Consider the following 72089-nt stretch of genomic DNA (forward strand, 5'->3'; position numbering starts at 1 on the left):
GCTGCCTGGGGGTCTGACGAAGTCCCCCAGGTCCGCCATCTTGGTACTCCTATGAAGCTCTGCCTCCGGCAGGGCTTCATAGGAGACTGTGAGAATCACGATATACTGCAATACATTAGTATTGCAGTATATCGTGCAAGCGATCTAACGATCGCTGGTTGAAGTCCCCTAGGGGGAATAATAAAAAATGTAAAAATGAGTTAAATAAAGTTGTTTTTTTTGTGTAAAAAAAATAAAATATTAAAAGTTCAAAAAACCCCCCTTTTCCCATTTTCCCCCCAGAGCATAGTAAAAAATGTAATAAATAAACATAATTGGTATCGCCGCGTCGGGAAAAGTCTGAACTATCACAATATATAATTATTTAACCCGCACGGTGAACGCCGTAAAAAAAAATTGTAAACGCCAGAATCTCTATTTTTTGTTCACCTAATCTCCCACAAAAAATCAAATAAAAAGTGATCAAACCGTCACATTTACACCAAAATGGTATTATTAAAAACTACAGCTTATCCCGCAAAAAATAAGCCCTTATACCACTTAATCGATGGAAAAATAAAGACGTTACGGCTCTCGGAATTTGGCGAAACAAAATAAATTTTCTTTTTTACACTTAGGTTTTTACTTGTAAAAGTATTAAAATATAGAAAAACCTACACATATTTGGTATCGGCGTAATCGTATTGACCCATAGAATAAAATGAATATGTTGTTTTAATTGTACAGTGAATTCCGTAAAAATGGCGCGCAAAAAACCATGGCGGAATCGCTGTTTTTTTCATTTTCTACACAACAAATAATTTTTTTCCCGTCTCCTAGTACATTATACGGCAAAATAAATGGTGCTACGAAAAACTACAACTTGTCCCGCAAAAATCAAGCCCTCATAGTACTATATCGACGGAAAAATAAAGGCGTTATGGCCTTTGGAAGGTGGGGAGGGAAAAACGAAAATGAAAATCTGAAAAAGGGCTGGGGCATGAAAGGGTTAAGATCAAAATAGTCCTGCAATTGAGAGGAAATACGGCCTTTATATCTGGCGAGGGCCATTAGGAATGTATTATTACGCCATGTCCTGTAGGGACGAGACCAGGGTGACAGCGCTATTTGCATGGAAATGGGGGTATGTTCTAACCAAGTGATCACCCTTATCTCAGCTTTGACTACCACCTGAAGTAACCACTTATCCACCAGGTGTACATCTATCCTAGAAAAAGTGTGATGACAGGAGGAATAAAAGGTAAATTCCCTGGACAAAACATTATCGCATCTAAACACATCATAAAGATCCTCCTTCTGAGCCCACGGTGAGAGCGTAGGGAGAGACCTCTTGCTCCGACTAGTAGTGTCCATACCTCTATCCGGAACGATATTAAAGTCCCCACATAAAATGAGTTGACCTTGTTGAATTTTGCGAATTTTCCTCATGGTTTTGTTTAGAAATCGAATTTGCGAAGCATTGGGAGGATATACACCGCATTCCAAATTATTATGCAAATTTTATTTTTCGCTGATTTTCCTAAATAGTCGATGCAAATGACAGTCAGTATAATCTTCAAGCCATCAACCGTTGGAGTATAATGCAAATTTTATTGAACAAATCTCCTAATGATAACAGATTTTTTTTTAGAAGTAAAAAAGTCAAAATGCACTGTTTCAAATTATTATGCACAACAGAGATCAAAACATTTTAAAGGTTGTAAAGAGAACTAAAATGGTAATTTGTTGAACTTGAAGCATCAGGAGGTCATATTTACAGAAATAAAAAGCTCTTTCAATCAAAAACAACTTAACAGGTCAAGTTACATGTTAACATAAGACCCCTTCTTTGATATCACCTTCACAATTCTTGCATCCATTGAATTTGTGAGTATTTGGACAGTTTCTGCTTGAATATCTTTGCAGGATGTCAGAATAGCCTCCCAGAGCTTCTGTTTTGATGTGAACTGCCTCCCACCCTCATAGATATTTTGCTTGAGGATGCTCCAAAGGTTCTCAATAGGGTTGAGGTCAGGGGAACATGGGGGCCACACCATGAGTTTCTCTCCTTTTATGCCCATAGCAGCCAATGACACAGAGGTATTCTTTGCAGCATGAGATGGTGCATTGTCATGCATGAAGATAATTTTGCTATGGATGGCACGGTTCTTCTTTTTGTACCACGGAAGAAAGTGGTCAGTCATAAACTCTACGTACTTTGCAGAGGTCATTTTCATACCGTCAGGGACCCTAAAGGGGCCTACCAGGACTCTCCCCATGATTCCAGCCCAAAACACCTCCTTGCTGGCGTCGCAGCCTTGTTGGGACATGGTGGCCATTCACCAACCATCCACTACTCCATCCATCTGGACCATCCAGGGTTGCACGGCACTCATCAGTAAACAACACGGTTTGAAAATTAGTCTTCATGTATTTCTGAGCCCACTGCAACTGTTTCTGCTTGTGAGCATTGTTTAGGGGTGGCCAAATAATAGCTTTATTCGCGGGACTCCAGAGGCACCAGCGGCTTCAAATACCTGTTTGCTGCTTTGCAATGGCATTTTAGCAGCTGCTCTCCTAATCCTATTAATTTGTCTGGTAGAAACCTTCCTCATTATGCATTTATCTGAACGAACCCGTCTGTGCTCTGAATCAGCCACAAATCTTTTCACAGTACGATGATCACGCTTAAAGGCATGGTGTTGCCCGAAAAACATGGTTTTTTTTTAAAATTTAAACATTTAGTGTGTGGGTGATTAAACATTGTTCAAATTTTTTTTATTTTTTTCGCGAGTCAGGAAATATTATAAATTTTTTCTAATTTATAATACTACCCATTTTTGGTCACTAGATGGAGCTAGTTCCCAAAATTGCAGCATTGCAACATTGGGTTAAAAGCTCTCGCTCTAGTGAGCTCTCAGCATCCCCCCCTCCTTTATCCTGGCTAGTGCCGGGATAAACGAGGGGTTTGAAAGGTTTAACCTCCTACACTGTGTGTCGCCATTTTTTGAGGTAACCCACAGTGTAGTAGGTTTACATACAGTAGTAAACACACACAAACACTAACATACATTGAAATCTCTTACCTGCTCCTGCCGCCGCGGCTCCCTCCGGCCCGTCCGCTCCCTTTGCTGCCGCTGTTCCATGTGCACAAGTCCGGAAGCCGCGACCGGAAGTAGTAATATTACTGTCCGGCCGCGACTTCCGGTCCACAGGAAAATGGCGCCGGACGGCGCCAATTTCGAATAGGACTGTGTGGGAGCGGCGCATGCGCAGTTCCCACACAGACGCCGTACACGGACGTGAATGGGACGGGAGCCGTTCACAGTCCCTATGGGACTGTGGCTGCCGTACTCCATGTCTGTGTGTGTCGTTAATCGACACACACAGAAATGGAACAAAAAATGGCAGCCCCCATAGGGAAGAAAAAGTGTAAAAATAAGAAACAGTAAAACACAAACACACAAATGAATATAAACGTTTTTATTAAAGCACTAACATCTTTAACATATAAAAAAATTATTTGTGATGACACTGTTCCTTTAAGTTTTTTTGAAATATCCAATGTTTTCATACCTTGTCCAAGGTATTGCACTATTTCACGCTTTCGGCAGCAGAGAGCCTTTTTCTTTCCCATATTGCTTGAAACCTGTGGCCTGCTTAATAATGTGGAACGTCCTTCTTAAGTAGTTTTCCTTTGTTTGGGCACACCTGGCAAACTAATTATCACAGGTGTCTGAGATTGATTACAATGATCCAAAGAGCCCTAAGACACAATACCATCCATGAGTTTAATTGAAAAACTAATAATTAAATGTTTATGACACTTAAATCCAATGTGCATAATAATTTGGAACACGGTGTACATTGACTAAGGTAAGTAGAGAATCATTGATAGAACACACCAGAGCAAGAAATCTCCCCCCGACATCAACCAGAGAATCAAGAAGTTTAAAGCCTAGAGTATCCCTAAATGCTACCTAGACCCCAGCTTTTTTACGAACAGAATTAGCCATAAATATGTGAGGAAATTTAGCATTTACAAAGGGAGGACACTGAGATTGCTGATAATGGGTCTCCTGTAAACACAGGACATCCACCCAGGAAATCCGCGCCTCTTTCCAGGCAGATGCTCTTTTAAATGGGCTATTTAAACCTTTGACATTCAGCGAGACAATTTTAACCGACATTATCGAAAAGGCCAAGCAGCATTGTAAAGCATACAATATACATTATCCACTCCATACTGACATCTTTAGAGTTCCAGGAGAACATACACTTGGTGAAGCATGTGAGACAGTAAAAGAGGGAAGAATTGAACCATAGTGACAAACAAAGATAACGGGGAGACAACATTCCCTGATGACAGGGAAAGTTCCAGCAGGATCCAGAAGAACTCAACGATCCTGTACAGAGTTCTGGGAACGAAAATTAGACCAGATGAGACTCGACATCATGAATCTGAAAAGAAATAAAGTACCTTAGTGAGAATCAGCGAGAATCAGCGTTCTTCCGCCAGTCTGGAGAAAGTATTTTCGGTCCTTTAGGAAAGGGTTTCAGCGATGGGTCGGATAACGGCACACCCCACTCTTTCAGTATTTTTATGCCATCAGCAGGCTTAAGAAGGATATGCGTACGGTCATCCTTACGAATCAAGAGCAGTGTAGGGAACCCCCATTTATATGGGATCTTGCTGTTGCGTAGCGATAAGTTAACGGGGATGAAATTCCTCCTAGCTTGAAGAATAGCTTGCGAGAGATCCGCGTAAAGATGTATTCCGCCATATGGATCAGGCAATTTCTGAGCCCTCCTTGCAGAAAACATCAATGATTCCTTGACATGGAAAAAATGGATGCGGGAGATCACGTCACGTGGGACATCTGCCGGTAAAATCTTAGGTTTAGACAAGCGATGTGCTCGGTCGATAATCCAATCCTGAGGCTGAGAATCAGGCAGAAGAGTTTTAACCAGCTTTTCGCAAATACAATGTAAGTTCAGATGGTGAGACTGATTCAGGAATGCCCCGAAATTTAACATTGTACCGTCTGTTTCTGTCCTCCATATCCACCATTTTGAATTTCATAGCCTCAATCTCCTCTTCCAAAGCATAATGCGTGTCAACCAGGTCATTATGAGCCTGAGTGAAATCTCCCATTTTGGTTTCCACATGGTCCACTCTGGAGCCCAAGTCCTCTATGGCAGTATAAAGTGTGGCATTGAGCTTTGCCAGGTCCTTTTGCAGGGACCATCTAAGCGCCATTACCAGGCCTTTAATTAATGTTTCCGAGGCCACCTGATCCGTAGTGGGGAGATTGCAGATTGGTATTCGGCACACAGACAAATATGATTCAAAACTTCTTTCGTTTTATTTGTATTGTATTCAAATGCCATGGGCGAAGTGCAACGTTTCGGTCCAAGAAGACCTTCGTCAGGCACTAAAGGTGTACAAAATTTTTTTTACACATAAATATCTAGGCATCATTTTGGTACAATATATGTATCATCTCTTATAACACAAAATAATAATACTTTATCGGAAAGAGAAAATAGTAAATAGAAAAATAAAAATAAATTAAGACAAGAACAGAATTTATATGCACAACACATACATGATTCATACTTCATCAATATCTATGCATACTAGGATTACATTTGATGTAAAAAAAGGTTATGAACAATCAAAAGTATGTGCATGTGTATGCCAAACGGAAGACATCACATCCGTGGCACCATATCCAAGGCTCGAGATATAGTACAAGCAAAAATCGTATAAAGAAATACATCTGGGTATATTTGTAGTGTAACAGCAATAATCCAAACGATGTCCGCAATTTCTGTGGCTGGAAACAGAACTGTGGAGTACATAGTAACACGTATATAGTGCACGTATATAGTGCAAGGATGCAAGTTTTCCTGTAGATGCTCCCTTAATCTGGTTCCCATGCTCAGAAAAATAACTTAAAAAATCTTTGCGTGAGAGATAATATAAACAGTATAAACATGATGCACCACATAATATAAAGTAAAATAGTTATGCTTGTTAATGTACTGGCAGTACATTCAGGATCAAGAGACTGTATATCGCTCAAACATATGCTATTACTGCTATATCCAATAGCCCTAACTACATCTGAGCGGCGATAAATATTTAACATGGGAGTGAAAACACCGCCCCTAACAACGGCGTCACACGACACAACCCTGTGTCATGGCAATTCCCTCTGAGTAGCGTGCAGCCAATCACACACTCAGACACGCCCACTAAGTTACGAGCGGCCAATCACGTGCATAGGTACCTCCCATGACCCGCCCCAGACACAGGACATTTAAACTGCAAGAATAATCATTGCAGTTAGCGCCAAAAACGAGCGGTAAGCCGCGATATGAACAGCAGTGCTCATCAGCAGGATACATCCACGCCAACAGGGTTCTAGGTAAGGTCATTGCAATGTTTTTACAACCTGTCTCCTGCCACCATTATGCATCAGATACAACGTGCACACTGAACAGGACAGCCATTATGCAATTAGGACAAGGAATGTTTATGTTAAACACACATATACAACATCTGACTAGATAGCATTAATGGGACAGTCTCCTCGAGCCGTATAGGCTCTCTATAGTATGATGATACTGCCAGTACATTAACAAGCATAACTATTTTACTTTATATTATGTGGTGCATCATGTTTATACTGTTTATATTATCTCTCACGCAATGATTTTTTAAGTTATTTTTCTGAGCATGGGAACCAGATTAAGGGAGCATCTACAGGAAAACTTGCATCCTTGCACTATATACGTGCACTATATACGTGTTACTATGTACTCCACAATTATCGGCTTGCTCCTACCTTCCTCCTACTTGGCAGTCCGGGCGATACGTCCCTGGCTCCCACTGCGCCTGCGCGTTCGGATTGATGCGGCCGATGATGACCCCAGGCTGTCAGCTGACGGCGGGGGGTCACATGGGCAGGTGTCACGAATCGAGAGGGTGTTGTGATTGGTCAGTTTATGTATCGCCGCCAAAACGAGGGGTGGAGTTTGGGGCTTATAGTAACCTAGCGCCTGTAATGAAGTATGCCGTTGACATCGATACGAGCATCTTCCCGTGACGCACAGCAGAATATCTGCTGTTGAATACCATTATCGCTGGTGATGAGGCCAGAGTGACCAAGATACGGACCCCTGAGGATGAGTATCTGAAACGCGTAGGGTCTTTCATTGTATACTGAATGTCTGCATAGGGGACAGTAGCATTGTTTACACCCAGCGCTAGGAGTTCCGGTGTTTTGTTCACGGACACTGGTGCACTTTGGGGATTGTACTACTGTTGTGCCCAGGTCAAATGCTGTTGTCAGTGAAACATTGTTACAAACACTGAGATATATTTATCATAATGACTCAGTGTTTTCTGTTTAATACGTTTTTAAACTATCACGGTGGGGCTTATTTCACAGTGGTGTGTTACCCCTGTTTTTAAAATGAGTTACTAATAAAAGGTATATTTTACTCAATTGTCATTTCAGTGAACCTTCTAATTTTCTCATATTGTGGGAGCACAATTATATTTATATCAATTTATACAGTGAATTTATATTTAATCCATACAGTTATTATTTTCAATATATCTGGGTATGGCAGCCTTTGCACTCTCTGATTTAAACACGGAAGGGTGGATGAGTGAGGCTAAAAGTGTCTTTTCTGAATGTGAACTGATGTATACAGCACAGGGTGCGTCTCTTAAAACTACCTTTAAAAACCTTAATAGACTACATAAGGATTATACTAGAAGCTGGTGGGAGATCCAGAGTTTGGAGAACTATCTTAAAAACAATATAGTTCCCAGAGGCCTGAGGGTCCCCATTGTTCCAGCATCAAGATTAAAAACCACTAATATAAAAGAAAGGTGGGAACAGGAGATCACAGGGAGTTCACTTAGGCTTATGCAGATTCTATTGGAGGAAGAGAAAGTCCAGTTTGACTCTATTAGTGCGGAGCTCAAAAAAGAGATCGAGGCCGCTAAGTCTTTGGTAGATACCCCTGGTTTTGATAAAAAAGATAAAATCCTACAACAAACGCTAGAAAGGTTCACTAATCATTTAAAGGAACGTAAACACTTCCAGTTCCAGAGAGATCTACAGGAATTTAGGGAGAAAAAAGCTTACGACTTTGTTAATACCCAACAACAGCAATATCAACAGACTAATAGGGGGCCGAGGGAAACTGACCCTTCCACATCAGAGAGTGAAACAACAGACTCTGAAAGAGTGGGCCCTTTCTTTGGTGGTAGTGGTGGGAAACAAAAATATAGGGGAGGAGCTAGAGGTAGGAATAGAGGCCGTGCTAGAACCTCTTCTAATAGTGGCAATAATTTTTTAGCCAACAATCCCCCCATTTCCCGCTACATGCTGAGGGGACAAAAGGATTAGTGAAGGGAAATATGGATAGACTACGAATCATTAACCTATCTGATTATAATCTGAGTGCATCAGAGAACACGTTGCTAGAAAAGGGCCTTTCCTTTGTCCCCACTGTTAAATTTGACTCATTTTCTTGGATAAAGAATCTTAATTTGTTTGCTCGCAAACTCAAATGGATCAAATTCTTCAAACACCATAATAGAAAAAAATGTATTGAATTAGGGTTAGAAGAATCTGATATGGAAGGCCTGGTGGTCTTAGAGGGGTTACTAGAGGAATCTGGTAGAACCCCAGGTTTAGGTCCTTTCACCGATCTTAAATTGAAGAGTAGAAAGCTGCCACCTATAGGAGATTTTACCAATGTGGATTTATTTGTGGAAATGGTGGGAGATGAAATCAAAAATCTCAGTCAGGACATTAGGGGCGTAGACAACAACCTGTCCTGGTCCGAAAGAGTAGCTCTGACCACCTTAGAGAAAAAACAAAGTATCGTTCTAAAGGCATCTGATAAAGGTGGGAATATCGTGGTCATGGGCAGAGATGATTATAAAAAAATGTGTGATGACATTTTACTTAACCCTGACTGTTACACCATTTTGAAGGATAACCCCACAGCACTGTTCAAGAAAGAGTTGCTGGGCATTCTGAGTGATGCAAAGAGCAGATCTCTGATCAGTGCTAGCGAGTTTGGGTTCCTGTTTCCACAATTTCCCATCATGGCATGTTTTTATAGCCTGCCCAAAATCCACAAAGGGTATCCCCCCTTACGTGGCAGACCTATTGTTTCAGGCATTAATAATCTAACTCAAAATGTGAGTACATATGTTGATCAGGTGTTGCGCCCTTTTGTTTTGAGTCTCACATCATATGTACGTGACACTATGGATGTTCTGAAACAGATTGATGGTATTTCTTTGGAGAGAGGCACACTGTTGGCTAGCCTGGATGTTGAGGCGTTGTATTCATCCATACCTCACAAATTGGGTTACAAGGCGATCGAGTACTTCCTTGGATCAAGGGGCACTCAGTTTGCAGCCCATAACCAATTTGTTTTGCAGTTATTACAATTCGTTCTTGAAAAAAATATATTTATCTTTGAAGACAAGATCTTTCATCAGCAATGTGGCACTGCAATGGGGAGTCCTGCCGCTCCCACCTATGCAAATTTATTTCTTGGCTGGTGGGAGGAGACGATTGTCTTTGGGGACAATTTTACAAAATGGACTTCGTCCATTGGACTATGGATTAGATATATTGATGACGTGCTGCTTCTTTGGAACTCTACAGCAGAGGAGTTCCATAGCTTTGTAGCAGCCCTCAACACAAATGATATAGGGCTTAGGTTCACGTGTGAGATCAGTGAAAAAGAATTGTCTTTTCTGGATTTGAAAATTATAAAAACAGGAGAAGGTACAATTCGTACAAAGGTACACCGGAAAGAAACAGCAACCAATAGTTTCTTGCAATGGAACAGCTGTCATCCCTATCCCCTCAAACGTGGCATTCCAAAAGGCCAATTTATGAGAGTACGCAGGAATTGTAGCTCCATGGGTGACTTTGAGTTCCAGGCTCAGGAACTCAAGATAAGATTGAAGGATAGAGGTTTCCCCAAGGGTGTAATCAGAAAGGCCTATGAGGGAGCAAGGGACGCAGATAGGCAATGTCTTCTGGTTCCTAAAAAACGTAAACAAGAACAAGTTACGAGACTCATAGGCACATATGATTCTAAACAAAATGATATCATGCAAATCCTGAAAAGGTATTGGCGTATTCTCAGTTCTGACACAGATTTGGTTGATCAGATCACACAGTGGCCCTCTGTTACGTATCGGAGAGGGAAAAACATCAGGGATAGAGTCATGCATAGCTGTTTTGACCCCATTTTACCTAGGGGTACGTGGCTGGATAGACAAATACCAGGCACCTTCAGATGTGGTAGCTGTAAAGCTTGTGACTTCATTCTCAAAGGGAATAGCTTTACCAGTGTTGCAACACAGGAGAAATACAACATTCGGGATTTTGTCAATTGCAAAACAGCGGGGGTGGTTTACCTCATTACATGCCCATGCCCCCTTAATTATGTGGGAAAAACGGCGCGACAATTTCGGCGCCGGATAAGGGAGCATGTTGGAGATATTATCCATGCTAGGGACACCCCAATATCTAAGCATGTGCATGCCAAACACCAAGGCCAAGCAGCATGTTTAAAGTTTCAAGCAATTGAACTTATTAGACCCCCCAAAAGAGGAGGTGACTGGGACAACCTTATTCTACGCAAAGAAGCCCAATGGATCCATAGATTGGCATGCATACAACCAGCGGGTTTAAACGAGCAGACTAATTATACTTGTTTTATTTAATATGTTATACCATTCCTCCACCTTAGACGGCCAATATTCACCTTGGGTGGCCTTTTGGTTGGGTGGTATTTTGCATAGTTCACTATGTTTGATATGGCCATATTGGCCCCTTAACATATTCAGAGATCTTGTGTTTAAATATTTCAAATGGGAGGGATTCCGCTATCTCGTCCACCTAATATGTGTTTTTAAACTTAAGAGTTGCTTATTTGAGGCAGTCCACTTGCGGTGGGTAACTGTCCCGCAAGACATACTCACAAACAAATTATCGGCTTGCTCCTACCTTCCTCCTACTTGGCAGTCCGGGCGATACGTCCCTGGCTCCCACTGCGCCTGCGCGTTCGGATTGATGCGGCCGATGATGACCCCAGGCTGTCAGCTGACGGCGGGGGGTCACATGGGCAGGTGTCACGAATCGAGAGGGTGTTGTGATTGGTCAGTTTATGTATCGCCGCCAAAACGAGGGGTGGAGTTTGGGGCTTATAGTAACCTAGCGCCTGTAATGAAGTATGCCGTTGACATCGATACGAGCATCTTCCCGTGACGCACAGCAGAATATCTGCTGTTGAATACCATTATCGCTGGTGATGAGGCCAGAGTGACCAAGATACGGACCCCTGAGGATGAGTATCTGAAACGCGTAGGGTCTTTCATTGTATACTGAATGTCTGCATAGGGGACAGTAGCATTGTTTACACCCAGCGCTAGGAGTTCCGGTGTTTTGTTCACGGACACTGGTGCACTTTGGGGATTGTACTACTGTTGTGCCCAGGTCAAATGCTGTTGTCAGTGAAACATTGTTACAAACACTGAGATATATTTATCATAATGACTCAGTGTTTTCTGTTTAATACGTTTTTAAACTATCACGGTGGGGCTTATTTCACAGTGGTGTGTTACCCCTGTTTTTAAAATGAGTTACTAATAAAAGGTATATTTTACTCAATTGTCATTTCAGTGAACCTTCTAATTTTCTCATATTGTGGGAGCACAATTATATTTATATCAATTTATACAGTGAATTTACCAAAATGATGCCTAGATATTTATGTGTAAAAAAAAATTTGTACACCTTTAGTGCCTGACGAAGGTCTTCTTGGACCGAAACGTTGCACTTCGCCCATGGCATTTGAATACAATACAAATAAAACGAAAGAAGTTTTGAATCATATTTGTCTATGTGCCGAATACTTCTCTACATACGATTGGGTTGGGACCCTATTCGTGCACCTCCTATAGGTCTTGTGCACTCTGAACCAATACCGACCAGTTTCCCATTCAGATTTGCACAGATGAGAAAAATGACCACCTCGATCTTCTCCTACAATCAAGAACAGACGGAAGACATCCTATCCCGTGTTACCATCTCAAGGGATTTTCTACAAACACCTCCAGCAGAGGTCCGCACTCGTGATCTAGAAAGAACCTCTAGACGCCTGATAAATCAGGAACTACATAGCGCGACGCTAGCTGAGTATGTAAGAGTACAACGAATACCGAGGGGCCTCAGAGTGCCCATTAGACCTACCATGTTCAATGAAGACCAGGAATATTGCACGCAGTTCGAGCAGATATTGAACAAATGTTCACTGGATCTGATGACTCTGACTATATCACACCTACAGAAAAGTGTTACAGAGTTGAAGAAACAAACCATGACGGCTGAACAACAGATGAAAAGTACCATGTCTGTGGCGGATTATAATACCTTTGATGACAAGTTGAAAACAACTCTCAATGCTCACAGAATTGAGATAGAACAGCAGAAGAGGAAGAAATTCCAGAGGGACCTGGACGACTATAATAATCAAAGGGTCTACAAGTGGCACGAGGGATAATACAGGTGGTAGACCGGCGCGCAGGGGAGCGTACAACTCCTCAGGTTCTTCCTATTCGGGATCAGGAGGCGAAGGGAACGACTACCAACAAAGAAGACCATATGGGGGTCGTTTTTTAGGCCAACGACGGGGCAGACGCCCAAGAAGAGGACGAGGAGAGGCGGAAAACAGCCAAGAAGACTTCAACCAGGCGATGGAGACGATATCGCAGGTATGACTTCAACAACACAGTCACTGGTAGTTAACATTTCCTCCAAGACTCTGAGCCCAGCTCAGTTACTTCTCCTCCAAAAAGGCCTGTCCTTCTGCCCCTCGTATAGATACGATTTGTTCCAGCTCGATATGGACCTCAATCGTTTCTTTAGATCCCTACGCCTTCGGGTATACTTCTCCAATATGGAGGAGTCCCAAAGGAACGAAGGGACAACAATTAATTCTATTGAGAGTCCTACTGTGACCTCCCGAGACTTTGGACTTAGAAACAAGAGTTTCTTCAACCCTCCAAAAAACTCACCGGCCTTGGAGACATTCATTAATCTGGTCCACAGAGATGTGGACAGATTTAACCACGACTTCAGATTGGGCCAATTTAAATGCCAGGCCAATCTAAGTAGTCTGGACAGACAAGCCTTGTCTTCAGTCACTGGGGATAAAGACTTGATTATCAAACCAGCAGATAAGGGGGGAGCAATAGTGATTATGGATAGGTCCACTTACTTTAGGGAAATACACAGGCAACTGAGTGACACCTCTGTCTATCTACCTATTAACCAGGACCCCACCAATAGGATTGCAATAAAGATCCAAGAGGTCCTTAGAAAGCATATGACCCTAGGTACAATTGACCAGGATACAGTATCCTATCTGACTAATAGATATCCAGTCACACCCGTTTTTTACACACTGCCCAAGATACATAAGGGCCTTGATAACCCCCCAGGCCGTCCTATAGTGGCCTCCACAGACTCAATCTTTACACCATTGTCCAAATTTGTGGAGAAAGTACTCACCCCCTTGGTCAAAAACACGAGATCTTTCTTACTAGACACATCTAACTTCCTAGAAACCATCCGCAATCTGGATGAGCTACCTCAGAATGTGATTCTAGTGACCCTGGATGTATGTAGCCTTTACACCTCCATCAAACACGAAAAAGGGCTTAGAGCAGTAGAAGAAATACTCACCAAAGAGGGTAAAGATGGAAGAATTATAGACCTTTGTCTGGATCTCCTTACCATCATTTTAACCGATAACTACTTCCTCTTTGAGGATACATACTATATTCAACAGAGGGGCACGGCAATGGGGTCTAACGTGGCACCACCATATGCCAATTGTTTTATGGCCCATTTTGAGGAGAATTATGTCTATCCCACTACTACATACAGGGAAGGGATATTACTTTGGAAAAGATATATCGACGATATATTTTGCATATGGAAAGGTACACAGGAGTCACTTATAGAATTTGTGGAGTATCTCAACAGCATCTGGCCAGAACTTAAATTTACACTTAATCATCATGTGTCTAGGATCAGCTTCCTGGACACTATGGTCATTATGGACAATAGGGGCCACCTCAGTACAGACCTATTTACGAAGGAAACAGACAGGAATGGGCTCCTACATTATGACAGCTGTCACCCGATAGCGACCAAAAAATCTCTACCGAGATCCCAGTTTAAAAGGGTTGCGAGGATAGTTGATGACACCGAAAATAGAACCATAAGAACAACCAATATGACAAAAAAATTCAGGGAGAGAGGCTATCCCATGTGTACATTATTGGAGGCACAACAAAACATGGACAATACTAGGAGTAATACCAGACCCAAATGTATACCATTCGTACATACGTACCACCCTTGTGCGTATAGGGTTCACCATATAATTAGAAAACATTGGCCATTGCTCAAAGAAGCATACCCTAAGGTCACAGAATTCAAAACTCCATTTCTCCCATGTTCAAAGAGACCACATAACCTAAGGGACAAGTTAGTCAAAGCAGATGTTGGCTCAGCCAAAAGACCCTTAAGGCAAACCTTCCTGAACACCCCTAAACAAGGGACCTTCCCATGCCGATCTTGCATGCAATGCTCCAATGTGATCAAGGGTAATACGCTACAACACCCACAGACAGGTGAACGTATACCGGTGAAGGAATATTTCACCTGTAACACTAATTTTGTCATTTACATGATAAAATGCCCATGTGGGCTAGCATATGTTGGCGAAACGACACAGCGCATACGGGACAGAATCGGTCAGCATAAGAGTACTATACGCTGCAATAAAACCTTACTACCGATCCCCGCACATTTTTTATTGAGATCACATAACGTTTCGCAATTACAATTCCAGGTGATAGAACACATACCGGCACCTAGGAGAGGCGGGGATAGGATTAGGACACTAAAACGCAGGGAGGCCTATTGGATCCACAGATTGCAGACATTAGAACCTCGAGGTTTAAATAGGGAATACGAAGTTAGTAGTTTCCTATAGTATCCAATGTACCGTTGATCTGAATATGATATCCATAATAACAAATGCCTTTTTTTATTCCATAACAGACACGCTGATTTGTCATATGATTTACCACACATCTTCATCCGGTCCTTCCAGACTACGGTATCCTTGAAAATACTGAGTTTAGGATTGAGTATTCTAGTCAACTGTATAATACGTAGTGGTAACACATTTTTTCCAGCAATATATTGTTTATACAGATTTATAATATCATACAGTATACCCCAGCTGCATCTACACTATTACATCCAGTACCACTACCCGTATACAGACCAGTTGTATCCGCTTTCATGTTACTCTATCTGTCCCTCTTAGTCCATGTGAATTGGCGTTATTAACCAGAGAGCCAGATCTATGGGAGCACATTGCCTGTAGTTAGGCACACCCCCACAACGGCGCTATACGTTGTGTTAATAACCTACAGTAAACATGGTCGGCTACCAGTAACATATTCTTAATAACAGAAGCAGTAATGGTGCACATTCAGGATCAAGAGACTGTATATCGCTCAAACATATGCATTACTGCTATATCCAATAGCCCTAACTACATCTGAGCGGCGATAAATATTTAACATGGGAGTGAAAACACCGCCCCTAACAACGGCATGACACAACACACCCCTGTGTCATGGTAATTCCCTCTGAGTAGCGTGCAGCCAATCACACACTCAGACACGCCCACTAAGTTACGAGCGGCCAATCACGTGCATAGGTACCTCCCATGACCCGCCCCAGACACAGGACATTTAAACTGCAAGAATAATCATTGCAGTTAGCGCCAAAAACGAGCGGTAAGCCGCGATATGAACAGCAGTGCTCATCAGCAGGATACATCCACGCCAACAGGGTTCTAGGTAAGGTCATTGCAATGTTTTTACAACCTGTCTCCTGCCACCATTATGCATCAGATACAACGTGCACACTGAACAGGACAGCCATTATGCAATTAGGACAAGGAATGTTTATGTTAAACACACATATACAACATCTGACTAGATAGCATTAATGGGACAGTCTCCTCGAGCCGTATAGGCTCTCTATAGTATGATGATACTGCCAGTACATTAACAAGCATAACTATTTTACTTTATATTATGTGGTGCATCATGTTTATACTGTTTATATTATCTCTCACGCAATGATTTTTTAAGTTATTTTTCTGAGCATGGGAACCAGATTAAGGGAGCATCTACAGGAAAACTTGCATCCTTGCACTATATACGTGCACTATATACGTGTTACTATGTACTCCACAGTTCTGTATCCAGCCACAGAAATTGCGGACATCGTTTGGATTATTGCTGTTACACTACAAATATACCCAGATGTATTTCTTTATACGATTTTTGCTTGTACTATATCTCGAGCCTTGGATATGGTGCCACGGATGTGATGTCTTCCGTTTGGCATACACATGCACATACTTTTGATTGTTCATAACCTTTTTTTACATCAAATGTAATCCTAGTATGCATAGATATTGATGAAGTATGAATCATGTATGTGTTGTGCATATAAATTCTGTTCTTGTCTTAATTTATTTTTATTTTTCTATTTACTATTTTCTCTTTCCGATAAAGTATTATTATTTTGTGTTATAAGAGATGATACATATATTGTACCAAAATGATGCCTAGATATTTATGTGTAAAAAAAATTTTGTACACCTTTAGTGCCTGACGAAGGTCTTCTTGGACCGAAACGTTGCACTTCGCCCATGGCATTTGAATACAATACAAATAAAACGAAAGAAGTTTTGAATCATATTTGTCTGTGTGCCGAATACTTCTCTACATACGATTGGGTTGGGACCCTATTCGTGCACCTCCTATAGGTCTTGTGCACTCTGAACCAATACCGACCAGATTGCAGATTGGGTCGCCATCCGCCAGCAACGACTCTGCAGGCAAGTCCTCTAAAAAGGAGAGTTTGGCCTTCTGCTTGACCGGGCTGCCAGTGAGGAGATCATCCCCATCATCCGGCTGTAGCTCATCCGCCATGAGCACGTGGTGAACAGATGCCGCATGGAGAGAGACAGGAGAAGGAAGCTCCCGCCCGCCTCATCCCTCCAGAGAGGTAAGCTTTGGGCAGTCGGGAATGTGCGGACTCACCGAGAGAGACAGAGGGTGAAGCCGGCCCCAAATCCCTGCCACTTGCACAAGAGTCACCGGAGGAGCTGCAGCTGGCGCCATCTTGGATCCCGTCCTTCCTCAAGCTGCGGGTGGACTTATTACCCCTCTTCCGAGTCATCATCTCGACCAGGGCACTGAAGAAAGGAAGAATCGTGGACACCAGGTATGCTTTTTTTCCTGTCGCTTTGAGGTCTCACAACGGAAATCAGCAAGAAGCATCTGCCACAGTCAGCATCCAAGCCACGCCCCAAAATAGGGTATTTTTTAGGGGAGTTCTTTTGTTTTAGTACGACAAGACCTCTTCAAACCTGACATGGTGCCTAAAATATAATATAATAAAAAAAAGGCCCCAAAATCCACTAGGGCACATGTGGGATAATTATAAAAACTGCAGAATCTGGGTAATTTTTAGCTGTATTTCTGTGGTAAAATATTCCTTGTTAGGCCCTATGCACACGAACGTAAAAACGCCTGTAATTACGGGCCGTAATTCCGGCACGTTTTTACGGGCCCATGGACTTCTATTGGCCACGGGTACCTCCGCGTATGCTTACAGGAAGGTGCCCGTGGCATTGAAAAATATAGAACATGTCCTATTTCAGGCCGTAATAACGGCACGGACAGGCCCATAGAAGTCTATGGGGCTCCCGTAATTACGGGTGACTACGTGTGTGCACCCGTAATTATGGGAGCATTACTAGGCGAGGTCAGGGGATAGTCACTGTCCAGGGTGCTGAAAGAGTTAAACGATCGGCAGTAACTCTTTCAGCACCCTGGACAGTTGCTACCAATCACAATATAGATCAACCTGTAAAAAAAGACGTTCATACTTTTCGAGAACTCCCTGCTTCTTCCTCCAGTCTGGCCTCCTGGGGTGACGTTTCAGCCCATGTGACCACTGCAGCCAATCACAGGCTGCAGCGGTCTCATGGACTGCCGCGTCATCCAGGGAGGTCGGGCTGGATATCGAAAGAGAGACGCGTCACCAAGACAACGGCCGGGTAAGTATGAATTTCTTTTACTTTTACTGCGGAAAGGGCTGTCCCTTCTCTCTATCCTGCACTGATAGAAGAGAAGGGCTGCCGATTAGTGCAGTGCAACTTTGCAGCGAAAACGTGCCCGTAAATACGGGTGGAATACTGGTGACACCGGACCCGTATTTACGGGCACGGATCCGTAAATACTTGTGCAATACAGGTCGAATACGTGTGACCAAGGACCCGTATTTACGCCAGTATTTACGGGAGGAAAAAAATATGTTCGTGTGATTGAGGCCTTACAGAAACAAATTAATTAAAAATTTATTTCTGCAAAAAAAAATTAATTTGTAAACTTCTCCTCCACTTTGATTTAATTCCGGTGAAACGCCTAACCCCTTAATGACCAGCCTATTTTAAGACTTAACCCCTTAAGGACGCAGCCTAGTTTTGGCCTTAACCCCTTGCGTACCTTCGACGTAATAGTACGTCGCTGGCCGCTTATTCCAGCATACCTTCGACGTACTATTACGGCGCAGGAATAAACTGTCACTATGTGAAATCACATAGTGACAGAACAGCGGCGGCAGCTGTCATTGACAGCTAACCGTCTCTGCTACCGGCCTGGGGACCAATTAGCAGTCCCCAATGCCGGCGATTGCTGTGATTGGTCAGTCTCTGAAGACTGACCAATCACAGCCGTCTGTGACATCGTCTGCAGGAGAAAGCTCCTGTCACTTTCTCTGATCTCCTCACTTCTGTGAGATACTTGAGGAGATCAGAGAAAGCGGTGTAAAAAAAACAAACACTATTTTTATTAACCCCTTCCCGAAAATGGGCGTATAGTAACGCCCTGAGGATGAAGCGGGCACAGGAGCTGTGCTCGCTCCATCTTCATCGGATGTATATTACAGCCGACATCCCACTGCAACTAAAGCGATCACTGTCCTCTCCGATCGCTGTAGTTTAACCCCTTAAATGCCGCTGTCAATAGCGACAGCGGCATTTAAGTGATTGATACACAGGGAGGGGGCTCCCTCTGCACCCCATTGCCCCCCCCGCGTTAGCAACGGCTTCCTGGTTGCCAGGTACGGGAGCCTATTAGGTCCTGCCCAAGGCAGGACGTAATAGGCTCAACTGTCAGTTGTAAAGTGACAGTTACAATACACTGCACTACATCAGTACATACAGAAGTAGTGCAGTGTATTGTGCAGGGGATCAGAAGATCAGATCTTCCAGTCCCCTAGTATGTGTAAAATAAAAAGTGAAAAAAAAGTAAAAAAAAAGTTTTAGATAAATAAATAAATACAAGTTTTACGTAATAAAAACAATAATCGCCTTGTTTCCCTGATCAAGCCCTTTATAATTAGAAAAAAAATGAAAAAAAAGACAAAAACTAGACATAACAGGTATCGCCGCGTTCGTATCGGCCTGACCTAAAAAAATATCATATTATTTATCCCGCACGGTGAACACCGTAAAAGAAATACCATAAAAAACAATGGCAGAATTTCCTTTTTTGGTCACGTTGTTTCCAAAAAAATGGAATAAAAAGTGATCAAAAAGTCGCGCGTAGCCAAACATGGTACCAATAAAAACGACACGCAAAAAATGTATGTACTCCGCACAGATTACATATGCCCCAACATTATAAACTGAAACACCAGTAAAACACTAAACAAAACTACTACCAAGCAAAATCTGCACTCCAAAAGCCAAATGGCGCTCCTTCTGGGCCTGGCAGTGTGCCCAAACAGCGGTTTATGACCACATATGGGGTATTACCGTACTCTGGAGAACCGCTTAACAATTTATGGGGCGTATGTCTCCAGTGGTACAAGCTGGGCCCAACGCATTGGGCACTGAAATAGCATATATGTGGAAAATGTCAATTTTCAATCTGCAACATCCACTGTGCACTAATTTCTGCAAAACCTTTGGGGGTCAAAATGCTCACTACACTTCTAGATGAATTCCTTGAGGGGTGTAGTTTCCTAAATGGGGTCACTTCTCGGAAGTTTTCACTGTACTGGTACCTCAGCGCAATGCAACATGGCGTCAAAAACAAATTTTGTAAAATCTCCACTCCAAAAACTAAATTGCACTTTTTCCGTTTAGACCCTTGCCGTATGTCCAAATAGCCGTTTACAACCACATATAGGGTATTTCCGTAATCAGGAGAAATTGTGTAACACATTTTGGGGTGTCTTTTCTCCTGTATTCCTTGTGGAAATGAAAAATTCTGAGCTAAATCTACAGGTTATTGGAAAAAAAAATGTTTTCATTTTCACGGACCAATTCTAATAAAATCTATAAAACACCTGAGGGCTCAAAATGCTCACTGCACCTCTAATTTAATTCTTTCAGGGGTATAGTCTCCAAATTGGGATCACATCTGGGGAATTTCTACTGTACTGGTACTTCAGGGACTCTGCAAATGCGACATGGCCCCCAGAAACCAATTCAGCAAAATCTGAGCTGCAAAATCCAAATGGTGCTCCGTCCCTTCTGAGCTCTGCCATGGGTCCAAACAGCAGTTTATTACCACATAATGGGGTATTTCCATAATCAGGAGAAAATGCTTTACAAATGTTGAGGTGCTCTTTCTCCTTTATTCCTTATAAAAATTAGAAAATTCTGTGTTTTTTCCAAAAAAAAGTCTCTTTTCATCTTCACAGACTAATTCCAATAAATTCAGCAAAAAACCTGTGGGATCAAAATGATAACTATACCACTAGAGAAATTCCTTGAGGGGTATAGTTTCCAAAATGGGGTCACTTTTGGGGGGATTCCACTGTTTAGGTCCCTCCAGGGCGTTGCAAACGTGACACGGCACTGAAAACCATTCCAGTAAAATCAGAGCTCCAAAATCCAAATGGGGGTCCTTCCCTTCTGAGCCCTGCTGTGGGTCCAAACAGCAGTTTATTACCACATATGGGGTATTTCCGTAATCGCGAGAAATTGCTTTACAAATGTTGGGGTGCTTTCTCTCCTTTATTTCTTGCAAAAATTAGAAATTTTTACGTTTTTCCAGAAAAAAAGTAGATTTTCATTTTCACAGACTAAGGCCTCATGCACACGACCGTATTTTTTCCCACCCGTAAATACTGGCGTAAATACGGGTCCGGTGTCACACGTATTCCACCCGTTTTGCACCAGTATTTACGAACCCGTGCCCGTAAATATGGGTCCGGTGTCACACGTATTCCACCCGTATTTACGAGCACGTTTTTGGCGGCAAAATAGCACTGCACTAATCGGCAGCCCCTTCTCTCTATCAGTGCAGGATAGAGAGAAGGGACAGCCCTTTCTGTAATAAAAGTTAAAGAAATTCATACTTACCCGGCCGTTGTCTTGGTGACGCGTCCCTCTCTTCGCATCCAGCCCGACATCCCTGGATGACGCGGCAGTCCATGTGACCGCTGCAGCCTGTGATTGACCTGTGATTGGCTGCAGCGGTCACATGGCCTGAAACGTCATCCAGGACGTCGGGCCGGATGTCGAGAGGGACGCGTCACCAAGGCAACGGGCGGGAGACCGGACTGGAGGAAGCAGGAAGTTCTCGGTAAGTATGAACGTCTTTTATTTTTATTTTTTACAGGTTTATACTGATCGGTAGTCACTGTCCAGGGTGCTTAAAGAGTTACTGCCGATCAGTTAACTCTTTCAGCTCCCTGGACAGTGACTATTTACTGACGTCGCTTAGCAACGCTGCCGTAATGACGGGTGCACACATGTAGCCACCCGTTATTACGAGAGCTCCATAGACTTCTATGGACTGTCCGTGCCGTTATTACGGCCTGAAATAGGACATGTTCTATCTTTTTCAACGGCACGGGCACCTTCCCGTGAGAAAACGGGAAGGCACCCGTCGCCAATAGAAGTCTATGAGCCCGTTATTACGGGTCGTGATTACGACCCGTAATAACGGGCGTTTTTACGGTCGTGTGCATGAGGCCTAACTCCAGAAAATATAGCAAAATACCTGTGGGGTCAAAATGCTAACTATACCCCTAGATAAAGAGGGGTGTAGTTTAAAAAATGGGGGTCACTTTTGGGGTTTTCCACTGTTTTGGCACCACAAGACCTCTTCAAACCTGACATGGTGCCTAAAATATATTCTGAAAAAAGGAGGCCCCAAAATACAAGAGGTGCTCCTTTGCTTCTGAGGCCTGTGTTTCAGTCCATTAGCGCACTAGGGCCACATGTGGGATATTTCTAAAAACTGCAGAATCTGGGCAATAAATATTGAGTTGCGTTTCTCAGGTAAAACCTTCTGTGGTACAGAAGAAAATGTATTACATATGAATTTTGTAAAAAAAAAATGAAATTTGAAAATTTCAGCTCTACTTTCCTTCAATTCCTGTAAAACGCCTAAAGGGTTGAAACACTTTCTGAATGCTGTTTTGGATACTTTGAGGGGTGCAGTTTTCAAAATGGGGTGTTTTATGGGGGTTTCTAATATATAGGGCACTCAAAACCACTTCAGAACTGAACTCGTCCCTGAAAAAATTGCTTTTTGAAATTTTCTTAAAAATATGAGAAATTGCTGCTAAAGTTCTAAGCCTTGTAACGTCCTCGAAAAATAAAAGGATGTTCAAAAAACGATGCAAACATAAAGTAGACATATGGGAGATGTTAATTGGTAACTATTTTGTGTGGTATTACCATCAGTTTTACAAGCAGATGCATTAAAAATTGGAAAAATCATAATTTCTTCATATTTTCGCTAAATGTTGGTGTTTTTCACAAATAAGCAATGAATTTATCGACCAAATTTTTGCACTAAACTAAAGTACAATATGTCACGAGAAAACAATCTCAGAATCAATTGGATAGGTAAAAGCATTCCGGAGTTATTATCACATAAAGTGATACATGTCAGATTTGAAAAAATGGGTCTGGTCCTCAAGGCCAAAATGAGCTGGGTACTCAAGGGGTTAAGGCTCAGAGCCCATTTTTCAAATCTGACATATTTCACTTTATGTGGTAATAACGTCGGAATGCTTAAACCTACCCAAGCGATTCTGAGATTGTTTTCTCTTGACACATTGGGCTTCATGTTCGTGGTAAAATTTGGTCGATATATTCAGTGTTTATTGGTGAAAAATTGCAAAATTGAGACAAAATTTTGAAAAAATTGAATTTTTCAGAATTGAAATGCATCTGCTTGTAAAACAGATGGTTATACCACCCAAAATAGTTACTAGTTCACATTTCCCATATGTCTACTTTAGATTGGCATCGTTTTTTGAACATTATTTTATTTTTCTTGGACGTTACAAGGCTTAGAACATAAACAGCAATTTCTCATATTTTTAAGAAAATTTCAAAAGCCTTTTTTTTAAGGTACCTCTTGAGTTCTGAAGTGGCTTTGTGGGGCCTATGTATTAGAAACCCTGATAAAACACCCCATTTTAAAAACTAGACCCCTCAAAGTATTCAAAACAGCATTTATAACGTTTTTTAACCCTTCAGGCATTTCACAGGAATTAAAGCAAAGTGGAGGTGAAATTTGCAAATTTCATTTTTCTTGCTGAATTTCAATTTTATTCATTTTTTTTCTGTAACACAGAAGGTTTTACCAGAGAAACACTACTAAATATGTATTGTCCAGATTCTGCAGTTTTTAGAAATGTCCCACATGTGGCCCTACTGCGCTCGTGGACTAAAACACAAGCCCTAGAAGCAAAGAAGCACCTAGTGCATTTTAAGTCCTCTTTTTTATTAGAATATATTTTAGGCAGCATGCCAGGTTTGAAGAGGTGTTGAGGTGCCAAAACAGTAGGAATCCCCCAATAGTGACCCCATTTTGGAAACTACACCCCTCAAGGAATTCATTTATGGTTGTTGTTACCATTTTGACCGCACAGTTTTTTCACAGCACGTATTTGAATTGGGCTGTGAAATGAAAAAAATGTCATTTTTTCCAATAAAATGTCATTTGTGATCAAAATTTCTTATTTTCACAGGGAAAAAATACCCCATTTTGTTGCCCAATTTGTCCTTAGTGTGGCAATACCCCATTTGTGGTGATAAACTGCCGTTTGGGCCCATGGGAGGGCTCAGAAGGAAAGGAGCGCTATATGTTTGTTGGAGTCCAGATTTTGCTGGATTGGTTTTCGGGTGCCATGTCGCATTTGCAGAGCCTCAGAGGTATCAAAGCAATGGAAACCCACCAAAAGTGACCCCATTTTGGAAACTACACCCCTCAAGGAATTCATTTATGGTTGTTGTTAGCATTTTGACCACACAGTTTTTTTCACAGCACCTATTTCAAATGACATTTTTTCCAATAAGATGTAATTTTTTATCAAAATTTCTTATTTTCACAGGGAACAAAATACTCAATTTTGTTGCCCAATTTCTCCTGAGTGCAGCAATACCCCATTTGTGGCAATAAACTGCCGTTTGGGCCCATGGGAGGCCTCAGAAGGGAAGGAGCGCTGTGTGTTCTTTGGAGTACAGATTTTGCTGGTTTGGTTTTCGGGTGCCATGTCGCATTTGCAGAGCCCCAGAGGTATCAAAGCAACGGAAACCCATCAGAAGTGACCCCATTTTGGAAACTATACCCCTCAAGGAATTCATTTATGGGTAATGTGACCTTTTAGACCCCATAGTTTTTTCACAGAACTTATTTGAATTGGGCTGGGAATGAAAACAAAATTATTTTTTTCAAATAATATATAGTTTTGGCTGAAAATTTCTTATTTTCACAAGAAACAAAATACCCCATTCTGTTGCGCAATTTGTTCTGAGTGCCGCAATACCCCATTTGTTGTGATAAACTGCCGTTTGGGCCCATGGGAGGGCTCAGAATGAAAGGACCACCATTTGGCCTACTGGGGATTTTCTAGTGCGAAGTCATGTATGCAGAAGCACCTGAGGTACCAGTACAGTTGAAACCCGCAAGAAGTGACCCCGTTTTAATAACTACACCCTTAAGGCATTCATCTAGAGGTGTAGTGAGCATTTTGACCAGAGACCTACACCCCATAAACTGTAATGTGGGTTCTCCCGGGTATGGCAATACCCTACATGTGGCTGTTATCAGCTGCCTGGACACACATCAGGGCTCAGAGGGGAAAGACGAGGGGGGATAAGCTGGTCGGAGTGCATCAGGGTAAGTAAAATTGGGGTAAATTATAAACCAAGGGATGTATGATAAATTTTAAAACTGACTTTCATGCAGAGCTCTGGTTATTCGGGACACGTGTCACATTGATATATTGTGTCACCCCTTATAGCAGACTTTGCACCTCTTTTGACTTTTTCCCTTCTTGCCAGTTTGGGGAACTTCTCCTGGAAAGTGTTGCCACCTTGGTCGATGCGTGTGGCCTTGCTTCCAGAAGTACTGGGTGCCCCCCCTTCTTGGTCCCTAAAGATTAGTTTGATAATCACCTCTTGAAATTCCAGGAAAGTTCCCATCTGGCCTGCACATCGACGTAGCACGTACGCATTGTACAAAGCCATCTGTATGATGTGCCCGGCCAGCTTCTTATACCACACCGCATGGCGCTGTAGGGCTTCAGGATTTGATCTGACAAGTCCACACCTCCCATGTACCTATTGTAGTCCAGGATGCAGTCTGGTTTGGGGGTGGCCTTTCCTTCATATAGCCTAAACCTGTAGGTATACCCGGATGCACTCTCGCAGCTTATACATCTTCACGCCATACCTTGCCCTCTTACCCGGCAGGTACTCGCGGAATTGAACCCTCCCTTTAAAATGTACCAGGGACTCATCAATAGAAATACACTTCTCGGGGGTGGAACGGTCTAATAGGGGTCTCCGTTTATACAAACGGTCAAAACTGGGGTCATCTCGGGGTGGGCACGGCTCATTATCAGTATAATGTAAGAAGCGAAGTATTGCCTCATTTATTTATTTTTTTAGGTTCCAGTTCAGTTCTGAAGTTGCTTTGAGGGGCCCATATATTAGAAACCCCTATCAAATACGCCATTTTAGAAACTAGACCCCTCAAAGTATTCACAACAGCATTTAGATAGTTTATGAACCCTATAGGTGTTTCACAGGAATTTAGAGCAAAGTAGAGGTGAAATTTACATATTTTTTTTTGTCAGAAAATCCTCTTTATACCATTTTTTTTATAACACAAAAGGATTTATCAGAGAAACGCAACTTAATATGTATTTTCCAGATTCTGCAGTTTTGAGAAATGTCCCACATGTGGCCCTAGTGCGGTAATTGACTGAAGCACTGGCCTCTGAAGCAAAGGAGCACCTAGTGGATTTTGAGGCCTCTTTTTTATTAGGCACCATGTCCGGTTTGAAGAGGTCTTGTGGTGCCAAAACATTGGGAACCCCCAAAAGTGACCCCAATTTGGAAACTAAACCGCTTGAGGAATGCATTGTAGTTTTCTTGGGGTGCATGCGGCTTTTTGATCAGTTTTTATTCTATTTTTAGGTGGCGTGGTGACTAATAAACAGCAATTCTACTATTGATTTTTTATTCTTTTTTTTTTACTGCGTGCACCGTGCGCTATAAATGACATATTCACTTTATTCTGCGGGGCGATACGATTACGGCGATACCAGATGTTTATAGTTCTTTTTTATGTCTTATGGCGTTTGCACAATAAAATACGTTTTGTAAACAATCATTTACTTTTTGTGTTGCCTTATTCTAAGAGCCATAACTTTTTTATTTTTCAATCAATAAAGCCGTGCGAGGACTTATTTTTTGCGTAACGAACTGTAGTTTCAATCAGTACCATTTTTCGGTACATGCGACTTTTTGATCTCTTTTTATTCCATTTTTTGGGAGGTGAAGTGACCAAAGAATTGTGATTGTGGTTCGGTTTATTATTATTTTCCTTTACGGCGTTCACCGTGCGGGATAAATAATGAAATAATTTTGTAGATCAGGCCGTTACGGACGCGGCGATACCAATTATGTACAGTTTATTTGTTTGTTTATATATTTTTATTAATAATAAATGACTGATAAGGGAAAAAGGGGGATTTTTACTTTTAATACTTTTATTTTCTTATTTTTACACATCTTTTTTTAACTTTTTTTTAACTTTATTACTTTGTCCCACTAGGGGACTTGAGGGCAGGAGGCCCTGATCGCTATTCTAATACACTGCACTACATGCGTAGTGCAGTGTATTAGAACTGTCAGCTACTCACTGACAGCAGCATAGTGGGTCCTGACCTTTGTCAGGACCCACTAGGCTTCCGTCTATGGCATAGCTGGACGCCATTGTTTAGTGTCCGGTTGCCATAGTCACCATCGCCGGCCGCTATCGCGTAGCAGGCCGGCGATGGCAGCTTAACCCCTAAAAAGCCGCGATCTCTATAGAACGCGGCTTTTAAGGGGTTAATCAGCGGGGACACAGCGATCGGTCCCCGCTGTAGGAGCTGTGACAGCTGCTGAACAAGACAGCAGCGTCACAGCTCCTGTATGTGTCGGGAGGACGGCCGAAACGGCCGTTACTCCTGAGACGTACTATTCCGTCATGGAGCGCGAACGATACAGCTGCCATGAAGTAATAGTACGTCCAGGAGCGGGAAGGGGTTAATGACCAAGCTATTTTTTACGTTTTTCCATCATCGCATTCCAAGAGCTATAACTTTTTTATTTTTGCGTCTACATAGCTGTATAAGGTCTTGTTTTTTGCGGGAGAAGTTGTATTTTTTAATAGCACCATTTTGGGGTACATATAATTTATTGATTATCTTTTTTGGGGGGAAATATAAAAAAAACAGACATTTCGCCACACTTTTTTGCGTCCTAAATCTACGCCGTTTACCGTGTGGTATAAATAACACAATAACTTTATTCAGCGGGTTGTTACAATTGCAACTATTTCAAATTTGTATAGATTTTGTATGTTTTACTACTTTTAGACAGTTGTTTTTGTGTCTCCATATTTGAAGAGCCATAACATTTTTATTGTTCCGCCGATGCAGTTGTATGAGGGCTTTTTTTTTTTTTTGCAGGACGACTTGTAGTTTTTATTGGTACCATTTTGGAGTAGATGCGACTTTTTGATCACTGTTTATCAAATTTTTTTAAGGCAGAATTCACAGAAAACAGCAATTTTTCCATTGTTTTTTATTTTATTTTTTACAGCGTTCACCGGGCGGGTTAAATAATGTAACAGCTTTATAGTCGGGGTCGTGGCGATACCAAATATGTCTACATTTTTTTCTTTTTTAATAATAATAATAAAAAAGCATTTTGTAAGGGGAAAACGTGGGTTTTTCACTTTTTTTTAATTAACTTTATGAAATTTTTTTACTAGTCCTACTAGGGGACTTTAATATGCGATCATCCAATCGCTTTTAAAATACACTGTAATACTTCTGTATTGCAATGTATTACTGCCTGTCTGTTTAAAACGGTGTCAGGGAGAGAGAGAGGGAGCTTCCTCCCTCTCTCCAAAACAACTGAGATGCGGCGCACGCTATTGAGAGCTGCATCTGAGGGGTTAAATGGGTGAGATCGATACTAATATCGATCTCACCCGGTCGAGCAGGGATGCCCCCAGCCCTCAGCTACCTCTGGTAGCTGAGAGCAGGGAGATTTAACAGCTCCCTGCTCTGTTTATTTATTCTGATGCAGCACCGTGAAAAGGCTTATGCATCAGAATAAAGCCCATTTGTGGCCGCCGTGAAAAGGCGTATTGGCGATCACTAACGGGTTAAAGGGCTGGTCACCCCTTAGTGACCAGCCTATTTTAAACCTTGATAACCAATCTATTTTTTACGTTTTTCCATCGTCGCATTCCAAGAGCTATAACTTTGTCATTTTTGCGGGACAAGTTGTATTTTTTAATAGCACCATTTTGGGGTACATATAATTTATTGATTAACTTTTTTGGGGGCGTAAAAGACAAAAAAAGCAATTTTGCCACTTTTTTTGCGTCTTTAATTTACACCGTTTACCGTTTGGTATAAATAGCATAATAACTTTATTCAGCGGGTCGTTACGATTGCGAAGATACCAAATTGATATGGATTTGTTTATGTTTTCCTACCTTTACACAGTAAAAACACTTTTTGTTTTTTTTCAAAATGATGTGTTTTTGTGTTTCCATATTTGAAGAGCCATAACTTTTTTATTTTTCCGCCGATGCAGCTGTATGAGGGCTTTTTTTTGTTTGCCGGACGACTTGTAGTTTCTATCAGTACCATTTTGGAGTAGATGTGACTTTTTGATCACTTTTTTTTTTTAAGGCAAGATGAACAAAGAACAGCAATTCTGGCATTTTTTATTTTATTTTTACAGCGTTCGCCAAGCGGGTTAAATAACATAATAGCTTTATAGTTGGGGTCGTTACGGACGCGGCAATACCAAATATGTGTAACTTTTTTACTGGGTTTTTTCATAATAAAGCATTTTTTATGGGGAAAAAGTGGGTTTTTCATTTTTTTTTTAAACTTATTTATTTATTAATAACCTTGTTAAACTTTTTTTTTTTACTACTCCCACTAGGGGGACTTCCCTATGAGATTGTTTTATAATGCACTCAATACTTCTGTATTGCAGTGTATTACTGCCTGTCTGTTTACAACGGACAGACATCTGCCAGATCACGCCAGAGGCATGGCCTAGCAGGCATCCACTACAGGCAGACCTGGGGGCCTTTATTGGGCCCCTGCCTGCCATAGAAGACACTGGCACCCTGCGATCGCATGCAGGGTGCCGGTGGGGTGAGAGAGGGAGCTCCCTCCATCTCTCCAAAACCACTTAGATGCAGCGCTCGCTATTTAGCGCCGCACCTAAGGGGTTAAACGGGCGGATTTCAACCCGCTCGCTCGAGCAGCGATGCTCCAAGTTCTCAGCTACCAGAGGTAGCTGAGAACAGAGAGTTTTAACTGTTCCCGGCGCGGCAGATTTATTCTGATGCAGCGCCGTGAAAAGGCGTATTGGCGGTCACTAACGGGTTAAAATAGGCTGGTCACTAAGGGGTCTCTAAGGGGTGACCAGCCCTTTAAGACACTTTCGAAATGCTGTTTTGAATACTTTGATGGGTGCAGCACCAGGAAGGGGTAAAACTGGTGCACAGTTGGTAAATAAGTTGCTTCTTTATAAATTTGCAGATGATTTACTGGAGAAAAAAAAACTCCCAGAAAGCCCCTTAACATTTGGAATTAAAAAGCTTGCCAATATCTGGAATATAAACTGGAAGTATCTTGGTCAATGACACAGAAAGCCTGGAAGAAATATTACACAGCAAGCTATGACATTTACTTTCTACATGCACCGTATGACGTCATGCTCGTCGTATCCATGTAATTTTAAAAGGTTAGGCGGAATAAACGACTAGTGGGCGTAGTCTATGCAAATATCATCATGTGACTCAAGCTGGCAAATGGAAGCTTGCTCTGTGTTAGCAAACGTGACGACATTTGAAGCGTTGTCAGCCATCTTGGAGCCGGGAGGAGCGCTACCTACTAATTTCTCTCTCTTTTTAAATTAAAACGGTAACCGGCGGCGGAGATATATTTCACCATTAAAACCGTGACGGGAGAGCTTGACGTTATTCGTGTGATTGGGTCTGGTTTACGAGGAATTGCACGCTCAGCTCATCACTAAAACACAAAACGAGGCGGAGTGAACCGACACGATGGTGCAGTCTTGTTCTGCTTACGGCTGCAAAAACCGATATGACAAGGATAAACCCATCTCGTTTCACAAGTGAGTAGTTTACGGGACGGCGGTATGGGGCCCGATGGGTTTTTCCCCCTGCATGAAGCCCTAGTCGCTGCCCTCCCACTAAACATTGATTTGCGCATGTGCTGGCTTCAAAGCGCGCAACTCGCCCTCGGGACCGAGCCTATGTATGACGCGCCCTCATAAAGTAGCCATATTACAGTGTGCATTATAAAAGCCAAGCAAAACTTCAACTAGGAACAGCCAGTCCTACTCAGTTTCTTTTTTTTTTTATCATTACATTTAGGGACCAAAAAGGGGTTTACCCTCATGAGAAATACCATAAGGGTATGTTCACACGGCGGGGGTCCGTAACGGCTGAAATTACGGGGATGTTTCAGCCTGAAAACATCCCCGTAATTTCAGCCGTATAGGCATGTGCAGGCGCTTGAACGCCGCGTCAATTACGGCCGTAATTAGCGCTGCTATTCATTGGAGTCAATGAATAGCGGCTCCAATTACGGCCAAAGAAGTGACAGGTCACTTCTTCTACGCGGGCGTCTATTTACGCGCCGTCATTTGACAGCGGCGCGTAAATATACGCCTCGTGTGAACAGACAAACGTCTGCCCATTGCTTTCAATGGGCAGATGTTTGTCAGCGCTATTTTCGGGCGTAATTCGGGGCAAAAACGCCCGATTTACGTCCGTAAATAGGCCGTGTGAACATACCCTAATTGTTTGGTAAAGAGTATTACCTGTGGGAAAAAAGGGACTGCTGCTCTTTACTGAGCTTTTCCAATACTCTCCTGGTCTACCACTGTGTAGGATTGGGAGTAGCGCCGTGTCTGGGTGGAGCAGTCCCTACTTTCTAGGTATTGAGTCCCCCACAGTCAGACCCCCATCAATCCAATGACAAAACCGATTACAACATCGTTTCAGCCGACACTAGGAGAGCTTATTGTTGTATAGCTTAGGCTCTGTTCACACTAGCTATGTTGTTTCTGTTTATAATGTACCTTCTAAATTCCTGTAATTTTGGTGGTAATCTTGATTTCAGAAGTGAATGAAATTATTTGCCTGTCTTTTCTAATTTCTAGTCACGTAACCGTATTTTCACCGTTTAAAGTTCTCCGGGATATATCTTTTTATATTTTTTTATTCGATTTATAATTAGACTAGGGACACATGAAGACTTAAAGGGAATGTGTCGCTAGAATTTTTTTTTTTTCAGTTAGTATATAAGTGATTTATATATTTTTTTATTTTTTCACAAGTCCGGAAATATTATAAATTAGATTCTAATTTATAACATTTCCATGTGCTGGTCACTAGAGGGAGCAATACCCAAAATTGCAGCATTGCAATGTGGTAAAGCAACCTCATTGCTTTATGCTGCAAATTTGGTGTAGACACACGCTCTAGTGTCCTCACACAATCCCCCCTCCCTTATCCTGGCTAGTACCAGGAGAAGGAGGTGGTTGAATCTTCTAAACCCTAAACCTCCTACACTGTGCATTCGCTCAGAAAATGGCGGCACACAGTGTAGGAGGATTAGATACAGTGGTAATCAGACAGTATAACACGAACATAATACACACATCACATACACAAACAACTTACCTGCTCCTGCCGCCGCTGCTGCCTCCGATCCTACTCCTCGCGTCTTCACTGCCTGGAACATATGTCCGGAAGCCGCAACCGGAAGTCGTCATCTTACTGTCCGGCCGCGGCTTCCAGACAACATGAAAATGGCGCCGGATTTCGCTCGGCCGAAGACCTTCCTTTTGGACTGTGTGGGAGCGGCGCATGCGCTGTTCTCACACAGACGGCGTACGCTATAGTGAATTGAACGGCTCCCGTTCGCATTCTCTATGGGGTTGTATGTGCCGTATAGCATCTCTGTATGCGTCGTTAATCGACACATACAGAGATGAAAAAAAAAATGGCAGCCCCCATAGAGAAGTAAAAGTAATTTAAAAAAAAACTACAACACAAATAAATACAATTTATTTTAATAACATACTAAAAGCAAATTTATATAAAATTTATTTTTTTCGCGGCACCTTCCCTTTAAGCTGCAATACAGGTTGCGCGTCCAAAGATCGCTTTGTTGTGCTGCGTATATTACAGTAATGAAAGTGAATGTGTTTGCACACCTGGATTTGGGAATTTTTGCCATTGTTCTCTGCAGATCCACGTAAGCCCTGTCAGGTTATATGGGGACCGTCGATGGACAGCCATTTTTCAGGTCTCTCCAGATATTTTCGATTGCGTTCAAGTCAGGGCTCTGGCTGGGCCACTCAAGGACATTCTCAGAGTTGTCCCTAAGCCACCCCTGTGTTGCCCTGGCTATGTGCTTAGGGTCATTGTCCTGTTGGAAGGTGAACCTTCGGCCCAGTCTGACGTCCAGAGCACTCTGGATCAAGTTTTCATTAGGAATATCGCTGTACTTTGCTCCATTCATCTTTCCCTCAACCCTGTCCCAGCCGCTGAAAACGCCCCCACAGCATGATGCTGCCGCCACCATGCTTTACTGTAGGGATGGTATAGGGCAGGTGATGAGCAGTGCCTGGTTTCCTCCACACGATGCTTAGAATTGAGGCCAAAATGTTCAATCTTGGTTTCATCAGACCATGGAATCTGGTTTCTCACAGTCTGAGATAGGGTTGCACGATGCATCAAAACTTCGATACTGTTTCGATACCGTGCACCCTCAAACGGTTCAATACCGTTAATTCATGTATTTCGATACAAAGCTGTGTGGCTGCACAGCTTAGTATTGTAACACATGAATGTAGTCAGATCAGAGGCTGTGGTGTCATACAGCCATTGCCCCGCTTCTGAGTTCTGACAATTGCGCGTGCGCAGTCAGCATGATGTGATGCGACCAGCGCTGCACTAATGAGCGCCGGCACTGAAGACAGAACATGGTGGGCGCACTGCAAACCCCCCCCCCCCATTGCCTGCGCCGCTCATTAGTGCAGCGCCGGCCACATCACCTCACGCTGACCGTGCGTGTGCACTTATTGTCAGGAGCGGGGCAATGGCTGCATTACACAGCCGCAGTCCCACTCTAACGGCGGAGATCAGAGAAACCTCTCATCTCCGCCGTTATTCCGCTGAATTCTGCGATCAAAGCTGACTGCAGCATTCAAGGGGAAAATGTGAAGGGGGGTGCCCTTTGGATCTATTCATGGGGAATCCCTCTGACGCGATCGAAGGACATAACATATATGGGCAGACAGCCCAGGGTCCACTAAAGGACCCCAGGACTGTCTGACTATATTTCCTGTTGTTAGGGCATACTTAGGTATGTCCTAACAACTGCCTGTGTAAAATTAAAATAAGTTAAGTCTCCATACATAAAATATACACATATTCGGTATCGTCGCCACCATAATAACAAATTTATAGCATCATTTATTATATTTATGTGGTTATAAAATATAAAAACGTCTTTCTTTCACTTATTAATGTGAGGCACATGGTGTTATGAATTTTGAACCTCAATGTGCCTCACAATAGCAATTAACCCCATCATGTACCTTACACATTAACCCAATGTTGTCCATTATAACTGAAGAACATGATGGGGTTAAAGAGGCTCTGTCACCAGATTTTGCAGCCCCTATCTGCTATTGCAGCAGATAGGCGCTGCAATGTAGATTACAGTAACGTTTTTATTTTTAAAAAACGAGCATTTTTGGCCAAGTTATGACCATTTTCGTATTTATGCAAATGAGGCTTGCAAAAGTACAACTACAGAGGCTACAGATGATTCTGCAGCAGCATCGGCGTTTGCAGGTAAGTCCATGTAGCTACTTACCTGCAAATGCTGATGCTGCTGCAGAATCATCTGTAGCCTCTGGTGCCGACACGATGCAGGACCTGTGAGTGACGTCACAGATCTGCACTGCCAGAAGCTGGGCGTTCTGAAGAGAAGTGGATGATACTTCTCATCAGAAAGCCCAGCTAGTAAAAGTAGTAAACACGCCCCGATGTACGCACATAATACACGCCCAGTTGTACTTTTACTTTTCAACACGCCCAGTTGTACTTTTGCAAGCCTCATTTGCATAAATACGAAAATGGTCATAACTTGGCCAAAAATGCTCGTTTTTTAAAAATAAAAACGTTACTGTAATCTACATTGCAGCGCCTATCTGCTGCAATAGCAGATAGGGGTTGCAAAATCTGGTGACAGAGCCTCTTTAAAGGGAATGTGTCGCTAGAATTATTATTATTTTTTTTACAGTTAAACAGTTAGTATATAAATGATTACACATTGTTTTTATTATTTTTATTTTTTCACAAGTCAGGAAATATTATAAATTAGATTATAATTTATGACATTTCCATGTGCTGGTCACTAGAGGGAGCAGTTCCCAAAATTGCAGCATTGGCATGTGGTAAAGCAACCTAATTGCTTTATGCTGCAAATTTGGCGTAGACACACTCGCTCTAATGTGCTCACACAATCCCCCCTCCTTTATCTTGGCTAGTGCCAGGAGAAAGGAGGGTGTTGAATGTTCAAACCTCCTACACTGTATGCCGCCATTTTCTGAGCGTATGCACAGTGTAGGAGGATTAGATACAGTGGTAATAAGACAGTATAACACTAACATACATACACAAACATAACTTACTTGCTCCTGCCGCCTCCGCTCCTAGTCCTTACGTCTGCGCTGCCTTGAACATATGGACGGAAGTCGTCATCTTACCGTCCGGCCGCGGCTTCCGGTCCACATGAAAATGGCGCCGGATGTCGCTCTACCAAAGACCTTCCTTTTGGTTTGTGTGGGAGCGGCGCCTGCGCCATTCCCACACAGACGGCGTACGCTATAGTGAATGGAACGGCTCCCGTTCGCATTCTCTATGGGGATGTATGTGCCGTATTCCATCTCTGTATGTGTCGTTAATCGACACATACAGAGATGAAAAAAATGGCAGCCCCCATAGAGAAGTAAAAGTAAGAAAAAACTAAAAAGTACAACACAAAAACACAAATAAATAAAATGTATTTTAATGACATACTAAAAGCAATATTATATATATATAAAAAAAATAATTGTGACACCTTCCCTTTAACCCTTTAGGCGTTTCACAAGAATTAAAGGGAAGGTGTCATGAATTTTTTATTTTTTTTTATCATATTGCTTTTAATATGATATTAACATAAATGTTATTTATTTGTGTTCTCATGTTCTACTTTTTACTTTGTTCTTACTTTTACTTCTCTATGGGGGCTGCCATTTTATTTTTCATCTGTATGTGTCGATTAACGACACAAACAAAGATGGAATACGGCACATACAACCCCATAGAGAATGCGAACGAGAGCCGTTCCATTCTCTGAAGCGTACGCCGTCTGTGTGGGAACGGCGCATGCGCCGCTTCCACACAGACAAAAACGAAGCTCGTTCGCAGAGCGAAATCCGGCGCCATTTTCATGTGGACCGGAAGCCGCTGCCGAACAGTAAGACGACCACTTCCGGCCGCGGCTTCCGGCCATATGTTCAAGGAATAGGGGCGGAGGTGGCAGGAGAAGGTAATTTATGTTCGTGTATGTGATGTGTGTATTATGTTCGTGTTATACTGTCTGATTACCACTGTATCTAATCCTCCTACACTATGCAGTCACTCAGAAAATGGCGGCACACAGTGTAGGAGGTTTGAAGATTCAAACCCCTCCTTCTCCTGACACTAGCCTTAAGAAGGGAGGGGGGATTGTGTGAGGACACTAGAGGAGAGTGTGTCCACCCCAAATTTGCAGCATAAATCAATGAGGTTGCTTTTCCACATTGCCCATATTGCAATTTTGGAACTGCTCCCTCTAGTGGCCAGCACTTGGAAATGTTATAAATTAGAATCTAATTTATAATATTTCCTGACTTGTGAAAAAATGAAAACAATGTGTAATCACTTAAATAAGAATTGTTTAACTGAAAAAAATAATAATTTCTAGCGACCCATTCCCTTTAACCCGTTAGTGACCGGCCCATCGTGTTTTTACGTTGGTCACTAACGGGCCTTATTCCGATGCCATAGACTTTTTACGTTGCGGCATCGGAATAAGTAAACAGAGAAGGGAGCTGTCAAATCTCCCTGCTCTCAGCTGCCAGAGGCAGCTGGGGGCGTCCCTGCTCTACCGGGTGAGATCGATATCAGTATCGATCTCACCCGTTTAACCCTTCAGATGCGGTGCTCAATAGCGAGCACCGCATCTGAGTGGTTTTGGAGAGAGGGAGGGAGCTCCCTCTCTCTCCCACCGACACCCGGCGATACGATCGCCGAGTGTCTGTGTCTCCAATGGCAGCCGGGGGCCTAATAAAGGCCCCCAGGTCTGCCTGTAATGAATGCCTGCTAGATCATGCCGGAGGCATGACCTAGCAGATGCCTGTCCGTTGTAAACGGACAGGCATAATACACTGCAATACAGAAGTATTGCAGTGTATTATAATAGCGATCGCAGAATCGCATATTAAAGTCCCCTAGTGGGACTAGTAAAAAAGTTTAAAAAAAAAGTTTAATAAAGTTAATAAAAAAAAAATGAAAAACCCACTTTTTCCCCTTACAAACTGCTTTACTATTAAAAAACCCAAATAAAGTAAAAAAGTTACACATATTTGGTATCGCCACGTCCGTAACGACCCCGACTATAAAGCTATTACATTACTTAACCCGCACGGTGAACGCCGTAAAAAATTCAATAAAAAACAACAGAAAAATTGCTGTTTTCTGTGAATCCTGACTTTAAAAAAATGTGATTAAAAAGTGATCAAAAAGTCGCATCTACTCCAAAATGGTAAAAATAAAAACTACAAGTCTTCCCGCAAAAAAAAAAGCCCTCATACAACCGCATCGGCGAAAAAATAAAAACGTTACGGCTCTTCAAATATGGAGACATAAAAACAAATAATTTTGAAAAAAAGCGTTTTTACTGTGTAAAAGTAGTAAAACATACAAAAACTATACAAATTTGGTATCGTTGCAATCGTACCAACCCGCTGAATAAAGTTATTGTGTTATTTATACCACACGGTAAATGGCGTAGATTTAGGACGCAAAAAAGAGTGGCGAAATGTCAGATGTTTTTCTATTCCCCCCCCCAAAAAAAAGTTAATAAAAGTTAATCAATAAATAATATGTACCTCAAAATGGTGCTATTAAAAAATACAACTTGTCCCGCAAAAAACAAGACCTTATACAGCTGTGTCGACGCAAAAATAAAAGAGTTATAGCTCTTGGAATGCGACCATTGAAAAACGTAAAAAATAGCTTGGTCATTAAGGTCTAAAATAGGCTGTTATTAAGGGGTTAAAGCAAATTAAAGGTGAAATTTACAAATGTCAGTTTTTTGTTTTTTTTTGCAGAAATCAGTTTTAATCAATTTTTTTTCTGGAACACAGAAGGTTTTACCAGAGAAATGCAACTCAATATTTATTGCCCAGATTCTGCAGTTTTTAGAAATATCCCACATGTGGCCCTAGTGTGGTAATGGACTGAAGCATCGGCCTCAGAAGCCAAGGAGCACCTAGTGGATTTTGGGGCCTTGTTTTTATTAGAATATATTTTAGGCACAATGTCGGGTTTGAAGAGGTCTTGTGGGGCCAAAACAAAAGAAATACCCCAAAAAAGACACTATTTGGCAAACTATACCCCTCAAGGAATTTATCAAGGGGTATAGTGAGCTTTTTGACCCCACAGGTATTTTGCTGAATTTAGTGTAATTAGGCTGTTAAAATGAAAATCTAAGTTTTTTTTCTAATAAAATGTTGTTTTATCTCAGATTTTTCCTTTTTCACAATAGATAAAGGAGAAAAAGAACCCCAACATTTGTAAAGCAAACGCTTCTGAGTATGGCAATACCCCATATGTGGTAATAAACTGCTGTTTGGACCCACGGCGGGGCTCAGAAGGGAAGGAGCGCCATTTGGCATTTGGAGATCAAATTTTGTTTGCTTGTTTTTCAAGTGCCATAGTTCATTTGCAGCAATTTTTTTTATTTTTTTCTCCATCGAATCTTATTTGTTGCTGTACAATCTAGTTTTCATTAGGACCTTTTTGGGGTAGAATCAATTTTTTGATCACTTTTTATTTCATCTTTTTGGCAAGGTGACCAAAAACCAGCAATTCTGACAATGTTTTTTTTACAGTGTTCACCCTGGGGTAATAAAATACATTTTACTTTATTCTGCGGGTCGATATGATTACGGCGGTACTATATGTCTATAGTTTTTGTTTTGCAGCGTTTGCACACAAAAATTCCCTTTTTTTAAAAATAATACATTTTTTGTGTCACCATATTCTGAGAGCCATAACTTTTTTATCTTTGCGTTGACAAGGCTGTGTAAGGGCTGTTTTTTTGGGGGACGGGTTGTAGTTTTTATTGGTACTGTTTTGGGGTACGTGCGACATTTTTAGCAATTCTGTCAATTTTTTTTTTTTTTTTTTGCAGTGTTCACCATGCGGGACAAATAACATTATAGTTTTATAGTTTGGGTTGTTGCAGACGCGGTGGTACCAAACGTGTACTTTTTTAACGGTTTCATTTTTTTTCCTATAATAAGACTTTATAGGAAGAGGCTCTGTCACCACATTATAAGTCTCCTCTCCCCTACATAATCTGATCGGCGCTGTAATGTAGATAACAACAGTGGTTTTTATTTTGAAAAACGATCATTTTTGAGATTATGAGCAATTTTAGATTCATGCTAATTAGTTTCTTAATAGACAACTGGTCGTTTTTTACCTTTTTACTAAGTGGGCGTTGTAAAGAAGTGTATGACGCTGACCAATCAGCATCATACACTTCTCTCCATTCATGTCGATTTGTACTCAGCACAGCGTGATCTCACATACACCCACATTAACTTTGCTGAAGTGTCTTGAGAGTGAATAGACATTGGCTCCAGTCAGGACGCGATGTCTATTAACACTCCTGACACGTCAGTAAAGTTTGTGTGGGACTTAATCACAGCACAGTGTGATCTCGCGAGATCACGCTCTGCTGAGTACAAATGGACATGAATGGAGAGAAGGGTATGACGCTGATTGGTCAGCGTCATACACTTCTCTTTACAACGCCCACTTGGTAAAAAGGTGAAACGCCCAGTTGTCTATTAAGAAACGAATTAGCATAAATGTAAAATTGCTCATAACTTGCTCAAAAATGATCGTTTTTCAAAATAAAAACCAGTTATCTACATTACAGCGCTGATCAGATTATGTAGGAGATAGGACACCTATAATGTGGTGACAGAGCCTCTTTATAGGAAAAAAGGCAGTTTTAAATTTCTTAACTTAGAACTTTAATTTTTACACTTTTGCTGAACTTTTTATAACTTTTTTTTTTTTGTCCCACTAGGGGACTTGAAGACCTGCACCTCTGATCTTTATTCCAATACATTGCACTACCCACGTAATGCAATGCATTAGACCTGTCAGCTATTCACTGACAGCAAGCCTATTAGGCTCTGCCTCCGGGCGGGGCCTAATAGGCTTTGGTACGTGGCAGACCAGAAGGCCACTGTTTGCCTCTGGTTGCCATAGCAACTATCGGCATCCGTGCGACAACATCGCAGCGATGCTGATCTCTTGCAAACCACTAAGATTCTGCTATCGCTTTTGATCACGGCATCTAAGGGGTTCAAGGCAGGGAGCGGAGCTAGTCCCATTCCCTGCCGTTACAGCAGGATGTCAGCTGTAACATACAGCTGACACCCTTGGGCTGATGGCGCAGGCTCAGCTTCTGAACCCGCCGCCCTCTTTCATCTGCAGACGGAAGCCTCACAGGCTGCCGTACTTGGCAGACAGGAGGCTGTTGTTAGGCCTCCTGTTGCCAATCGCCTAGCATGGCTACCCGGCTCTTTTAGCCCGGTAACCATGCTGCAATAGTGGGATTGGTCAGTCACTACTGACTAACCAATCACAGGCGTGCCGTGCCGCGATTGTTCCCACAACAAGTCCCAGTGACTGTCACCGTGTCTTTTGACATGGTGACAGAAAAGCAACATGACGTAACTGTACTTCATGGTGCCTTAATGCAGGGCAAACCACGACGTACAGTTGCGTCATGGTGCGTTAAGGGGTTAAAATTACGACCCGAATCGAAAAGACAAGACAATACAGCTCCATTAATGGTAAAAACAAGTTTGCATTCTTTTTTACGGTGTCACCGTATGGGATAAATGCAACGATGTGAAATATGTGTCGTTTTTTTGTGTTTTTTTTTGTTTTGTTTTTTACACTTTTCCCAAAAATAAAGGGCTTTCTATAGAGAAAAGGGCGTTTTTGTTTTTTTACGTTAGGTTTTTTTCAAAACTCTTCGTACACTTTTTATTATTTCTTATTTTATTTTTTACTTTGTTTTTTAGTCCCACTATGGAACTTGTACATCTAATCTTCTGATCGCCCATATAATACATTGTGATGCATTATACACTATATGGACAAAAATATTAGGACACAACTCTTAACCCCTTAATGACCAGCCTATTTTAGACGTTAATGACCAAGCTATTTTTTAAGTTTTTCCATCGTCGCATTCCAAGAGCTATAACTTTTTTTTCTTTTTGCGTCGACATAGCTGTATAAGGTCTTGTTTTTTGCGGGACAAGTTGTATTTTTTAATAGCACCATTTTGAGGTACATATTATTTATTGATTAACTTTTGTTTGGGGGGAAATAGAAAAAAATCTGACATTTCGCCACTCTTTTTTTGCGTCTTAAATCTACGCCGTTTACCGTGTGGTATAAATAACACAATAACTTTATTCAGCGGTTTGTTACGATTGCAACGATACCAAATTTGTATAGTTTTTGTATGTTTTACTACTTTTACACAGTAAAAACTTTTTTTTTCAAAATTATTTGTTTTTGTGTCTCCATATTTGAAGAGCCGTAACGTTTTTATTTTTTCGCCGATACAGTTGTATGAGGGCTTTTTTTTTTGCGGGGCGACTTGTAGTTTTTATTGGTACCATTTTTGAGTAGATGCGACTTTTTGATCACTTTTTAATCACATTTTTTTAAAGTCAGGATTCACAGAAAACAGCAATTTTTCCATCTTTTTTTATTTTTTACGGCGTTCACCGTGCGGGTTAAGTAATGTAATAGCTTTATAGTCGGGGTCGTTACGGACGCGGCGATACCAAATATGTGTAACTTTTTTTTACTTTATTTTGTTTTTTTAATACTAAAGCAGTTTGTAAGGGGAAAAAGTGGGTTTTTAATTTTTTTCCACTTTTTTTTATTAACTTTCTTAAACTTTTTTTTAAACTTTTTTACTAGTCCCACTAGGGGACTTTAATATGCGATTCTGCGATCGCTATTATAATACACTGCAATACTTCTGTATTTCAGTGTATTATGCCTGTCCGTTTAAAACGGACAGGCATCTGCTAGATCATGCCTCCGGCATGATCTAGCAGGCATTCGCTCCAGGCAGACCTGGGAGCCTTTATTAGGCCCCCGGCTGCCATTAGAGACACAGACACTCGGCGATCATATTGCCGGGTGTCGGTGGGGGAGAGAGGGAGCTCCCTCCCTCTCTCCAAAACCACTCTGATGCGGTGCTCGCTATTGAGCACCGCATCTGAGGGGTTAAACGGGTGAGATCGATACTAATATCGATCTCACCCGGCAGAGCAGGGACGCCCCCAGCCCTCAGCTACCTCTGGCAGCTGAGAGCAGGGAGATTTGACTGCTCCCTGCTCTGTTTTACTTATTCCGATGCCGCGACGTAAAAAGTCTATAGCATCGGAATAAGGCCCGTTAGTGATCGACGTAAAAAGACTATGGGCCGGTCACTAACGGGTTAATCATTGAATTCAGGTGTTTCATTCAGTTCTATTGCCACAGGTGGGACTGACAAATATTTGTGAAAGAATGGGTCATTCTAAAGAGCTCACTGAATTCTAGCGTTGTCCTGTAATAGGATGCCACCGTTCCAACAAGTCAGTTTGTGAAACTTCTTCTCTCCTAGATATTCCAAGATCAACTGTGAGTGGTATTATGGCAAAGTGGAAGCATTTGGGAACCACAGCAACTCAGCCACGAGGTGGCAGACCATGTAAAGTTACAGAGCGGGGTCGCTGAGGCGCATATCGCATAAAAGTTGCAAACGCTCTGCTGACAATAACTCCAGAGTTCCAAGCCTCCTCTGACATTAACATCCACAAAAAAACATTGGAAGCCCTGCGATTGTGTTCGCAGTGTGCCGATGGGGTGACAGAGTGAGCCCTCTCCTTTTGTCTAACCACTTAGATGTCGCTGTCAGCATTGACCGTGGCATCTAAGGGCTTAAACATTTTTGATCGAACTCTTTGATCCAGACCGTTGGAGCCGGGTGTCAGCTGTATATTACAGCCAACACCTGCAATTGATGGCACCGGGTTCAGCTACTGAGCCCACGCCACCACAGCATTGTAATAGTATTGCGTCTTGCATTAACTAACTGCAAGCTGTGATGTACTATTAAGTCGCAGGGCAGGAATCCGTTAAACAGCCTGTGGATGATAACATCCCATCCCCAATCTGGCCAGGGTTCCAATATTTTTCATTATCAGGATGTGTGCATGGGAAGTGTTTACTAGCAGATATTTCCAAACATGGCAATGATTTACCAGAGGAAAAATTGTTTACGTCTTTTTTTATGGTTAATTTCCATCGGTACAAATGGTTATTGGAGCTTTTGTTGTATAAATGTTACATTAGCAGCCTTAAAAAATAAAAATTAAGCCGTCTGATACATTTTATGTTTTCAGGAGAGCTACTTAGTTATTGGCTTTTTTCTTTTCCTTAGATTTCCCTTAACACGACCGCTTCTTTGTAAAAAATGGGAGGCTGCAGTAAGAAGGGCTGACTTTAAACCAACCAAGTACAGTAGCATCTGTTCTGACCACTTTACACCAGACTGCTTTAAGAGAGCCTGCAACAATAAACTGCTCAAGGATAATGCTGTCCCAACGGTGTTCTCTTACACAGATTGTAAGCTTACGGTAAGTGAAAATTCCTGTTCTGACTTCATCTAAAAACAATGAGAATATCATTGTTATACTTTAATCCTGCCCCAACGCTGCCTTCTCAAACAGTGTTTCAGCCATTGTAATACTGAATGCAGGTCCCTAGCTCTTATACCATTCAGCCATAACATTAAAATCACCTACCTAATTTTGTGTAGGTCCCCCTCGTGCTGCCAAATTGTACTCTGACCTGTTGAGGCATGGACTACACAAGGCCTCTGAAGTTGTCCTGTGGTATCTGGCAAAAAAAAAAAAATACACGTGTCTGAAAGCCCACTAAGTGTTGCCACCCTAGCTTAAATGTAGTTAATTTTTAATATTCATGGTCTTACCTAGCACTGTACAGTGTCTGTTTTAATGCTGCTAGGGCTTTCTGTGTGTGGGATTACCATGTAAAGGACTACAGTTACCATGATTCCTCTCCCCTTTCGTAGTTACTCACTGTCTGCTACTGAGACACAGTTCTGAACTATCTGCTGCCCAGCATGTGAAACCTGTTCCCTCTAGAGTCAGGGAGAGAGGGGGCAGTGCAGGAAGCAGTGGAAATAAGAGGCATGTGACGTAAAGTGCACTACAGGGGGAGGCGAGGGGAGATAACCACTTCAGTGTACCGGAGGTTTCACAAGCAGGAGATTAACACCAGGAGCATGATAATGTGACTTTGTGTGAGATTGGTTTATAGAGATTTTACAGTGACTAATCTTACTCCAGTTAAGCCATCTACACACAATCTATAAAGACTTTTTGAAGTCATTAATATCACATTGGTTGGAGTCCGACTTTTGGCACCCCCACCATTTAGCTGAGTTAAGGGGCCCCAGCGACCGCTGTGGCCTATTCATTGCTTACTAGGTACAGCTCCGTACAGTCTCGAGTTGCAGGACCAGGCACAGCCACTACCGAATGTACGGGGCTGTGCGTGGTAAGCAATGAAGAGGGCGTGGCGCTCACTCAAGCGCCATTGCCCCTTTAATCAGCTGATCGGAGGGGTTGGCAGGAAAAAACACCCACCGGCTTTGATGTTGTTGACCTATCCTAAGAGCAGGTCGTTGTCACGGAAAATCCCTTTAAATCCTGTAAATTGCAAGGTGCGTCCTCCGTGGATTGGACTTGTTTTGTGATTGGATTTAGATCTTGGAAATTTGGAGACCGAGCCATTACCCTGATGACGTAATGTGTTTAAGCCATTCTTAAACTATTTTTGTGGTGTGGCAGGATTCATTATTCTGCTGAAAGAGGCCACTGCCATTAGGTAATAGTGTTGACATAGAGGGGTTGTAGCGTCCATGGCCGCAGAACGTCGGGATTACTCCCCCCCCCCGGCGGCCGCAGCCATGAATCTGTGAGCGCTGGTTCGCATCTCCTCCTCAGGAGACGCCAGCGCTCGCTTCCGCTGTGTCCCTTAGGGTGCGCGCGCACGCTTGTGCCCTGCCTTAAAGGGCCAGCATGAGCACATGGGAATTATCATTAATTAGCCCATGATCACCCTGGACTATAAGAAGGGCCCTTGCTCATTGCATGAGCGTTGTTGTGTTTTCCTATGTTATTCTTGCAAATGGTCCCTTAGTGTTATCATGTTCCCGTTGTTCCCATGCCCTGCTACCTGTATCCCGTGATATTTGTTCCTGTGCCTTAAACCTGTTGCAGTCGTGTTGTGCCAACGGTTCTGCCTTCTGTGTTACACCATGTCTGCTGTTAAGGTCACAGCTGTACCTAGCTGTTGCTACTGTCTGAACCACTACAGGTACCCTTGTGCTTGGGATATTTAAATATTTACTTGGTTCTCTGTTGGCCAGCTGCTATCCCGCTACGGCGGTACGGCCCAGTGGGTCCAAATACCCACGGATCGTGACAGGGGTATATTTGGTCTGCAACAATGTTTAGGTAGGTGGTACGGGTAACATCCACATTAATGTCAAAATCCAAGGTTTACCTTGAACATTGGCCAGAGCATCACACTGGCCCTGTCGGCTTGCCTTTTCCCATAGTGCATCTTGGTGCCATCTCTTTCCCATCTCTTTCCCAAGTAAGCTAAGTACCCGCACACAACCTTTCCACATGATGTGAAAGAAAGCGTGATACATCAGACTAGGCTACATTCTTGCATTGCTCCATAGTCAAGTTCTGATGATTATGTGCCCATTGTAGGCGCTTACAGCGGAGGACAGGAGTCACATGGGCACTCTTACCGTTTTGCGGTCACGTATTCAAACTTTGATGTACTTTGTGTTCTGACACCTTTCTATCATAGCCAGCATCCCTCCCTACGCGCATCAATAAGCTTTGGGTGCTCATGACCCTGTCGCTGGTTTACTGGTTCTCCTTCTCTTGGACCATTTTTGGTAGGTACTAACTACTGCATACCGGGAACACCCCCACAACACCTGCCGTTTTGGAGATGCTCTGACCCAGTTCTCAAGCCATCACAATTTTGTCAAAGTTGCTAAGTCGTTGCGCATGCCCATTTTTCCTGCTTCCATCAAATTAATTTCAGTAACTGACTATTCACTTTCTGCCTAATTTATCCCACCACTTGACAGGTGCAATTATGACGAGATAATCTGTTATTCACTTTACCTGTCAGTGGTTTTAATATTATGGCTGAATAGTGTATATGCGTGGTACGTCTGTGAATTTTAGGCAGGTTAAAAAAAAAATACGCTTTGCAGTGAATAATCTTCATGAACATTGTGTAAAGGATTTTTTTAAGATACAGGTGGGTTCATGGTGCAGGACATCAGGAAAAACAAATTTTTAAATATACTCCGTCTTACCCACTGAGTATTCCCGTACATGCGCGTCATGCGAAGGGTCGACCTCCCACATTCCGACGTATAGGTAGGTGATCGAGCTGGCACAGAAGCTTTGCCTGCGCGATCACTGTGGGAGTGTCATACACGTCTCATTGGCCCAGCCCAGCTTCTTTCACTGTACAATCACGCTGTAACAATGGGCTGGAACAATGAGAAGTGTATGACACAGATTGGTCGCTGATTGGCCAGCCTCATACACTCCTCTGTACAACGCCCAGTTGGTAAAAAGTAAAAACACGCCCAGTTGGTCATTAAGAAACAAATTAGCATAAATCTAAAATTGCTCATAACTTGCTCAAAAATGATCGTTTTTCAAAATAAAAACCTCTGCTGTTATCTACATTACAGCGCCGATCCGATTATGCAGGAGATAGGGCTCTTATAATCTGGTGACAGAGCATCTTTAACTCCTGCTCGGTGAACGCCGTACAATATTTTTTTTTTTATATAAAACACGCAAATGCTGTTTTTTTGGTCCCCTTAGCTCTAAAAAATTGAAATAAAAGTGATCAAAAAGTTGCATATATCCCGAAATGATATCGGTGAAAACGACAGCTTGCCTTGCAAAAATTAAGCCCTCACATCGCTAAATTGACGGAAAAATAAAAACATTATGGGTCTCAGAACATGGCGACACAAAACATATATTTTTTTTAGCTAATAGGTTTTTTTGTTTTTTTAAAAGTGGTAAAACATAAAACAAAACATGTAAATTGGGTATCGCCATAGTTGAAACGATCTGTAGAATAAGATGCCCATGTAGTTTTTACCGCCTGATGGATGCCGCAAAAACAAACCCCCCCCCCCCCAAAATGACGTAATCGCTGGTTTTTTTTTCCCATTTCACCCCACAAATAATTTTTTTGCAGCTTCCCAGTACATCAGGCGGTACAATAAATAATGCCATGACAAATTACAACTTGTCCCATAAATAACAAGCCCTCATACGGCTATGTCAATTAAAAAAAACAAAGAAGTTATGGCTTTTGGAAGGCGGGGAGGAAAAAACTAAAATAAAAAAAACTCAAATTGGCCGTGTCTCCAGGGGATTAAACAAACTCTTGTCTCACAGTGAAATTAAATGAAAGCTTTATTAGACAGAAAAGTTACAATAATAATAGACAGACGTAAGAAAGACATTGCCTCGGAGATCGTCTCAAGAGAGTAAAGGTACTATTACATGGGCCGTGTACACGAGCGCAGCCCTTTTTCAGATTTTCATTTTAGTTTTTTCCTCCCCACATTCCAAAAGCCATAACTTTTTTATTTTTCCGTCAATATAGTCCTATGAGGGCTTGATTTTTGCGGGACGAGTTGTAGTTTTTCGTAGCGCCATTTATTATGCCATATAATGAACTAGGAAACGGGAGAAAAAATATTTGTGGGGTAGAACATAAAAAAAACTGCGATTTCCGCCATTCTTTTTTGCATGTCGTTTATATGGAATTCACTGTGCAGTTAAAACGACATGTTAACTTTATTCTGTGGCTCAATACGATTACAGCGATACCAAATATATATTGTTTTTTCTATATTTTACTACTTTTACAAGTAAAAACCGAAGTATAAAATTTATTTTGTGTCGCCAAATTCCGAGAGCCATAACTTTTTTTTATTTTTCCGTTGATTAAGTGGTATGAGGGCTTATTTTTTACGGGATAAGCTGTAGTTTTTAATGATACCATTTTGGGGTACATGCGACGTTTTGATCACTTTTTTTATTAAATTTTTTTGTGGGAGATGAGGTGACCAGAAAATAGAGATTCTGGCGTTTACAATTAATTTTTTTACGGCGTTCACCGTGCTGGTTAAATAATGATATATTGTAATAGTTCAGACTTTTACAAACGCGGCGATACCAATTATGTTTATTTAATTTTTTACTATGCTCTGGGGGTAAAATGGGAAAAGGTTGTTTTTTTTAAGTTTCAATTTTTTATTATTTAACTCGTTAGTGACCGGCCCATAGTGTTTTTACGTCGGTCACTAACGGGCCTTATTCCGATGCAATAGACTTTTTACGTCGCTGCATCGGAATAAGTAAACAGAGCATGGAGCTATCAAATCTCCCTGCTCTCAGCTGCCAGAGGTAGCTGAGGGCTGGGGGCGTCCCTGCTCCAACTTGTGAGATCGATATTAGTATCGATCTCACCCGTTTAACCCCTCAGATGCGGTGCTCAATAGCGTGCACCGCATCTGAGTGGTTTTGGAGAGAGGGAGGGAGCTCCCTCTCATCCCACTGACACCCGGCGATAAGGTCTGTGTCTCCGATGGTAGGCGGGGGCCTAATAAAGGCCCCCAGGTCTGCCTGTAGCGAATGCCTGCTAGGTCATGCCGGAGGCATGACCTAGCAGATGCCTGTCCGTTTTACACGGACAGGCAGTAATACACTGCAATACAAAAGTATTGCAGTGTATTATAATAGCGATCCCCTAGTGGGACTAGTAAAAAAGTTTAAAAAAAGTTGAATAAAGTTAATAAAAAAAAAAAATGAAAAACCCACTTTTCCCCTTACAAAATGCTTTACTATTAAAAAACCAAAATAAAGTTAAACCTATTCGGTATCGCCGCGTCAGTAACGACCCCGACTATAAATCTATTACATTATTTAACCCGCACGGTGAACGCCGTAAAAAATTAAATAAAAAAACTATGGAAAAATTGCTGTTTTCTGTGAATCCTGACTTAAAAAGAATGTGATAAAAAGTGATCGAAAAGTCGCATTTACTCCAAACTGGTACCAATAAAAACGACAAGTCTTTCCGCAAAAAAAAAAAAGCCCTCATACAACTGCATCGGCGAAAAAATAAAAAAGTTATGGCTCTTCAAATATGGAGACTCAAAAACAAATAATTTTGGGAAAGAAAGCGTTTTTACTGTGTAAAAGTAGTAAAACATACAAAAACTATACAAATTTGGTATCGTTGTAATCGTAACAACCCGCTGAATAAAGTTATTGTGTTATTTATACCACACGGTAAACGGCGTAGATTTAGGACGTGAAAATGAGTGGCGAAATTTCAGTTATTTTTCTATTCCCCCCCCTCCAAAAAAAAGTTAATAAAAGTTAATCAATAAATAATATGTACCTCAAAATGGGGCTATTAAAAAATACAACTTGTCCCACAAAAGACAAGACCTTATACAGCTATGTAGACGCAAAAATAAAAAAGTTATAGCTCTTGGAATGCGACGATGGAAAAACGTAAAAAATGGCTTGGTCATTAAGGTTTAAAATAGGCCGGTCATTAAGGGGTTAATATTGTTTTATTATTTAGGGCTTAATAGGAGCACAAAAATGGCGGCCCTGGGGGCCTTCATTAGGCCCCCAGGCAGCCATAGCAACCATCGCCCCCTCCCCCCCACGATTGCGTTGCGGGGGGGCGCGATGAGCTGTTAGAGGGGGTCGCCCTCTCTTTCTAACGATTTAAATGCTGCGGTCACTATTGACCGCGGCATTTAACTAGTTAACCTAGCAGAATCACGCTTGAGCGCGATGTCGCTCGTTACTCTGACGTGTCGGCTCCGTGAGCCCGTTCCATACTTTGGCGTATGGATACGTCAAATGTCGGGAAGGGGTTAAAGGTCTTTTCTGGCTAACTTCCCTCAAGGAACCGCCTTACAATTATTGGCCACACAAGAAATGCGTACTAATAACACATCATTCTATTTACAGGCTTTATGTTGTCTAGAATATCATGTCTGTCTTCAGTAAACTTGGCAGTCTTATATCAAAACGCCCTTGAAGTCCTGGTAAGGAGACCAACAGTCTGATATTCAGAGAATACTGTTTAAGAACCAACGTTAGCTAGCAAGATTATATAGAATACATTTCAGAGACAAAGTATTTTAAGCATATAATAATGTAAATTGATTATTCGCAAAAGCTATAATTATTTTTCTTTATCAACTCCCCCTTTTAGAATATGTTCAAATGTGAAAGAATTGCCTGAATTTACAGTACAATACATGCGGAAGGTGTTCTCAAAACCCCATCCACATGTAGCGGAAAAAATCAGCGCGAAGGCATCCTGCAGATTTTTCAATTCACAGCATGCCCATTCTGTTGTGGAAATACTGCTGTTTTTCGCTTTTACAGTGGATTTTACCCTTTACAATGCGAAATATGCATGTAACGCTTGCAAATTTTACAGCGGATTTGTTTTTTTTGGGGGGTTTTTTGCGCCACGTCTAGACTAAACCTAAGGGGCTAAGGTTATAATAGTATTAGGACAACCCCTTCCTATAAGAAGTTAGTATTTCTTTTTTTTATTTATTTTGTCTGGCTCACCTTAGCCGAAAATTACTGATGCTGGTCTATAATGTTAATTTATCCCCACAGCGATTGCTAAGACATAAAATACTGTGGCTTCTGACATTTTTCAAGCACACACGCGCACACACACGGACAAAATTATTGGTACCCCTCCATTAAAGAAAGAAAAACCCACAATGGTTACTGAAGTAACTTGAAACTGACAAAAGTAATAATACATTTTAATTTACTGAGAATCAACTAATGCAAATCAGACATTAATTTTTAATTGGTTCAGCAGAAAAATGTAAAAAAAAAAAAACAACTAATAAAACTGGCCTGGTCAAAAATGATGGTCCCCTCAACTTAACCCCTTCCCGCACCTTGCCGTTAATGCACGTCGAGATGAGCAGTAACTTTGCGCACCTCGACGTGCAGTTACGTCAGTGCTTTGACAGTTAACCGCCGCGCGGCACTACACCGCAGCGGCGGTTAACTGTGCAGGGTGTCTGCCCTGCATTCCCTGTTGCCGATCAGTGGCCCATCGACGCTGATTTCGGCAGTTAACGCCTTCGATGCGGCGGTCGATTCCAATCGCCACATTTAAGGAGTTTAGCGGAGATCAGCAGCCCCCACGTGAAATCACGGGGGGCTGGCGATGGTACCCATGGCAACTGGACGCCAGACAATGGCTTCCGGACTGCCATCTACCGAAGCCTATGAGGACCAGCCGGAGGCTGGTCGTTGTAGGCTTCCTGTCAGAGTGACTGTCACGTCACAATGACAGTTGGAATACATTACACTACGTAGGTAGTGTAATGTGTTCTAACAGCGATCCTAGTGGGACAAGTAAAGAAAGTTAAAAAAAAAGAATAAAAATATTTAAATAAAAAGTGTAAAAATAAGTTACAAGTGACATAAACAAGAACTGCTTTTTTTCCTATAGTAAGTCTTTTATTATAGGAAAAAAATGAACACGTAAAAAAAAGTACACATTTGGTATCACCGCGTTCGTAACGACCCCAACTATAAAACTATAATATTTTTCCCGCACGGTGAACACCACAAATAAAATAAACGAAAAACAATACCAGAATCACTATTTGGTCACTAGGCCTCCGAAAATATACAATAAAAAGTGAACAAAAAGTCGCATGTACGCCAAAATTGTACCAATACAAACTACATCCCGTCCCGCAAAAAACAAGCCCTTACACAGCTTTTTTGACTGAAAAATAAAAAAGTTATGGCTCTCAGAACAAAAAATAGTTTATTTTATAAATAAGTTCTTTTATTGCGCAAACGCTGCAAAATGTAAAAATAACGATATACATATGGTAGCGCCGTAATCATACCGACCCGCAGACTAAAGTCAATGGGTGCGTGAAAATGGGTCCGTGTGACGGGCGTGATTCGCTTAACAGCAGTAAAAAGTATGAATGAAAACAGAAAAGCACCACGTGCTTTTCTGTTTACAAGCAGTGTCATAATGATGGCGGCTGTGCGAAAATCACGCAGCCACGCATCATACGGGGCTGACACACGGAGCTGTTAAGTAACTTTTACGCGTGCAAAACGCCGTGTTTTTGGCGCCCGCAAAACGCACGCGCTCGTGTAAATCCGGCCTTAATAGCATGTCGTGGTGTGGGGGGTGATGTATGGAGCGTCTCACGCACTGAGCCCGCGCCATATGCTGCGGGTGTCAGCTGTGTATTACAATCTAACGATCGCTGGTTCAAGTCTCCTATGGGGACTAATAAAATGTGTAAAAACAAAAGTCCAAAAAAAAATCTTTTCACATTTTTTTTCTCTAAAGTAATGTAAAAAAAACACAAAATTGGTATCGCTGCGTCCGTAAAAGTCCAAACTATTACAATATATCATTATTTAACTCGCACGATGAACGCTGTGAACACGGAAATTTAAAACGGCAAAATCACAGTTTTTTGGTCACATTGGCTCTACCAAAAAATTTAATAAGAAGTGCTACAAAAGTTGTATGTACCAAACAATGATACCAATAAAAACCTCAGCTCGTCCCGCAAAAAATAAGCCCTCACACCGCTCTATTGACGGAAAAATAAAAAAGTTATGGCTCTCGGAAAGCGGGGAGGGAAAAATTAAAAAGAAAAAGCAAAACATGGATCAGTCCGGAAAGGGTTAATTACTTTCTAGTGAAAAAGCATTTATGACCACATGTGGGGTATTGCCGTACTCGGGAGAAATTGCTTTACAAATGTTGGGTGGCTTTTTCTCCTTTATCCTTTGTGAAATTGAAAAAATGCAACATTTTAGTGGAAATAATGTTGATATTAATTTTCACGGCCTAATTCTAATAAATCCTGCAAAAGACGTGTGGGCTCTAAATGCCCACAATACCACTAGATAGATTCCTTAAGTGGTGTAGTTTTCCAAATGGGGTTACTTTTGCGGGGCTTCCACTGTTTTGGCCCCTCGGGGGCTTTGAAAATTCGACCTGACACCCAAAAACTATTCCAGCTAAATTTGAGCTCCAAAAGCCAAATAGTGCTCCTTCCCTTTTAAGCCCCGCTGTGGGTCCAAACAGCACTTTATTACCACATATGGCGTATTTACGTAATCGGGAGAAATTGTTTTACAAACGTTGGGGTGCTTTTTCTCCTTTATTCCTTGTAAAAATTAAAAATTTCCTAAGTTTTTTCAGCAAAAAAGTAGATTTTTACCTTTACAGACTTATTCCAATGAATTCCGCAAAACAACTGTGGGGTCAAAATGCTAACTTTACCCCTAGAAAAATTCCTTGGGGGGGGGTGTAGTTTCCAAAATGGGGTCACTTTTGGGGGGTTTCCACTGTTTTCATCACTCCAGTGCATTGGAAACGCGACACGGCACTGAAAACTATTCCAGCAAAATCAGAAATCCAAAATCCAAATGGTTCTCCTTCCCTTCTGATCCCTGCTGTGGGTCCAAACAGCAGTTTATTACCACATATGGGGTATTGCTATAATCGGAAGAAATTGCTTTACATATGTTGAGGTGTTTTTTCTACTTTATTCCTTGTAAAAATTAACAATTTCTATGTTTTTTCAGAAAAAAAGTAGATTTTCATCTTCACATACTAATTAAAATAAATTTAGCAAAAAAACTGTGGGTTCAAAATGCTAACTATACCCCTAGATAAATTCCTTGAGGGTGTAGTTTCCAAAATGGGGGTCACTTTTGGGGGGTCTTTACTGTTTTGGCACCACAAGACCTATTCAATCCTGACATGGTGCCTAAAATATATTCTAAAAAAATGATGCCCTAAAATCCTCTAGGTGCTCCTTTTGCTTCTGAGGCCGGTGCTTCAGTCCATTAGCACACTAGGGCCACATGTGGGATATTTCTAAAAACTGCAGAATCCGGGCAATAAATATTGAGTTGCGTTTCTTGGGTAAAACCTTCTGTGGTACAGAAAAAAAAATGTATTACAAATGAATTTTGGCAAAAAAAAATGACATTTGTAAATTTCCCCTCTATATTCCTTTAATTCCTGTGAAGCGCCTAAAGGGTTAAAACACTGTCTGAATGCTATTTTGAATACTTTGAGGGGTGCCGTTTTCAAAATGTGGTGATTTATGGGGACTTTCTAATATATAAGACCAGTGGCGTAACTACCGCTATAGCAGCCGTAGCGGCTGCTACGGGGCCTGCCGGCACGGGCCCCCACCATGACCGGAGGCTCCGCTAGCTGCCGCTATGGCTGCTACAGCGCGACGCCACTGAACACTACGGCAGAGCAGGGAGGTGTATCCCCACTCTGCCATTAAAGGGGTTGTTCCTACATAAGACATGTATCCCCTATCCACAGGATAGGGGATACATTTGTGATCGCTGGCAGCGATAGGGAGAACGGGGGACCGAAAAGTCCCCTGAAGTTCTCCATCACAAACCTCGGACTTCCGGGGTCTGTGTCGGCAGCTCCGTAGAAATGAATGGAGCGCCGGTCGCGCTTGTGCGCATGCGTGACCAGCCCTCCTTTCATTTTTCTTGAGCTGCGCAGACTCCGGAAGTCAGAGGTTAGTCATGGAGAACATTGGGGGACTTTCTGTCCCCCGTTCTCCCTATCGCTGCCAGCGATCACACATGTATCCCCTATCCTGTGGATAGGGGATACATGTCTTTTGTAGGACACACTATAGGTCAGATATTTTTGGGGGGCTGTATAGCTTTACCTACAGGGGGGGCTGTATAGCGTTACCTACAGGGGGGGCTGTATGGCGTTACCTACAGGGGGGCTGTATAGCGTTACCTACAGGGGGGACTGTATGTCGTTACCTACAGGGGGGGCTGTATGGCGTTACCTGCAGGGGGGCTGTATGGCGTTACCTGCAGGGAGGGCTGTATGGCGTTACCTACAGGGGGGCTGTATGGCGTTACCTACAGGGGGGCTGTATGGCGTTACCTACAGGGGGGCTGTATGGCGTTACCTACAGGGGGGGGCTGTATGGCGTTACCTACAGGGGGGTGGCTGTATGGCGTTACCTACCGTGGGGGCTGTATGGCGTTACCTACAGGGGGAGCTGTATGGCGTTACCTACAGGGGGGCTGTATGGCGTTCCCTACAGGGGGGGCTGTATGGCGTTCCCTACAGGGGGGGCTGTATGACGTTCCCTACAGGGGGGGCTGTATGGCGTTACCTACAGGGGGGCTGAATGGCGTTACCTACAGGGGGGCTATATGATATCTACAGGGGGGCTGTATGATATCTACAGGGGGGTGGCTGTATGATATCTACAGGGGGGTGGCTGTATGGCGTTACCTACCGTGGGGGCTGTATGGCGTTACCTACAGGGGGAGCTGTATGGCGTTACCTACAGGGGGGGCTGTATGGCGTTACCTACAGGGGGGGCTGTATGGCGTTACCTACAGGGGGGCTGTATGGCGTTACCTACAGGGGGGGGCTGTATGACGTTACCTACAGGGGGGGCTGTATGACGTTACCTACAGGGGGGGCTGTATGGCGTTACCTACAGGGGGGCTGAATGGCGTTACCTACAGGGGGGCTGTATGATATCTACAGGGGGGCTGTATGATATCTACAGGGGGGCTGTATGATATCTACAGGGGGGCTGAATGGCGTTACCTACAGGGGGGCTGTATGATATCTACAGGGGGGCTGTATGATATCTACAGGGGGGCTGTATGGCGTTATCTACAGGGGGGCTGTATGGCGTTACCTACAGGGGGGGCTGTATGGCGTTACCTACAGGGGGGGCTGTATGGCGTTACCTACAGGGGGGCTGTATGGCGTTACCTACAGGGGGCTGTATGATATCTACAGAGGGGGCTGTATGGCGTTATCTACAGGGGGGCTGTATGGCGTTATCTGCAGGGGGGCTGTATGGCGTTATCTACAGGGGGACTGTATGATGTTATCTACAGGTGGGCTGTAAAAAAGGCACTATCTACAAGGGGGGGATGTGTGACACCCAGGGGAGGGGGGGCCCCGGTCAAAAGTTTGCTATGGGGCCCAGTCTTTCCTAGTTACGCCCCTGTATAAGACCCTCAAAGCCACTTCAGAACTGAACCGGTCCCTGAAAAAATAGCCTTTTGAAATTTTCTTGAAAATATGAGAAATTGCTGCTAAAGTTCTAAGCCTTGTAACGTCTTAGAAAAATAAAAGGATGTTCATAAAAATGATGCAAACGTAAAGTAGACATATGGGAAATATAAACTAGTAACTATTTTGTGTGGTATTACTATCTGTTTTACAAGCAGATAGATTTTAAATTTAGAAAAATGCAAATTTTTGAAAATTTTCTCTAAATCTTGGTGTTTTTTACAAATCAATATTGAATTTATCGACCAAATTTCTTCACTAACAAAAAGTACAATATGTCACGAGAAAACATTCTCAGAATCACTTGGATAGGTAAAAGCATTCCGGAGTTATTACCACATAAAGTGACACATGTCAGATTTGAAAAATCTTCGTTCTGAAGGCCAAAACAGGCTCAGTCCTGAAGGGGTTAATATATTGTTGCAAAACCTTTTGAGGCAGTCTCTGCAAACAAATGAACTCTGTAACTCTCAATGAGACTTCTGCACCTGTCCACAGGTATTTTGGCCCACTACTCGTGAGTAAACTGCTCCAGCTGTCTCAGATTTGAAGGGTGCCTTCCCTAGACTGCATGTTTTAGCTCCTTCCGCAGATGTTCAATAGGATTTAGATCAGGGCTCATAGAAGGCCACAGATTAGTCCAATACTTTGTTCTTAGCCGTTCTTGGATGTTTTTAGTTGTGTGTTTTTGGTCATCCTGTTGGAGGACCCATGACCTGCGGTTGAGACCAAGCCTTCTGACACTGGGCAGCACATTTCGCTCCAGAATGTCTTGATCGTCTTGAGATTTCATTTTACCCTGCAGAGATTCAAGACACCCTGTGCCAGATGCAGCAAATCCACGCCAAAACATAACCGAGCCATGTTTCACAGTAGGTACGATGTTCTTTTCTTTGTATGCTTAATTTTTGCTTTTGTGAACATAGAGCTTATGTGACTTGCCCAAAAGCTCCAGTTTTGTTTAATCTGTCTAAAGGACATTCTCCCAGAAGCTTTGTGGCTTGTCAATATGCATTTTGGCAAATTCCAGTCTCGCTTTTGTATCATTAGCTCTATGTTCATAGACGCAAAAAATGAAGCGTATATATAAAAGAAATATATGGAACCACATACACGTAATAAAGTGGTGAGCAATACTTTTTAAACTGGTTTTACAGGATTGAACTATATATATTAGCTGATCAAAATGCCATAATTTTAATCAATAAAAAATACTCCAACTTTGTATGCACCCATATGTGTACTGTTAATAAGCTAACATTAATATCTGTCTTTAATTTTAGAGCACTAAGAATGTTAAAAAGGAGGAGGAAAGTACACCGGCCCCTTTTGTTCCAGAAATAGATCCTGCTATTGGTTTGCTGTTGCCTCCTCCATACACTCCCAGTCACATAGCAGTGATATGTGACCACAATTATACAGTGGAAGATACAGTCCATCAGAGGAGACGAATACAACAACTTGAAGAACAAGTTGATAAGCTGAGAAAAAAGCTTAGAATTGCAAACCAGAGGTGCAGAAGACAAGAGCGCAGCCTGGAAAGACTGGAAAAAGAAGTATTAGATTATAAAAATGGCGCTGGCTTTGTGATCGTCCCGAGCAACTATTTTGAAGTGTACAATGAGGGTGAAAGAACTGAGACTCCCACAATTATAAATATCTAATCCTCGTAGTAGTTCAATTGGTCAGTGTTACGCGCCGATTCATTACAGCATAACTATTGCTTAATATAAGTTCTTTGCTAAATTGTTCTACTACATTCTGATAGAGGGGCTTCTAACAACTCCTGTTCTGTGAACATTGCTATGCTATGACAGCTTTTGAAGATCCGAAGAGATCACCTACAACCAATAATAAAGCCTGCTTATATACCTCACTACCAAACTGTTCATCAAAACTTATTTCTTTTGTATAAAACTGTTCACATTAACAGATTTCTACAGATTGGTCAATGTAAATGGCAAAATATAAACTCCATATATATTTTAGGGTAACTTTATAAAGTATTGTTAATGCTTCCTTGCAGAAATGGAAATTATTTTCTTGTAATAGAACCCCTGGTATTCAAATGTGTAGGTCTCCGCACGTCATTCTAGTAAAGCTCTCATGCACACGACCGTATTTTTCCCTCCCATAAATACGGGTCCTTTGTCACACGTTTTTAACCCATATTTATGGACCCGTGCCCGGAAATAGGGGTCCGTTGTCACCCGTATTCCACCCGTGTTTACGGACCCGTTTTCTCAGCTTCTCTTTATTCAAAATTCAAATCGGGCATGAGCCTGCAGACCGGGGAATCCCCTGACGCCTAGCAACCCTCCCGTAATTAAGGTTGCACACACGTAGCCACCCGTAATTACGGGAGCCCCATAGACTTCTATGGGCCTGCCCGTGCCGTAATTACGGCCTGAAATATGACATGTTCTATATTTTTCAACGGCCTGGGCACCGTCCCATAAGTAAACGGGAAGGTACCCGTGGCCAATAGAAGTCTATGGGCCCGTAATTACAGGCGTTTTTACGGTCGTGTGCATGGGGCCTTAGACGCGCAGCTTCTGCTCTTATCAGTGGAACAAGCAGAGCGAAAGAAAGCCCAGCATGGGCAGTAAGGCCTCATGCACACTACAGTATTTTCATCTATACTGAAATACTTTCAGTAAACACGGATCAGTAAGCATCCGTATTTCATCAGTATAACGGAAGGGTGTCCGTAAATACGGTTCGTATTGCATCCGTATTCAATCCGTGTATACGGGTCTGTGAAAAAAGAGGGAGGATGCAAATGAGGTCATCAGCATGTTGCCTAGCAATGCTTCCATAAATACGGACGGTATACATATGCACATCCGTATGCCGTCCTTATTTACGGAAGCTCCCATAGACTTCTAGGGGAGAGTCCTTGCCGTAATTACTGACAAGAATAGGACAGGTTCTATAATTTTTTCAGCACGGACACCCATCAGTAAAAATACTGAATGGTGTCCGTGGCCAATAGAAATGAATGGGTCCGTAATTACTGATGAAAAAAACTGTCGTGTGCATGGGGCATAAGAGGTATACAGACCGCAAGCAGTGAAGAAAAAAGCCATTAGATAAGCACTTCACTGCTTGTGCTGAACGATCGTTCTTATCTCTGTCCCTGATAAGGAGGAGAGCGGCACAGACTGGTGAGGAGGCTATCTAATGGCTTTAACCCTTACTGCTTGAAGTCTGTGTACTCTGAGATGTAGAAGTAAGGCATATGTCTAGCCTTAAATATATGCCTGTTTCTTTAACTGTATTGTACCGTGCATGCACAACTAAGGGTATGTTCACACGGCCTATTTACGGACGTAATTCGTGCGTTTTTGCCCCGAATCACGTCCGAAAATAGCGCCTCAATAGCGCTGACAAACATCTGCCCATTGAAAGCAATGGGCAGACGTTTGTCTGTTCACACTAGGCGTATATTTACGCGCCGCTGTCAAATGACGGCGCGTAAATAGACGCCCGCGTCAAAGAAGTGACCTGTCACTTCTTTGGCCGTAATTGGAGCCGTTATTCATTGACTCCAATGAATAGCAGCGCTAATTACGGCCGTAATGGACGCAGCGTTCAAGCGCCTGCACATGCCGGTACGGCTGAAATTACGGGGATGTTTTCAGGCTGAAACATCCCCGTAATTTCAGCCGTAACGGACGCCCTCGTGTGAACATACCCTCACATTGACATTCTCTAGAATGACATGCAGAGACCTATACATTTGAACACTAGGGGGTGCTGTTACAAGCAGATAATTACCATATTTCTGCAAGGAAATATTTTTTAATAACAATACTTTACAAAGTTACTCTAAAATGTATATTGGCTTTATAAATTGCCATTTCTATTGCTGGCACAACCCCTTTAACACTTATCCTGCACTCTCTCTGCTTCATGTTAAAATAGATTTTTGTATTCATTTTGGGATAGGTTTCTTGATATAATTAAGATTTAAAGCTTGTGCTCTGTCGAGATGCACCTTTATTGTAACATGCAGAGGAATTTGTTTATATAGCCAGCCTTCATAAACCGCAGTAGAAGAAATGTTATGAGGTGAATTTTGAAGGTATCCATCAACGCTATTTCAGTGCATCACAAAAAATCGACCTCATTTTGCATTTTTGTTTTCATTGGGGTTTTTTTTTTTTTTTTTCCCTTTTTTTATTTTTTATCTCTCTAAAGTTGTAATTCTGATCTCTGTATCAAAAGTGAAGCAATAAACTTTTTGATATAGGTGAATTAAAAAAATAGAATTGTCCTGTTTTTGTACAACTCACATTAAAGTGACACAAACCGTGTAATGTAAACCATTGTCTTGTGCTTATTTAGGCTACGCTAAGTTTGTGTACAGTAACATATAGATGGCATGGTTTATTTTGCATTGTTTTTTTCTTTAAAGTGGTTTTTAAAGTAAGCCAACTAAGAGGTGGTAGAAGGTTAGACAGAAGTGTATAAATGTGTGCCAAATTTATCAACCAGCATAAGCCACGGTGATAAATTTGGTTTTTCTAGTCTTAATTCTGAGCGGTCTAAATTTAACCTCTTCAGGACATCCGCCGTATATATACGGCGCTGTCGGCAAAGGGTTTCCGCAAGCCACAGTATGCTTAAGGCGCAGTGATGGTGTGGGCTCAAAAGCGGAGCCTGTGCCATCACCAGCAAGTGTTAGCTGTACATTACATTTGACACTCCACTGTAAATCATAAAAAAAAACAATATAAATTTGAAATTGCTGTAATTGTATCGAGCTGAAAAATACAGTTAACATTTTATTCATGGAGCACGGTGAACACAAGAAGGAAAAATACTAAAAATCAATTCCAGAATTGCTATCTCTTTGGTCACCTCTTCCAAAAATGTAAATAAACAATGATCAAATAGTCGCATGTACCCCCAAATGGTACTGATAAAAACCACAGCTCGTCCCACAGAAAAAAGGCCTAAATCGGCTACGTTGATGGAAAAAATAAAAAAGTTATGGCTCTTGTAAGGCGAGGATGAAAAAACATGTGCAGGCCTAAGAGGAACGTTCGTTGAATTTCAAAAACTGGTTATCAAGGCCCTAATATTGGAAAAGCAGGAAGGGGAGGTGCCAAGCACATCTGCTGGAACGGAGGGCGTCTGTATTATACTAGGGCAACACTTTCCCAGCAAAGATTCCCAAACTGCAACGGAGGAGAGGTCTCAAAAAAGGTGCAAAGTGTGTTACAAAAGTGGGATAAGAATGGCCACCATTTATCAGTTCGCCACTGGCCTGTGCATAAAGAATTGCTTCAAAGCATACCACACATCTATGGATTTATTAATTTTCTTATTTACTCCATTATTATACCACCTTACTATGCCATGATGTACTCCACCCAGCTTACATATGCCCCCACATCTTAAACTGAAATACCAGTGAAACCCCAAACAAAACCACTACCAAGCAAAATATACGCTCCAAAAGCCAAATGGAGCTCCCTCTATTCTGAGCCCTACAGTGTGAATAAAGGGCAGTTCTCATCCACATATGTGGCATTGCCATACCCATGAAAACCTGCTTAACAATTTATGGGGTATGTGTCTCCAGTGGCAAAAGCTGGACACCGCATATTGCGAACTGAAATGGCATATCAGTGGAAAAATTGAAATTTTAACTTTGCACCATCCGCTGCGCATTAATTTCTGGAGGGGGTTGGGGGGGTTTACTGTTTTGGTCCATCAGGGGCTCTCCAAATGAGACGTGGCTTCTGCAATCCATTCCAGTAAAATTTGAGCTCCAAATGGCGCTCCTTTCTTTCTAAACCCTGCCATGTGTCCAAACAGCAGTTTTATGACCACATATACGGTATTTCTGTACTTGGGAGAAATTGCTTTACAAATGTTGGGGTGCTATTTTTCCTTTTTATGTTTTTGTGAAAATTAATATGTTTTCGCTAAAACTACGTCTTATTGGAAAAAATTTAATTCTTCATGGCCCAATTCTAATAAAATTTATGAAACACCTGTGGGTTCAAAATGCTCACTGCACACCTAGATGAATTTCTTGGTTGGTGTGGTTTTAAGTATATGGGGTATTTCTAAAAACTGCAGAATCGGGGTAATAAATATTGAGTTGCGTTTCTCTGTTAACACCTGCTGTGTTGCAGGAAAAAAAAGGATTCAAATTGAACATCTGCAAAAAAAAAAAAAAAAACTTTTCAAATTTCACCTTCACTTTGCTTTTATTCCTGTGAAATCCCGAAGGGTGCAGTCATACATGGCGTATTTGCCTTGTATTACCACAGTGTAAAAATTCACCCTTCTTGCCCCAGTACATTTCTAGTCCCCATGGTTTCCACAAGGGTAAAAGTAGAGTACTCACCACAGTAGCCACCAGATCTCATGTCCAAATTCTGGGAAGCGCACCTCATTCAGCACTGCCGTGGGCTTGGCCGGCAACCCCTGCGTCACCACCGCAAGTTTCATTACCTGGCTCCAACTACCTCTACTGTTGCCAAGAAAGCCCTGCCGCCAATGAATCCTACTCCTGGAATTCCTGCTGGTTCTCCTGCCACAACGTTGCCAAAAGGGTTGGGGAAAGTGATGGACCTCACAACATGGCGCCATAACCCTCTGACTCCTCTGCTAAGTCCACTCATGTAGCGCCCTCCAAACCTCCTCAGATGCTGACTCATGTACTCTCCCTCATGCTCCTCCAGATGATGTCACACATACTGTCCCTTGCTTCTAGAACTGACATGGTAGATGGCTTAGTCAAACACCCGGAAGCCTCCTTCAAAATTCAAATAAAATCCCTTAACGCTGACATACATGATCTGGGCAAATACATGACCGCATGCGCCGCTCCCACACAGTCCAAGTTGAACTGTGCGCCGTCCGGCGCCATTTTCCTGTAGACCGGAAGTCGCGGCCAGACAGTAAGATTACTACTTCCGGTCGCGGCTTCCGGACTTGTGCACTTGAAGCGGTGGTAGCAGACGGACCGGAGGGAGCGGCGGCGACTGGAGCAGGTAAGTTATTTCTGTGTATGTAAGTGTTTTACTGTGTGTTTACTAGTGTATGTAAACCTACTACACTGTGTGTTAGCTCAAAAAATGGCGACACACAGTGTAGGAGGTTTGATCGTTCAATCACCTCGTTTCTCCCGGCACTAGCCAGGATAAAGGAGGGGGGGATTCTGAGAGCTCACTAGAGCGAGTGAGTTTTCTCAAATCTTGCAGCATAAAGCAATGTGGTTGCTTTACCACATGCAATTTTGGGAATTGCACCATCTAGTGACCAGCACTGGGAAATATTATAAATTAGAATCTAATTTATAATATTTCCTGACTCGTGAAAAAAATTAGAACAATGTTTAATCACCTTTGCACTAATTGTTTAACTAAAAAAAAAATACATTTTTTTCTAGCGTCACATTCCCTTTAAGGCCTTGTACAGAATTTATGAAGATTCTGAAAACCTAAATAGGCCCAACCACATTAGAACGACCCTCACTAAAGCTTAAATGGTATGGTGGTACTGGCCTCCCTGACCTCAGATTTTATTACATTGCTTTTGCTTTGGTACGCATAGTGTATTGGTTTTATTCTGCTCCTCATAAGCTATAAGTTAAAGAGGCTCTGTCACCACATTATAAGTGCCCTATCTCCTACATAAGGAGATGGGTGCTATAATGTAGGTGACAGCAGTGCTTTTTATTTAGAAAAACGATCTATTTTTACCACGTTATTAGCGATTTTAGCTTTATGCTAATTACTTTCTTAATGCCCAACTGTGCGTGTTTTTACTTTAGACCAAGTGGGCGTTGTACAGAGGAGTGTATGACGCTGATCAATCAGTGACCAATCAGTGACCAATCAGCATCATACACCTCTCTCCATTCATTTACACAGCGCATAGGGATCCTGCTAGATCAGTATGTGCTGTCTTATACTAACACATTAACGTTACTGAAGTGTCCTGACAGTGAATAGACATCACTACCAGCCAGGACGGGATGTCTATTCACAATCCCGACACTTCGCTAACGTTTCAGTGGTACTTACAGCAGAGCAAGCGTACTCTCCCTGTAACCTGTCATTTACAGCATGATCTCGCGAGATTACGCTTGCTCTGCTGTAAATACCACAGAAACATTAGCGAAGTATCGGGATTGTGAATAGACATCCCGTCCTGACTAGAAGGAATGTCTATTCACTGTCAGGACACTTCAGTAACGTTAATGTGTCAGTATAAGACCGCACATACTGATCTAGCAGGATCCCTATGCGCTGACTAAATGAATGGAGAGAAGTATATGACGCTGATTGGTCTCTAAGTTAGAAGACACACTCTGTACTGGTAGCGTCCGCTCCCTTCCTTGGCTTTCCCCTGCCACTTGACCCAAACAGACAGATCTTTCCTTCCCTGCTGGTCCACTCTTGACATTGTGGGATTGTTTGATCAGCAATTGGACATTCTCTATTGAGTAAAGGAGTCATAAGGCCTGTTCTGCTAATCTGAAGTTCCCGCCTGGAGTGGGGGTTTCCCGCTATCTCACTTGGACTGCTGGGAAATACACTCGCATTCGTGACTTAAAGAGGCTCTGTCACCAGATTATAAATGCCCTATCTCCTACATAATCTGATCGGCGCTGTAATGTAGATAACAGCAGTGGTTTTTATTTTGAAAAATGATCATTTTTGAGCAAGTTATGAGCAATTTTAGATTTATGCTAATGACTTTCTCAATAGACAACTGGGCGTGTTTTTACTTTTTACCAACTGGGCGTTGTGAAGAGAAGTGTATGACGCTGACCAATCAGTGACTAATCAGTGTCATACACTTCTCATTGTTCCAGCCCAGCATGATCCACAGGACAGTGTGATTGTGCAGTGAAAGAAGCTGGACTGGAACAATGAGAAGTGTATGAGGCTGATTGGTCAGCGTCATACACTCCTCTGTACAACGCCCAGTTGGTAAAAAGTAAAAAAACGCCCAGTTGTCTATTGAGAAAGTCATTAGCATAAATCTAACATTTCTCATAACTTGGTCAAAAATGATCGTTTTTCAAAATAAAAACCACTGCTGTTATCTACATTACAGCACCTATCCGATTATGTAGGAGATAGGGCACTTATAATCTGGTGAGAGAGCCTCTTTAATGTCTGGATCAATGGCAAAACCCCTATCTGATTTACCTAGCCTCTTCTCCGGTCAACCTCTCTCCTGGTTGGAATATGAACAATCATTATCTAAATCTGCTCCCAGTTGACTCCTTATTCTTCGTCTTTGACAGATTGTAATACCCTTCTTCTTCTTTATTCATCTGCACTGCACCACCCCCTCCACAATTTTTAGCCTCTTACTTGAACTCACTGATTCTGGTTTTCCTGAGGTTAGCTCACTCCCCCTCTATTGCATGTAGAATTCAGCAACACAATTAAATAATACTCTCCAGGTGGTATCGCTGTCCATCGGTGGTCCATTTATCCCACAGTACCAGACATTTGCTGGAGATGTATGAGCGATGTGTTCACCCTAGTGCATATTTGGTGGAGTTGTTTTAAGCTACAACCTTTTTGGTCCCAAGTCTTCTCAGTGGGAGAGTGCGTATGTGGAACCATGGTGCCATGCTCTACCGCCCTGGCCCTCCTTTAATTTGGTCATGGCTCCCTATATTCTCTTAAAAAAAAAAATCCTCCTCACCTTTTTGTGGAGGTGCCAACAGTAATTCCTTGCCATTGGCAATCCATAAGACCCCCATCGGTTGCAGAGTGGGCTAGAGACGTTATTATGTGTATAAAGGAAGTCATTCTGACCGCAATGATCAATTTTTGTGTATCTGGATGGATTTCATTCAGATCTTTCGCTGATTTAACTACTCTTATTTAGAAGTCGCATTAGTTTTCTTGTTCCCCTTCCCTAGCCTTCCCCTTCCAACCCTCTATTTTATTTTTTATTTTATTTGTTACATGGCCTCTCAGTTTTCAAATTTACTACGAAATGTAGGGAAACATCAGAGAATGAATAAGACACCGATAAATGCAAACATAATCCTGAAAATTGTTAACAGAGAAATCATTGTAACAATGTATAGAGATGGCTTCATAGGTAAGTCGGAACAAACGACTAAGGCTGGGTTCACACGAGCACATTAACGTCCGTAATGGACGGACGTATTTCGGCCGGAAGTCCCAGACCGAACTCAGTGCAGGGAGCCGGGCTCCTAGCATCATAGTTATGTACGATGCTAGGAGTCCCTGCCTCTCTGCGGAACTACTGTCCCGTACTGTAATCATGTTTTCAGTACGGGACAGTAGTTCCACGGAGAGGCAGGGACTCCTAGCATCGTACATAACTATGATGCTAGGAGCCCGGCTCCCTGCACTGAGTTCGGTCCGGGACTTCCGGCCGAAATACGTCCGTCCATTACGGACGTTAATGTGCTCGTGTGAGCCCAGCCTAAGGCTTGTCAGTGATTCATAATATAAAAATATAAGCTTACTTAGCCATTGCTTAACTAGATAGCAAATAACAGGGACAACTTAAGAATGGGAGAAAAGAGTAGGTCGAGCAAAAAGGAGTATTGCCAACATAGTCTGCCCAAGGGGGCCCTACAGATTAGAACTTGTGTACCTTATGGCCATCAGTTTCTTATTAGTCATGTACCAGGATATCTGTCTGTTAACTTCAGCAAAGTCAAAAGACGATTTTTTTTTCCATGACATTGCAATCTTTTGCTTTACAGCCAAGAACAAAAAGGAAATAAAAACACGATAATAATGGGGTATATTGGAAATTTTCTTACTAAGGAGGGCCTCCTAGGGGTTTTTAACCAATTTGTGACCAGTGATTATCAGGATAAGGAAATATGTACGCACTCAAAGCCTCCGTACCCTGGGACCGCCTTAGCTATGCAAGCAGGAGTCCGATACCATCTTGTGAGAACCTTAATATTGGTTTCGGGCATCAGAGTATTTAGCAGTCCTCTAGTGCTAGAAGACCGAATTTGTGACCCTTCGACTTCAGAACATTTAGCGCCCGAGTCGGCCTTGCACTTACGTACGTACGTCAACTGGCAGCTAGACTGGGCTGGGAAAGACAAGTGTATAGAAGCGAGATGGTACTGGGGCATCAGGGGCTCTGATGACAATGTTGCTCATCGGTTGAGCGCTCTAGGGGTACGACCGTTCTTGACCAAGGAGGAAACAAAGTGCTCAATCTGCAAATGTCGGAACAGTTCTTCACTTGGTGGGGAAACTTATCCTGTAAAACAGGGAAGGGCTTGATTCCCGATATAGTCAGAAAATAAGGAGTCTTAACATAGACCAAGCTCAGAACAGATCAGGAGACTCGAGTACTGGGGGGAAAAGTGCGTTGCCACACAGTGGAGTCAGCTGTAGAAACAGAGAAATTAATTTAGCCAAGTAGTTTACCAAGTCCCAAATTCGCAGAGATTGAGTTAAGACAGGGTTAGTAATGAAAGACTACTGAAAAGAAAGAAGCCATAATAGCCCATCTGAAGGGATCGGGTGGCAATTAGACACTTGGAGCGCAAGCCATAGGGGTGGTTCTGTAGTATGATGATAAAGAGCCAGTTGGGCTATCTGGGCAGCTTGAAAATATTTAGTCACGTTGTGAATTTACTTCCCACCTTTTTCTTTGTCGGTTTAAAGAGGCTCTGTCACCAGATTTTGCAACCCCTATCTCCTATTGCAGCAGATCGGCGCTGCAATGTAGATAAGAGTAACGTTTTTTGTTTTTTTTTAAACGAGCATTTTTGGCCAAGTTATGACCATTTTTATATTTATGTAAATGAGGCTTTCTAAAGTACAACTGGGCGTGTTTAAAGTTAAAGTACAACTGGGCGTGTATTGTGTATGTACATCTGGGCGTTTTTACTTCTTTTACTAGCTGGGCGTTGTGAATGGAAGTATCATCCACTTCTCTTCACAACGCCCAGCTTCTGGCAGTGCAGACACAGCGTGTTCTCGAGAGATCACGCTGTGACGTCACTCACTTCCTGCCCCAGGTCCTGCATCGTGTCGGACGAGCGAGGACACATCGGCACCAGAGGCTACAGTTGACTCTGCAGCAGCATCGGCGTTTGCAGGTTAGTCGATGTAGCTACTTACCTGCAAACGCTGCTGCTGCTGCAGAATCAACTGTAGCCTCTGGTGCCGATGTGTCCTCGCTCGTCCGACACGATGCAGGACCTGGGGCAGGAAGTGAGTGACGTCACAGCGTGATCTCTCGAGAACACGCTGTGTCTGCACTGCCAGAAGCTGGGCGTTGTGAAGAGAAGTGGATGATACTTCCATTCACAACGCCAAGCTAGTAAAAGAAGTAAAAACGCCCAGATGTACATACACAATACACGCCCAGTTGTACTTTAACTTTAAACACGCCCAGTTGTACTTTAGAAAGCCTCATTTACGTAAATATAAAAATGGTCATAACTTGGCCAAAAATGCTTGTTTTTAAAAAAAAACAAAAAACGTTACTCTTATCTACATTGCAGCGCCGATCTGCTGCAATAGGAGATAGGGGTTGCAAAATCTGGTGACAGAGCCTCTTTAAGGTATCACTATTTATCCTAGGAATACCACCCTTCCATACAAATTTGTTGATCAACCTCTGGAAAATTCAGAGGTAATAACTTGAAGCAGGGACTGGGAGCACACGGAAAATATACAGTAGTTTAGGTAAAACCACAATTTTTAACACATGCATCGGACCCAGCCATGAAATATAATATTTACCCCAATCTTCCAGCATAGTCCCAAGTCATCGGAGTAATGAGGGGTAATTCGCCATAGCCTCAATCCCTCTTTATCTGCAGCAATATAACAGGTGAGAGACTCGTAGTATATTATCCAAGGCCTGCAAACATTGAACAAATCTTACCTAATCTCTGTAACGCTGATGGTCACCGACCGCCACCATCCTACCTCCCCTGGCAGCCGCCAGCGTCTCTCACCTCATTGCCGGCATCTCCCTCCTCCCCCGTGGACACTGGCGTGTGTTGCTTCCTGGTCCCCGCTCCCGTAGGGTGTGCGTGCTCTGGTGGTCTTTTAAAGGGCCAGCGCGCGCACTACTAAAAGTTTCCCTAGCCTATCCCTGTACACGCTGGAAAATTTAATCTGGCCTGCCCTCTCCTCCTGTGCAATGTTGTGTATTTCCTATGTTTGTCTTGCAAATGGTTCCTTAATTGTATCCTGAATCCTGTTTCCCGTATCCAGTATCTGTCTAGTTCTAGTACCTAAGTCGAGTGTCCGAGACGACTTCACCATCTGTGTCCGGTGCCTGTGCCAAACCGAGTGACCAAGACTACTTCACCATCTGTGTCTGGTACCTTACCCAAGTTCAGTGTCCGAGATGACTGCATTATTCCAGTCCAGTGTCCGAGATGACTGCACTACTCCAGTCCGGTGTCCTAGCCAAACTTCATTATCCTACACAGGCCTGCTTCCCCCTGACTGTCTGGCATATACCCACTGTGACACCCATGGCCGCGGACCGTCGGGATTACTCACCCCCCGACGGCTGCAGCCATGGATCAGTGAGCGCTGGCCCGCATCTCCTCAGGAGACGCCAGCGCTCACTTCCGCTTCACTCTGCTGTGTCCCATAGGGTGCACGCGCACGCTCGTGCCCGGCCTTAAAGGGCCAGCGCACGCACCTGAATAGTATGTCCAATTAGCCCATGATCACCCTGGACTATAAGAAGGGCCCTGTCCCTTCTTTTATTGCCTGAGCGTTGTTGCGTTTACCCGTGTTAGTATTTGCAAATGGTCCCTTAGTGTTTTCCAGTTCCCAGTGTTCCCGTACCTGTATCCTGTATCCCGTGCTACCTTGTTCCTGTGCCATTGAGAGTTGGAGTCGTGTGGTACCGTATACTACGCCTTTTGCGTTACACCCCGCCTGGTGTCTGCCTGCTGCCAAGGTCCCATTCGAGCCTACCATCGCTATTGTCTGAAATGACCACAGGTACCCTTATTCGAACTATAGATATTGACTTGGTATCCTGTTGGCCTTTCCCAGCCTAATAATACCTGCCTGCGGCCGCCACAGTGCCCGACCATTACTACAGATGATCGGGGTCCTGGATCGTACCCGGCTCTTCCTGGCACCCCTGGTGGCGGTGGGTACCAGGGTAATAATGGGGGTTAGTGTTAGCCTTTTCACCAGCTAACACTAAGCCCCGCCTTAGTAATGGACACTGTCAATCAGTCAAGACATAGAAAAAATAGATTTGTCTGACCTAAGGTAGGCTTAGATACAGGGTCCAACAAACAGTATCACATGCACATGGGCCCTGTATTTAAGGCCCTGTTCACATCACCGCTACCCTTCCATTGAGGGGTCCTGTCGGGTTAACTCCTCAACGGAAAGGCAAACGGATAACTTAGGCTTACGTTTGTATCACCATTGATCTCAATGGTGATGGAAACTTTACTAATGGTTTCCATTTGTCATCGTTGACAATGCAAAACAACGGAACCCTGCCACAGCGGTGACAAACGGAAACCTTTAGCAACGTTTCCGTCACCATTGAGATCAATGGTGAGGGAAACGGAAGCAGAGGTTTCAGTTTGCCTTTCTGTTGAGGGGTTAGCTCAACGGAAGGGCAGCGGTGATTGAACAGGCCCTTACTAATTTTTTTTTGGTGTTTTTTTTTTACAGGTTCAGTCGTTGGACTACGTTGGATTCAAGGACTACTTCGATGACAGCTTTTTTATTCTCAATAAAATGGTTAATGAGGGTTGTGTGGGTTTTTTTTTCATTTCAATAAATCTATTTTTTCTATGTCTTGACTGATTGACAGTGTCCATTACTAAGATGGGGCTTAGTGTTAGCCGGTGAAAAGGCTAACACTAACCCCCATTATTACCCTGGTACCCACCGCCACCAGGGGTGCCAGGAAGAGCCGGGTACGATCCAGGACCCCGATCATCTGTATTGATGGTAGGGCACTGTGGCGGCCGCAGGCAGGTATCATTAGGCTGGGAAAGGCCAAAAACAGTGGCCCTTCCCATCACTACAGATGATGGTGGTTAGCGTTAGCCTCTTCATGTCTAACTTTAGGACCAGCCTTAGGGCTTATTCAGACTAACTTAAAATACGTCCGTGCAACGCGCGTGATTTTCACGCGCCTCGCACGGACCTATGTTAGTCTATGGGGCCGTGCAGACAGTCAGTGATTTTTGCGCAGCGTCAGTCCGCTTCGTAAAACTCACGACATGTCCTATATTTGTGCGTTTTTCGCGCATCACGTACCCATTGAATTCAATGGGTGCGTGAAGATCACGCGCACCACGCGGAAGCAATTCCGTGGGACACGTGTGATTCACGCAACAGCAGTAAAAAGTATGATTGAAAACAGAAAAGCACAACATGCTTTTCTGTTTACAAACATACAAACAGAGTGTCATAATGATGGCGGCTGCACGAAAAAACACGCAGCCACGCATCATACGCGGCCTTAGTAATGGGCGTTGTCAATCAGCCAGGGCCATTTTTATATTTATGCAAATGAGGCTTTCTAAAGTACAACTGGG

The 72089-nt window shown here is 42.5% G+C and overlaps 1 protein-coding gene across 1 annotated transcript; it reads left to right on the forward strand.

Moving 5' to 3' along the window:
* The first annotated feature begins 30536 nt into the window (after nt 1–30536).
* On the forward strand, nt 30537–58642 carry THAP1 (THAP domain containing 1). Its single transcript, XM_075851302.1, has 3 exons — nt 30537–30912; nt 43674–43869; nt 57826–58642. The coding sequence occupies exons 1-3, from the start codon at nt 30842–30844 to the stop codon at nt 58204–58206; spliced, it is 648 nt and encodes a 215-aa protein (XP_075707417.1). The 5' UTR covers nt 30537–30841; the 3' UTR covers nt 58207–58642.
* The last annotated feature ends 13447 nt before the right edge of the window (nt 58643–72089 follow it).

This window comes from Rhinoderma darwinii, chromosome 1 (assembly GCF_050947455.1).
Source record: "Rhinoderma darwinii isolate aRhiDar2 chromosome 1, aRhiDar2.hap1, whole genome shotgun sequence".
Taxonomy (NCBI): domain Eukaryota; kingdom Metazoa; phylum Chordata; class Amphibia; order Anura; family Rhinodermatidae; genus Rhinoderma; species Rhinoderma darwinii.

Bases quoted from the DNA above. Each gene is read 5' to 3' on its own strand.
- THAP1 (XM_075851302.1), top strand. From the start codon at position 30,842: ATGGTGCAGTCTTGTTCTGCTTACGGCTGCAAAAACCGATATGACAAG. The intron at 30,913-43,673 runs GTGAGTAGTTTA...TCTTTTCCTTAG, and splicing joins AAACCCATCTCGTTTCACAA to ATTTCCCTTAACACGACCGC. The intron at 43,870-57,825 runs GTAAGTGAAAAT...CTTTAATTTTAG, and splicing joins ACACAGATTGTAAGCTTACG to AGCACTAAGAATGTTAAAAA.